The sequence below is a fragment of the Salvelinus fontinalis genome, chromosome 18, assembly GCF_029448725.1.
Source record: "Salvelinus fontinalis isolate EN_2023a chromosome 18, ASM2944872v1, whole genome shotgun sequence".
Classification (NCBI taxonomy): Eukaryota; Metazoa; Chordata; class Actinopteri; order Salmoniformes; family Salmonidae; genus Salvelinus; species Salvelinus fontinalis.
In genome coordinates this window covers 8,271,820-8,334,480 of record NC_074682.1, presented here as the reverse complement: position 1 = coordinate 8,334,480, position 62,661 = coordinate 8,271,820, and the positions used below count along the sequence as shown (strand labels likewise).

General features: G+C 42.2%; 2 protein-coding genes and 1 pseudogene across 2 annotated transcripts; all 3 read left to right on the top strand.

Moving 5' to 3' along the window:
• Positions 1-20,724: 20,724 nt before the first annotated feature.
• Positions 20,725-23,927, top strand: LOC129814896 (adenosine receptor A1-like). The gene is made up of 2 exons (XM_055868043.1): positions 20,725-21,086; positions 21,260-23,927. The coding sequence occupies exons 1-2, from the start codon at positions 20,755-20,757 to the stop codon at positions 21,906-21,908; spliced, it is 981 nt and encodes a 326-aa protein (XP_055724018.1). The 5' UTR covers positions 20,725-20,754; the 3' UTR covers positions 21,909-23,927.
• A 3,898-nt stretch (positions 23,928-27,825) lies between these two features.
• On the top strand, positions 27,826-31,260 carry LOC129815856 (uncharacterized; annotated as a pseudogene).
• Positions 31,261-49,306: 18,046 nt separating this feature from the next.
• On the top strand, positions 49,307-61,800 carry LOC129814897 (tubby-related protein 1-like). The gene is made up of 14 exons (XM_055868044.1): positions 49,307-49,789; positions 51,227-51,260; positions 54,143-54,260; positions 54,485-54,604; positions 54,710-54,826; positions 55,110-55,223; positions 55,438-55,599; positions 55,682-55,764; positions 56,210-56,377; positions 56,616-56,728; positions 56,853-56,961; positions 57,232-57,330; positions 57,550-57,721; positions 57,969-61,800. Exons 1-14 carry the CDS (start codon positions 49,713-49,715, stop codon positions 58,100-58,102), a joined length of 1,620 nt encoding a protein of 539 aa, XP_055724019.1. The 5' UTR covers positions 49,307-49,712; the 3' UTR covers positions 58,103-61,800.
• The last annotated feature ends 861 nt before the right edge of the window (positions 61,801-62,661 follow it).

The following is a 62,661-nucleotide window of genomic DNA, read 5'->3' as shown; positions in this document are numbered from 1 at the left end:
ATGCACCTGTGGAACGGTCATTAAGACACTAACAGCTTACAGACGGTAGGCAATTAACGTCACAGTTATGAAAATTTAGGACACTGAACAGGCCTTTCTACTGACTGAAAAACACCAAAAGAAAGATGCCCAGGGTCCCTGCTCATCTGAGTGAACGTGCCTTAGGCATGCTGCAAGGAGGCAGATGTGGCCAGGGCAATAAATTGCAATGTTCGTACTGTGAGACGCCTAAGACAACGCTACAGGGAGACAGGAAGGACAGCTGATCGTCCTCACAGTGGCAGACCACGTGTAACAACACCTGCACAGGATCTGTATCTCCGAACATCACATCTGCGGGACAAGTACAGGATGGCAACAACAACTGCCGAGTTACAGCAGGAACGAACAATCCCTCCATCAGTGCTCAGACTGTCCGCACTAGGCTGAGAGAGGCTGGACTGAGGGCTTGTAGGGCTGTTGTAAGGCAGGTCCTCACCAGAGATTACTGGCAACAACGTCGCCTATGGGCACAAACCCACCGTCACTGGACCAGACAGGACTGGCAAAAAGTGCTCCCCTCTGACGAGTCGCGGTTTTGTCTCACCAGGGGTGATGGTCGGATTCGTGTTTATCGTCAAAGGAATGAGCGATGCACCAAGGCCTGTACTCTGGAGCAGGATCGATTTGGAGGTGGAGGGTCCGTCATCGTCTGGGGCGGTGTGTCACAGCATCATCGGACTGAGCTTGTTGTCATTGCAGGCAATCTCAACACTGTGCGTTACAGGGAAGACATCCTCCTCCCTCATGTGGTACCCTTCCTGCAGGCTCATCCTAACATGACCCTCCAGCATGACAATGCCACCAGCCATACTGCTCGTTCTGTGCGTGATTTCCTGCGAGACAGGAATGTCAGTGTTCTGCCATGGCTAGCGAAGAGCCCGGATCACAATCCCATTGAGCACGTCTGGGACCTGTTGGATCGGAGGGTGAGGGCTAGGGCCATTCCCCCCAGAAATGTCCGGGAACTTGCAGGTGCCTTGGTGGAAGAGTGGGGTAACATCTCACAGCAAGAACTGACAAATCTGGTGCAGTCCATGAGGAGGAGATGCACTGCAGTACTTAATGCAGCTGGTGGCCACACCAGATACTGACTGTTACTTTTGATTTTGACCCCACCCCATTGTTCAGGGACACATTGTTCAATTTCTGTTAGTCACATGTCTGTGGAACTTGGTCAGTTTATGTTGCAGTTGTTGAATCTTGTTATGTTCATATTAAATATTTACACACGTTAAGTTTGCTGAAAATTAACGCAGTTGACGGTGAGAGGACGTTTCTTTTTCTGCTGAGTTGAGTACGTTTCGAATAGTACATTAGTGCTTAACAGTGCCTACTCCGTTGTTATTCTATATCGGGAGGCAGATGATCAGCAGGCAGATTTATGCTCATACAACACACATTTTCGTCCTTTTCATCATCTTAAAACATCATCTTATGTGATTTTTTAAAACTTGAACTTCACACAGGCTAACAGCCCGCCAGTTGTACTTCAAGCCTCCTTCTGTATTTTCGCTCCATCAACTTGTACATTCTGGACCAGCGCTTTGCTAGAATAGTCATGGAGCTAGAAAAGGGACACGCAATTAAAACATTCACACATTGAAATATCACATGCTTGGAAATGAATTGGAGTGGAATAGCAGAATGTTGATAATTCTGCAAGCCTTAGCCTCGTAGGAACCATTCTGATCTCTCAAGCTTAATGTAAGCTCGTGAGATCAGGATGGTTTGTTGGAGGTTAAGCAAGCCTATAGACAAAAACATTTAATTAACCTAAAACACAGTTCTCTCAGTAAGGCAATGTTCATCTCTGAATCAGAAAATCTTGGCAGTTGGCAGCCACTTCAGAGGATGCAGTAATGAAGCAATCTCTGTGATGGCCCCTCTCAATCCATTAAGGAGAGTAGAAGTTTCAACGTCTGCCTGTAAACACATTAATTTTATACTCTCTTTTTCTGGAGGAAACCGATGACTCAGGACTTTTTGGGGATCATTGCCTCTGACCTCAGACTGTGCTCTGTGCATTAGCGTATTGGTGACCTCAGACTGTGCTCTGTGCATTAGCGTGTTGGTGACCTCAGACTGCGCTCTGTGCGTTAGCGTGTTGGTGACCTCAGACTGTGCTTTGTGCGTTAGTGTGTTGGTGACCTCAGACTGTGCTCTGTGGGTTAGCGTGTTGGTGACCTCAGACTGTGCTCTGTGCGTTAGCGTGTTGGTGATCTCAGACTGTGCTCTGTGCGTTAGCATGTTGGTGACCTCAGACTGTGCTCTGTGCGTTAGCGTGTTGGTGACCTCAGACTGTGCTCTGTGCGTTAGTGTGTTCGTGACCTCAGACTGTGCTCTGTGCGTTTGTGTGTTCGTGACCTCAGACTGTGCTCTGTGCGTTACCATGTTGGTGACCTCAGACTGTGCTCTGTGCGTTAGCGTGTTGTTGACCTCAGACTGTGCTCTGTGCGTTAGCGTGTTGGTGACCTCAGACTGTGCTCTGTGCGTTAGCGTGTTGGTGACCTCAGACTGCGCTCTGTGCGTTAGCGTGTTGGTGATCTCAGACTGTGCTCTGTGCGTTAGCGTGTTGGTGACCTCAGACTGCGCTCTGTGCGTTAGCGTGTTGGTGACCTCAGACTGCGCTCTGTGCGTTAGCGTGTTGGTGACCTCAGACTGTGCTCTGTGCGTTAGCGTGTTGGTGACCTCAGACTGTGCTCTGTGCGTTAGCGTGTTGGTGACCTCAGACTGTGCTCTGTGCGTTAGCGTGTTGGTGACCTCAGACTGTGCTCTGTGCGTTAGCGTGTTGGTGACCTCAGACTGTGCTCTGTGCGTTAGCGTGTTGGTGACCTCAGACTGCGCTCTGTGCTCTGTGCGTTAGCGTGTTGGTGACCTCAGACTGTGCTCTGTGCGTTAGCGTGTTGGTGACCTCAGACTGTGCTCTGTGCGTTAGCGTGTTGGTGAGCAGACACAAAAGTAAATCACTTGTCTTGGAGATGGTATGTGGCCAAGGTGGCTTAGCAGTTCAGACGTATTTTTCCGTGTTGTCGTGTCGTGTCCTGTATATATATATATTTACACCTTTTCTTCACATATCTTTTATTTATTTTATTATCCAAGAACTCAACTACAAAAGCTTTCCTGCAAAAGCTTTCCTGCAACCCGCTTCACCAATTACAATAAGTACTATTTACCTCAATCTGAAATCCATCGTGGAAGATAGCCAGGGGCTAATTCAGAAGCTAGCCTGAAAGCTAATCCAGAAGCTACTCCGATAGCTAGCCAGAAGCTAATCTGTAGCTGCCCCGATATTAGCCGGTTTGCTGGCTAGCGTTGGTGTTTCAGCTGCCCACGTTTTGCGGTCATCAGCTATTCCTCTAGCTCGATAATCTACCGGCACTTTGTGCAACGCGACTCGGACCGGAGCATTCCGGGACTTTTTTTCTCTCAGTTTCCCCGGATTCCAACCGCAGCCTCTGGACACTTGCACCTTGATTTCGCAGCTAGCTAGCTGCATACCGTGTGACTATTGGCTTACGTCGACCCCGGAGCTAACTCAAATCATGCTGGAGCTAGCCAGCTGAGGAGTTCCATCACCATCCGGACCCGCTTCTTTGTTGCTGTTGCAGATACGGAACCCCACCGGGCCTTCACGACTGACTGCCGACGTTATCTGCCCGAGGGATTTATCCAACCGGCACCTCCGTCCCGGCGTTACCTGAACGCTCATCTGAGGCCCGCTAATCGTTAGCTGTCTTATCGGCTGCTATCTGAACAAAACCCCACTACACGGAACCTACCGACGGAAACGCACGAGGTATCTACAAACAGACCTCCATCCTATGCTGCTACCGATAGCCATATACCCGGCCAGCTGTCTGGATCGCCACGACCCCAACCAACCTCTACTCACTGGACCCTTAGTTATCACTCGATTAAGCTTGCCTCTCCTTAATGTAAATATGCCTTGTCCATTGCTGTTCTGGTTAGTGTTTATTGGCTTATTTCACTGTAGAGATTCTAGCCCTGCTCTCTATACCATATCCAACCCTGCAGTTCCACCACCCACATATGCGATGACATCACCTGGTTTCAATGATGTTTCTAGAGACAAGATCTCTCTCATCATCACTCAATACCTAGGTTTACCTCCACTGTATTCACATCCTACCATACCTTTGTCTGTACATTATTCCTTTAAACTATTTTATCGCCCCCAGAAACTTCCTTTTACTCTCTGCTCTGGTAGCTCTAGGCGACCAATTCTCATAGCTTTTAGCCGTACCATTATCCTACTTCTCCTCTGTTCCTCTGGTGATGTAGAGGTGAATCCAGGCCCTGCAGTACCTGGCTCCACTCCTATTCCCCAGGCGCTCTCTTTTGATGACTTCTGTAACCGTAATAGCCTTGGCTTCATGCATGTTAACATTAGGAGCCTCCTCCCTAAGTTTGTTTTGTTCACTGCTTTAGCACACTCTACCAACCCGGATGTTTTAGTCGTGTCTGAATCCTGGCTTAGAAAGACCACCAAAAATTCAGACATTTTTATCCCCAATTACAATATTTTCAGACAAGATAGAACGGCCAAAGGGGGCGGTGTTGCAATCTACTGCAAAGACTGCCTGCAGAGTTCTGTTATACTATCCAGGTCTGTTCCCAAACAATTTGAACTTCTACTTTTAAAAATCCACCTCTCTAAAAACAAGTCTCTCTCCGTTGCCGCCTGCTATAGACCACCCTCTGCCCCCAGCTGTGCTCTGGACACTATATGTGAACTGATTGCCCCCCATCTATCTTCAGAGCTCGTGCTGCTAGGCGACCTAAATTTGAACATGCTCAACACCCCAGCCACCCTACAATCTAAGCTTGATGCCCTCAATCTCACACAAATTATTAATGAACCTACCAGGTACCACCCCAATTCCGTAAACACGGGTACCCTCATAGATATCATCCTAACAAACTTGCCCTCCAAATACACCTCTGCTGTTTTTAACCAAGATCTCAGCGATCACTGCCTCATTGCCTGCATCCGTAATGGGTCAGCGGTCAAACGACCTCCACTCATCACTGTCAAACGCTCCCTGAAACACTTCAGCGAGCAGGCCTTCCTAATTGACCTGGCCGGGGTATCCTGGAAGGATATTGATCTCATCCCGTCAGTAGAGGATGCCTGGTCATTTTTTTAAAATGCCTTCCTCACCATCTTGAATAAGCATGCCCCATTCAAGAAATTTAGAACCAGGAACAGATATAGCCCTTGGTTCTCTCCTGACCTGACTGCCCTTAACCAACAGAAAAACATCCTATGGCGTTCTGCATTAGCATCGAACAGCCCCCGTGATATGCAACTTTTCAGGGAAGCCAGAAACCAATATACACAGGCAGTTAGAACAGCCAAGGCTAGCTTTTTCAAGCAGAAATTTGCTTCCTGCAACACAAATTCAAAAAAGTTCTGGGACACCGTAAAGTCCATGGAGAATAAGAACACCTCCTCCCAGCTTCCAACCGCCCTGAAGATAGGAAACACTGTCACCACCGACAAATCCACTATAATTGAGAATTTCAATAAGCATTTTTCTACGGCTGGCCATGCTTTCCACCTGGCTACCCCTACCCGGGACAACAGCACTGCCCTCCCCTCTGCTACTCGCCCAAGCCTTCCCCATTTCTCTTTCTCCCAAATACAGTCAGCTGATGTTCTTAATGAGCTGCAAAATCTGGACCCTTACAAATCAGCCGGGCTAGATAATCTGGACCCTTTCTTTCTAAAACTATCTGCTGAAATTGTTGCCACCCCTATTACTAGCCTCTTCAACCTCTCTTTCGTGTCGTCTGAGATCCCCAAAGATTGGAAAGCAGCTGCGGTTATCCCCCTCTTCAAAGGGGGGGACACCCTTGACCCTAACTGCTACAGACCTATATCTATCCTACCCTGCCTTTCTAAGGTCTTCGAAAGCCAAGTCAACAAACAGATTACCGACCATTTCGAATCACACCACACCTTCTCCGCTATGCAATCTGGTTTCAGAGCTGGTCATGGGTGCACCTCAGCCACGCTCAAGGTCATAAACGATATCGTAACCGCCATCGATAGGAAACAATACTGTGCAGCCGTATTCATTGACCTGGCCAAGGCTTTTGACTCTGTCAATCACCACATCCTCATTGGCAGACTCGACAGCCTTGGTTTCTCTAATGATTGCCTCGCCTGGTTCACCAACTACTTCTCTGATAGAGTTCAGTGTGTCAAATCGGAGGGTCTGTTGTCCGGGCCTCTGGCAGTCTCTATGGGGGTGCCACAGGGTTCAATTCTTGGACCGACTCTCTTCTCTGTTTACATCAATGATGTCGCTCTTGCTGCTGGTGATTCTCTGATCCACCTCTACGCAGACGACACTATTCTGTATACTTCTGGCCCTTCTTTTGACACTGTGTTAACAACCCTCCAGGCGAGCTTCAATGCCATACAACTCTCCTTCCGTGGCCTCCAACTGCTCTTAAATACAAGTAAAACCAAATGCATGCTCTTCAACCGATCGCTGCCTGCTCCTGCCCGCCTGTCCAACATCACTACTTTGGACGGCTCTGACTTAGAATATGTGGACAACTACAAATACCTAGGTGTCTGGTTAGACTGTAAACTCTCCTTCCAGACCCACATCAAACATCTCCAATCCAAAGTCAAATCTAGAATTGGCTTCCTATTCCGCAACAAAGCATTCTTTACTCATGCTGCCAAACATACCCTTGTAAAACTGACCATCCTACCAATCCTCGACTTCGGTGATGTCATTTACAAAATAGCCTCCAAAACCCTACTCAATAAATTGGATGCAGTCTATCACAGTGCCATCCGTTTTGTCACCAAAGCCCCATATACTACCCACCACTGCGACCTGTACACTCTCGTTGGCTGGCCCTCGCTTCATACTCGTCGCCAAACCCATTGGTTCCAGGTCATCTACAAGACCCTGCTAGGTAAAGTCCCCCCTTATCTCAGCTTGCTGGTCACCATAGCAGCACCTACCCGTAGCACGCGCTCCAGCAGGTATATCTCTCTAGTCACCCCCAAAACCAATTCTTCCTTTGGACGCCTCTCCTTCCAGTTCTCTGCTGCCAATGACCGGAACGAACTACAAAAATCTCTGAAACTGGAAACACCTATCTCCCTCACTAGCTTTAAGCACCAGCTGTCAGAGCAGCTCGTAGATTACTGCACCTGTACATAACCCATCTACAATTTAGCCCAAACAACTACCTCTTTACCTACTGTATTTATTTATTAATTTATTTTGCTCCTTTGCACCCCATTATTTCTGTCTCTACTTTGCACTTTCTTCCAATGCAAACCAACCATTCCAGTGTTTTTTTTAGTTTTTATTTTACTTGCTGTGTTGTACTCACTTCGCCTCCATGGCCTTTTTATATTTTTATTTATTTATACATATATCTGTTTGCCTTCACCTCCCTTATCTCACCTCACTTGCTCACATTGTATATAGACTTATTTTTTTATTTTTTTCACTGTATTATTGACTATATGTTTGTTTTTACTCCATGTGTAACTATGTGTTGTTGTATGTGTCGAACTGCTTTGCTTTATCTTGGCCAGGTCGCAATTGTAAATGAGAACGTGTTCTCAATTTGCCTACCTGGTTAAATAAAGGTTAAATAAAAAAAAATAAAAAAATGGTATCACCTTTCCCATGTGCTGTGTGACATCTGCAGAGAGGGTCCCAGGCAGTGTTCCCTGGAATTTTCTGGGGCACTGACCAAATTTTTGATCATGTGAGCGGAAACTTGAAAGTTGTGAGAATTTTGCGCAACTTCCAGCGCACGTTTACAGTGAACAGTGAGGCTGTACCCTTACAGTTTTTGACAGTAAACAATAGGCTATTGTGGCTATTTGAGCATAATGTCGGCCTACCAACAAAACCAATGGAGCAAATCCCATAACATTTTCACGTGGAAATAGCTTTGATTTCTATGATATAGCCTACAGAATATGTGGTGTTCATTGCAGGCCTACATTGCATGTGACTTTTTTACATTATTAAGGGCTTGATATTATTTATTTGAACTTGGTCTGTAACACCATTGGCCAAATAGGTGACTGTAAATGGCATTGTATTGTGTTGTATGATGCAAGAAAACACTTTACAAAATCAAATGTATTATTATTACCACACAGAGAATTAGACAATGTAGGCTACCCCTCTGCCTATTGGCTTATTTGCATATTCAAGCGTGTCTCAAAATACAACACTGTCTAATTTACTTAAGACGTAAGCGTTTTACTTCACTAGCTTTTCAAAAGACAGCTTGAAATGTGGCCTACTCGCTTTGTGCTCTTGTAGGAAGCAGTAACTCCCCATTGCTGACCTATACTTATCTATAACTGGGCTAATAACTCGATAACTAGGAAAGAATATCAACAAATATGATCTGAAAAGCACATTCACTCGCGGGGGATTGTAAGACCGCTTGTGAGCTAATAGAATTCTACTCCGTTGTTTATAATCTATAATCTATGCATAGTCACTTTAACTCTACCTACATGTACATATTACCTCAATTACCTCGATTAACTGGTGCCCCCGCTCATTGACTCTGTACCGGTACCCCCCGTATATAGCCTCGATTGTTATTTTACTGCTGCCGTTTAATTATTTGTTACTTTTATTTTCTATTTTCTATTTTTTGTCATTTATTTTTTACTTAACACTTATTTTTATTTATTTTTTCTTAACTTCTTAAAGCATTGTTGGTTAAGGGCTTGTAAGTAAGCCTTTCACTATTCGGTGCATGTAACAAATAAAATGTGATTTGATTTGAGTAAAGGTGGTCTAGAGTTTTTTCCCTCTGGTTTCACATTTAACATGCTGGTAGAAATGAGGTAAAATGGATTTAAGTTTCCCTGCATTAAAGTCCCCGGCCACTAGGAGCGCTGCCTCCATAACAATGAGCAAATGATGCATGATTTCATCTGGCATAGAAATGTGCTCTCTCGTCAGGACACTGCTGTTTAGAGAAGCTAGACAACAACACAGGTAACACAATCACTTCAAACTGAAGCTTGAAAGACAAGCTGCAGTTCGTTTCATTTGACCTGTTTTCTATTGATATTTTTTACTATATATCCATAAAATGTTTCGACTGGCTGAGAAAAGCTGCATACCTGTCTGTCTCATCCTGACTCCCGACACGTTCTTTACTATGCGACAGCTTGAGATCTAATTTGAATATTGAAACAATGTTGCAAATGTCGGAGAGACAGACAGAAAGGTTTATACAAATCTCCACTGTTGAAAACTAAATGGTAGTCTAAAAGAAATGTGAGATAATGTCTATATGCTTTATATAGTGAAGATCAAGTTTATAAATTGCCTGGCTGGGCTGATGAGCCAGTGGATTGGGCAGTAAGATGGAACAGAGTAAATAGGCATTTTAACGTCATAGATTTAGCCGGTGGTAACTTGTGGAAAAGACACCGTCTGGAATGCACTTTTAACCCATCAGCATTCAGGATTAGACCCAGCCGTTGTATAATATGTAATACACCTATAGAAGAGTTGTTTCAGGCCAATGAGTACATTTTAGTCAAATGGACCACTGGTAAACCAACCTGTAAGCATACTGTAGTTCAGCAGTAGAGTGGCTCAGTTGGTAGAGCATGGCACCTTGCAACGTCAGGATTGTAAACCCAATTCCCGGTGGGACCACCCATACAAAAGACGTATGCATTTTGGAGTGGAGTTGCTTTAGAGAAAGTCTTGCTAAATGGTATATTATCTACAGTAGACCTCTAGTGAAAAGGCACCTGACTTCTGGGTACATTTTGCGACAGAAAACAACTGGCCAGCGATTACACCTCTGAGACTGTATCACTATGAATATCTGTCATGAATTAGATTAGTACCATGCAGATATCCGTCAGGTTCCTCTGGGATTATGTGACTGTGGTGAAGTGGTCCTATTACCGGTTTACCGAATGAGTGCAATGTTCTCCACATCCTCACCAAACGTCCCATTCTAGAGATGATGGATGCCTCGAATTACCCATTAGTGCTAATGCAGCTCTGAAGCTACAGTGCAGAGCACTTGCTATCTTATTATGACTGATGTAATGCACGTCCACACAGAGAAGATGGTCGTAGACTGGATGAATGTGTTTCAATGGTGAAACATGAAGCACAATGAGACACCAGATATTGTTGTTTTGTTCTGGGGGAACCAGCAATAAAACAATTGCATTAAAAGACAAAATACCAATAGCATCTCAGAAGGCTAGGAGGAGCACAAGCTGCTCCTGCATTATCGCCCACACAACAACTTCAGTTATGGGCTGGAGCTTATTTAACAGACTAGACTAGACAAAGGAAAATCACTTTGTCAGCGTTATATTTAATTTAAAAGTTTGTCTACAAGCTAGAAAGAAATCAATATTATACAAAGACAAATAACCGAGCCACTGGTAAGCATGGTATCTCATTTAATTTTCTGTTTGTATGAGTGTTTCATCTCTTATAGTGGTTATTGTGTTTGTAATAATCTGTTTGTTTGCTTCGGTTGCGTATCCATTTTTTGGATGTCATGCCTGCTTTCATAAATGAAGTATCATTTATGGATAACTCAGCAATGGTTCCTTCAGGAGAAGTGAAAGTGTTGATTCCCTTGTTACCCCCCAGGGTATACACTTTTGACATCTGTACTGGAACAGTGTGGAATATTATCCAACGACAGCCCACATCCTGTCACTCAACTGGATCAAACTGAATATAACCATTTACTGCCGAAGCAAACAAATCATGAAATGAGAATGCAATTTTTATTTCCTTGTTTCATCTGCCCCTCAAACATACACCTTTACCTTGGAGATTAAACATATTAATTGGATAACTGGCAAATACTGCATCATATTTCTATTTCTGAGCAACTTAATCATACAGATTTTTCTCTTCTTCCTTTAAACAGGAAATCTATAAGAACCCAGTGCCCCATCCACCTGACTTCCTCACCTGCCTCCATGGCCATTTTATCCTCACCTTTTTATTTATTTTTTTTAGACATTTTTTAGACAAAATGCAAATATATATATACCTTTGGCAATAGATTTCCCATATGAGAATTATACAGGTTCTAAAAAAAGGTATTGATACTCGTTGCTAAGGGACTATCGCCTCTAATGGCTGCCTACACTATTAACATGTCGTATCCTCAACTGGGTTGCTGCTCATATTGTTCTCAGTGGTCTGGTTGCTCTGAAAGCCCTGGTTTCATCCTCTACGGGATCGGTGTCCTTATACCGGGGCTGTTGAGCTAACATGCGCTAATGTGATTAGCGTGACGTTGTAAGTAACAGCCGACTTTCCAGGACATAGACATGTTTATGTGGGCAGAAAGCTAAAAATCTTGTTCATCTAACTGCACTGTCTAATTTACAGTTGCTATAACAGTAAACAAATAGCATGCTGTTGTTTAAGGAGAGTGCACAACAACAAAACAGTTTTATCATGGCAACTGGTTTAATACATTCACCTCTGAAGGTAAATATTGTACTAATCTTGCTCTGATTTGTCCTCCTGAGGGTTCCTGAGATGAAAATGTAGCTTAGTTTTGTTTGATAAAATCCATTTTTAAATTAAAATGTAGGAACTGGGTTCTACAGTTTGAACCCCTGCTGTTTCTGGCTCCACACACACCCTGCCCCGGACATCTATAGTAGAAGTCGTAAGTTTAAAAACACTTAAGTTGAAGTCATTAAAACTCGTTTTTCAACCACTCCAAAAATGTCTTGTTAACAAACTATAGTTTTTGCAAGTCGGTTAGGACATCTACTTTGTGCATGACACGGGTAATTTTTCCAACGATTGTAACTAAATAACATGCACTCAAAAATGTCTTTCCTCTGCTGGACATGTAAAACACAAAAGAGGATATATTTGCATGCAGTATGTGTAACGAACGTCGTCGGGAGAAGGAGAAGAGGACCAAGGTGCAGCGTGGTAAGTGTTCATATTACTTTTAATAAAATATGAAATACTTGACAAAACAACAAAAACGACAAACGAACAGTTCTGTAAGGTGACGACACACAAAACAGAAAACAACTACCCACAAACACAGGTGGGAACAGGATACCTAAGTATGGTTCTCAATCAGAGACAACGATAGACAGCTGCCTCTGATTGGGAACCATACCAGGCCAAACACATAGAAATACAAAACAAGGACAACATAGAACACCAGACATAGAATACCCACCCAAACTCACGCCCTGACCGTGACAGTATGCACATATCTTGTGAATTCTGTCAGAGTATGTCTTTTATCTCAGCATGTCTACAGATTCGCTCTTCTCTCTGTTTTTGTTTGCTTGTATATTTTGAAACTGGGGACTGTTATCCAATGAAACTGTAACCAAGCATCTAAGAAATGCATTGCCATTAATTGGAAGGTTGGTTATGCTCCCACAATGTCACAATGGATGGTGGAAATGTCAAGTTATGTATCACTGGATTTTATTCATTACAAGATTAAGGGTATACTGTGCAACTTTCATAAGGTACGCCTAAAGGAGTCTGGATTGAAAACATGCCCATGTCAGGGGAGATACCTATTTAGGCAATCCCTAGCTGCTGGGCTGCTCAGTCCTTGCCCTGGGGGTCTGCCGGTACTGTGGGTTGTCACTCTGACCTTGGCTTAACACACCCAAAACCAATAATGAATGTTTCACTAAGATCCTTCATCTGAGTGGGTGTGTTGGGTTGGGGTGCTGCAGGGTGGTGGACCCCTAGGTGCAGGACGGGGTAATAAGAGCTTTCCAATACTATTAGGCCTATGAGATTAATTATATGGAGGATATGCTGTTTCCGTGTGGTAATATATATGTGTAGTTGTATGTTGTTGTTTTAAAAGATATATACATTTAATAAAACAAAAAGTGTGAAAAATGTTTTGTGTTGAGAGTTGTGGTATTGACTAGACTGGTGGGGGTTGGGCATGCAGGTGGCTTGGGCTGACTGGTCGGTCTGGCTGAAATTTAATATAGAGGAAGACAATCAAAAGTATTTGTACTTTATTTATTTTTAAAAAGTTTGTCAGGCTATTGGTTAAAGGTGCAACACGATAATGATTATTGAATTACCTTTGATCAAGTCTTATCAATCACTTAAACATATTTAACAATGATCTCTTACCTGGCTTGATGACTGGGGGCATTTTTGCTTGCTTTTTGTTGTTCTAAATAGAGACGGCGATAAGGGCCATGGGTCAAATTGCATTGTGTAGAAATGCAGGAAATTAGCTTTAGATTGCCCCACAAATCTGGGGGAGGACCCCAGACCCCCGCCAGGTTATGTCCCTCTTCTAAAACCAAAGTTGCGCCCCCTTCTTTGCAGTGTAAGCAATGTCAAATGTTTGGACATGAAGAAAGTGTTTGCAGACGGTGAGGAGCCAAGATTGTACGACGTGTGGAGAAAATCACTTTGATGGAGACTGTATAGCAGAAGAGAATTGCAAAGAAATAAAGTGTTGTAACCATGGTGGAGAGCATGAGGCGACATCCTTGGAATTCCCAAATAGGGTGAAAGAGATGGAGGTGGCCAGAATCAGGGCATTTCAGTCAGTTTCCTATGTGGTGGCGGTAAAAAGGGTAGAAAGATTAAAAGGTCCAATGTTGTTGGGTAGACCTTCACTGCAGGCTAAAGAGTTGGCCTCCCACCGGCAGGATCCAGATATGCTGCATGTAAAGAAGTTGGATTTAGTGGGTTTTATGGCAATGGTGATCAATGGAACGGCTAATGTGGAGGGAAACCCCACTGTATGGAGTTGACTTTTTTACACCCGTACAGGGGTAATGCACCATAAATATTGGATACCAACCGCCGTTAAACCCCAACGAAGAAGAGAAAATCTAAAACTACATCAACAACGATGGCTGCTCTTGAGAGGCTTAGCGTTGATGCTGCAACCGTGCTATTTTCTTTATTTTTTTTACATTGTTTGTAACTTCTTTTATACATAATGTTGCTGCTACCATCTTTTATGATTGAGAAGAGCTTCTGGACATCAGAACAGCGATTACTCACCTCGAATTGGACAAATAATTTTTCTTTAACGAGTCAGACAGGAAGAATATACTCCAAACACCCGAACAGGCCCTTATCCCCGTCATTCGCGAGAGAAAGAAACTGAGATTTCGCAGAAAGAAATCGGGGTGCCTTGTGAAGATCAGGTGATGAGAGACTAATCTGCCTTTGCCATCCGTACTGTTAGCCAACGTTCAATCACTGGAAAATAAATGGGATGGACTGAAAGCATGTATATCCTACGGGACATTAAAAACTGTAATATCTTATGTTTCACCGAGTTGTGGCTGAACGACGACATTAATAACATACAGCTGGCAGGTTATACACCTCTATCGGCAGGATAGAACAGCAGCCTCTGGTAAGACACGGGGTGACGGCCTATGTATATTTGTAAACAACAGCTGTTGCACGATATCTAAGGAAGTCTCAAGGTTTTGCTCGCCTGAGGTAGAGTATCTCATGATAAGCTGTAGACCACACTATCTACCCAGAGAGTTTTCATCTGTATTTTTCGTAGCTGTCTACATACCACCACAGACCAATGCTGGCACTAAAACCGCACTCAATGAGATGTAGTCATGTATAGTTGAGGCTATTGTTCAACAGGTTGGCAGGGCAGGTAGAAATGGGTTGCAATCATATGCAAGAGAAATTTTGCACATAATCGGTTACGTGTTTTGGTGACGTTGAGAGCCCTACTTCCCATCATGATAGCTTCAGTGAGCTAGATTATGATTACATGGGTTACTTTGATGAGGAATATGAGGATTTTGAGATGGAAGCACACCACAGTAGCTCTGACAGATAAAAAAAAGGGACACTTACAAATGTGGCACCACAAATGTGGCAGTAAGCCACTAGAAGCTTCTGTAGAACAACAGTCTCTTTATGGGGGCTGTGACTAGTTAGTTAATTGGATGACTGCTCAGTAATGAGACTGTGTTACTATCTGTATGTTGTCACTTGTCCAAATGCAACTGTCACGTGTGCTCCCTCTCCGGCGTCTGGGTCACCAGGCTGCTCGTTATGGCGCACACCTGTCACCAGCGTTACGCGCATAATGACACTCACCTGGACTCCATCCCCTCCTTGATTACCTGCCCTTTATATGTCACTCCCTTTGGTTTCTTCCCCGGTCCTCATTGTTTCTGTTCCTGTTTCATGTCAGTGCGCTGCTCGTTTCTTGTTTTGTTCCTTGTTTTGTCCATGTATTTATTACATGTATTCACTCCCTGAACTTGCTGCCTGACTCTCAGCTTACATCGTTACAGAATGATGACTCAACAAAGGGAAGCATCAAGGAGTGTTTCTTTTGTTTTTGTGTTGGGGGTGATGTCGGTTCCGGGTGTTGGATTCGGAGCTACCTGGGAGGCCTCAGCCGGTTTGAAGGTTCCCATGCCTCAGTGGGTTCAATAGGCTCCCATGCCTAAGCTGGGTGAACAGATTCCCATGCCTCAACCGGGGAGGTCTCAGCCGGCTCATCAGGCTCTCACTCCTTAGCCGGTTCGTCAGGTTTCTGCGCCTCAGCGGAGGCAACCGGTCTGCTCCGGATCCCCGGGATCATCCCTGTGGTTGGCGTCCTGCGGCTAGAGCCGAACGCGCCGGGGACGGGGTACTGTCACGTATTCTCTCTTTCCAGGGCTCTAGGTCGTCATGCTCCCACGCCTCAGCCGGATCGACAGGTTCCCGCGCCTTCGCAGAGGTGACTGGTCCGCTCCTGATCCCCGGGATCATCATCTTGGTCGACATCCTGCGGCTGGAGCCGGGCGTTGGGTTAGGGGGTACTGTCACGTGTGCTCCCTCTCCGGCCTCTAGGTCACCAGGCTGCTCGTTAGGGCGCACACCTGTCACCAGCATTACGCACATAATGACGTTCACCTGGACTCCATCAGCCCCCATCAGCCCTAGTCGTCATTGTTTATGTTCTTGCTTTGTGTCGGTGCTCTGTTTGTTTCTTGTTTTGTTCATTTATTTATTAAATGTATTCACTCCCTGAACTTGCTTCCCAACTCTCTCAGCATACATTGTTACAGCAACTGATTAAAACTGTCATAACTGTTGCTCTAAGCTGTCAGCGGTGTTGTTTCATTTCAACTGTCAACATTATGGATTTCTTTAAAATAATGATGCATTAATCAAGAACCATAAAACAAAGTTAGATGTTTACTTTGTTACAGTAGACACAGCAATGATAAAGAGAAAGGTGTAGTGATAAATACAAAACATAAATAGTCTACAAATACAGATAAATAAAACATATTTACAGTGACAACTTAAAGGGAAACTTGGCCATGAGGCCATTTATCTACATCCCCAGAATCAGATGAACTCATGGATACCATTTTTATGTCTGTGTCTAGTATGAAGGATGTTGGAGGTAGTTTTGCAAGACAATGCTAACTAGCATTAGCACAATAGCTGGAAGTCAATGGGTATCTGTTAGCATGCTAGGACTAATAACTAACTACCGATCACCATCTACCCTGTTTTCCTCTTAGAGATAATTTGATGGTCAGACTAAGCTGCCCACAACCCCAGCTAGCCTGGCACCCAAGTTGTTTGAAGTCAAACAGGTACCTTGCTTTGCTCCTTCAATTTGGACCTTAACCTGTTTGGGGTGCAAGCCCGAAATCGGAACGAAAATGACAACAGCTGCAGGGCGCGAAATTCAAAATCTATTTTTTTTAAATATTTAACTTTCACACATTAACAAGTCCAATACATAATTTGAAAGATAAACATCTTGTCAATCCAGCCAACATGTCCGATTTTTTAAATGTTTTACAGAGAAAACACCACATATATTTATGTTAGCTCACCACCAAATACAAAAGTGGACAGACACGTATGAATATGATTATGATGTATGAATTATGATTCAAGTAGCATGCACAAGCCAACCGAAATAAACTAAAACCAACCTAAAGAACCCAGAAAAAACTACCTCAGATGACAGTCATATAACATGTTACACAATAAATCTATGTTTTGTTCATAAAAAGTGCATATTTTAGCTATAAATCAGTTTTACATTGATGCTACCATAAATGCTACCACATAGCTACAGCCTGAATCCAGACGGGAGTAGCCAGAGAAAATACATACACCAACGTCGACTACTAATTACACCTCATAAAACATTTCAGAAAAACATATGGTGGATAGCTAATGAAAGACAGATATCGTGTGAATAAAGCCAATATTTCCGATTTTTGAAGTGTTTTACAGCGAAAACACAATATATCGTTATATTAGCTAACAACATAAGCTAGCATAAGGCAGCACTAGCATAAGTCAAGCGCTAGCCTAGCACAGTTAGCAGAGTTAGCATAGCACAGTTCGACAGATATATGAAAAAGCATCCCAAATTGGGTCCTTATCTTTGTTGATATTCCATCAGAATGTTGTAACGGGGTCCAATGTCCAGTAGAGTCTTTAGTTGGGTTCCAGAACGAACTATTTCCCTCTTTGGTTAGCAAGCACAATAGCATTGCGGCGCTACTCTGTCTTTCTTCAAAAAATTCTTCCGTCGTATCACATCTAAAGTCCAGAATAAATTGCAATAATATAATTAAAGTATATTGAAAAAACATACTTTAGGATGATTTTGTGACATGTATCAAATAATATCGAAGTCAGAGATCATATTCACCGTTATCGACCTTCTTCCAGAAGCCGAGACCAAATTATGCTTCGCGCCCGGAATTTTTTTTTAACTTCGCAGGTCTTACAAGAAGGTGTGTTATTCAGTCCATGGACGAGATATTCGACTGCTTTCAATTCTCACTTCCGCATTACAGCCTGATGAAGGCGTGTGACGTGTTTCTACGGTCCTAAGTCTAATGACCTTTTATAGACAAGGTCTTAAAGAGACACATCGCATTTTGGAAATCTCAATTCGGCTGGGAAAATGGCTGTAAAAATATTTCTGTTCGACTTAGAGAAACAATTCAAACCTTTTTAGAAACTATAGACTGTTATCTATCCAACAGTAGTAAATATATGCATATTGTAAAATAAAAAGTTTCTTAGGAGGCCGTTTGAAAATGTGCACATATTTTCCAGTTTTTTCAATATTCAGCTTGCAGCCCAAACAGGTTTTAACCACCCACACAACTCACTGACTTCAGCTAGAATGTTTATGTTAAAACCAGGTAATGTCGTGAACTCTTTGCATGGTTTAACAGCTCTGCCTCCCTGACAACCTCCACAAGGGCTAGAATGTCCTTGGTCTGGCGAGCAGCATGATGGATGCCACTAGATTTTGACACCTCCAACTCAGCATCTACACCAGTAGACCTCCAAATCCTGTCTGCTCAGTAATGTTCGGACCCAGGCCCTGAAAGATAAAGCAAAGGGTTCGTCAGTAGTAGGCATAACTGACTCATAACATGTGTTAGGCCTAATGGTTAACATTGTGATTAACTACACATACTGATATGTATCTTGTATACTGTGACATACCGGGTTGGGACTTCCACAAGGTGTTGCTGCCCCTCTCTCACTATCTAACACCTCACACTACTGTCCATCCCACAACCCCATGTAGTAATCTAATCTGTCTACAAGGCCCCTGCTGCTTGTGCAGGTGTAGGGTAAAGTTGACTCTAGATGCTGACCTTGGGCAAATTTGGCTTTTCTCCCATTACTGGTTAAGGTTAGGTTTAGGGGAGGGGAAGCAGATTTTATAGCTGTACCTCGGGGAAACTTCAGCCTGGAGTGCCTGTGCAGTGCCTCCTTGGTTCTACTCCAAGTGGACATTTGTGATGAAAAACCACATCATTCACATATGTCCTCTGGCAATAAGGTTCCCTTTTATGAGAGCTGCTCTCCTCTACACTAATATCAAATGACAAAACCAACATAAATAATGAAATACACAACATTGGATTTGGACTGACAAGGTGTAATTCAGTTGTGTGCTACTTTAGTTGCATTGTTCTAGAATCATTGTGTAGATTCTAGCTGTAATATTTTACAATTACTGTTGAAAAGCAGGAATAGTCCTACATTGAGCAGATGCACTTTGCAGTGTCCTCTGTTCTGTTTCCGAACAGCATGTAACTTACGTCCTTCAGACTATGCTGTGTGGGCATCTCGGTAGACAACGTGTTCTGACCTGGGTTTTGGGGGATTGGGACACAACTTTTTTAGAGCCCTTGGGGTCTTTGAAGGTGTTGGCTCTCGGTCCCGTTTGTCAGCTGTTGAAGTTGTTGCTTCGACATTGGGACTTGTTTCTTTCTCTGCTTCTTTCCATCTTTTAATCTTTCCATCTTTCTCTTCTACTCCACCAGCCAAGCGAAGGCACTTCTAATCAATTGTAATCGATCGTCCTGGAACCGAGGTAATGTTAATCCTAATTACATCAGTCATTCGTTCAAAATCATCTAATTTGCTGCCTATGTTGGATCAAATATTTTCTTGGCGCTTGCTAAGGTGCCTTTTATGCACACATTTTCACGTCAAAGATGGCGAGAATCATATACAGACATGCTAAGTAGTTACACGGACCTACTTCCTTGACAATTGTTGCTAGTAGTAATGTTGTTTGCCTACATAGAACAGACGCCTGTATATTTGTTAATTTATTTGTTTGTTTGGATCCCCATTACCTTTTTCAGAGGCAACAGCTATTCTTCCTGGGATGCACAAAAAAACAATGACAAGTAAATAAACACTGATAGAGGACAGTCACACAAATGTAAACACAACGAGTAGAGGAGTTTAGCTTCCTCAACAGGCTCGATGGTCACACCCTTTAAACTCCATCTGAGGTTTAGGTCTTAGAGATTGTAGTGAAACGGCGCTCTGGTAGTACGTCATATGGTTCATTGGTCTGATTGGTTGAAGGTTGATCCAATTGCCCGCAAAATAATTTAGCGCAGCGGTCTAAGGCACTGTAGTGCTAGAGGTGTCACTACAGACCCGGGTTTGATCCCAGGCGTGTATCACAACCGGCCGTGATCGGGAGTCATATAGTGCGCCACACAATTCGACCAGCGATGTCCGGGATAGGGGAGGGTTTGGTCGGGGTAGGCTGTCATTGTATATAATAATTTGTTCTTAACTGACTTGTCTAGTTAAGGTAAGGGTTAAGGTTAGGTAAGGGTAAGGGTAAGGGTTAAGTTTAGGGTTGACAAGACTGCATTCGTGCAGCGAACCATATATGTTAGCTCGGGAGATCAGGCCGATTTGCGAGGCTATTAATATTTAGCTGTGGTCGCATTGTGGTTTTCACATTGCCTGTGACTCGTGCCATTTCGTGTAGGGTTAAATGTAAGAATGTTCAAAAATGCCCTTGCCTCTGAAACAATGATATCCTGTGTCATAATGTTTGTTGTATATCTAAAATGTTACTTTATTTTCTGCATAGTTGAAACAATTACCATGTATTGTCAATGGGCTATAATGTTTGCTCGGCAGGTGTATGAATGTTTGTGATATATTTGTTTTGATGTATTTGTGCTTTCAGATCCCTATATCAACAACGCCTAGCAATTGCAAAGGGGCGTAGCATTTTCATGAATTTTTTTCAGCGAGCAAGAAAACTTCCTCAAAAGCCTGCTGGTTATAGAGGAACAATTCACAATAAAGCATACTCAGTCATAGAGTAAACGTCCATTGGACAGCTGACATGATGTCTGGAGGAGAGGTGGTATACACAGTGCTGGAGGTGCTGATTGCCATTGCCTGCTGCCTGGGAAATGTGCTAGTTATCTGGGCAGTGTGGTCAAGCAGTGCTCTGCGGCAGCCCATCTTCTGCTTTATGGTTTCTCTGGCTGTGGCTGACTTCCTCGTAGGGTCTGTGGCCATGCCGCTGGCTGTACTGGTGGATGGACGGGTGCAGACCTCGTTCAATGTCTGTCTCTTCATTAGCTGCGTGGTCATCATGTTGACAGTGGCCTCAGTCTTGTCTCTGCTAGCCATTGCTGTGGACCGATACCTACGTGTCTTCATCCCTCTCAGGTGAGCTGTTAAGGTGACATTTCAGGATGTTTACAGTTGGAAATATTATTCTCCTAGCTGTGTCCCATGTTAACCACATTTTAAGAAAGAAAATAATGCTTGGATGGAATCAGATTCCTTGTTTTCTTTTGCAAAGCAATTCATTAAAACGTCATACATTTCTGCTTCAACAGGTACAAAAAGACGGTAACAGAGAGAAGATCTTGGGTGGTAGTAGCAACATGTTGGTTTGTTGCTTTTATATTGAGCTTCCCTCCCATGTTTGGATGGTACAATCGTGAAACGTTGTCTCACTCAGAGAACTCAACCACAATCACCTGCCATTTCCTGGCTGTGATCCCCATGTCATACATCGTTTACTTCAATTTCTTCCTCTGCATCCTCACCCCGTTAATTGTCATGGCTGTCCTGTACATGTACATCTTCTGTACCATCTGGAGGAACCTGAGGGAGAAAGCAGGGCACGGGGCCCAGTCCCACACCTACTTCAGGAAGGAGAGGAGCCTGGCCCAATCCCTGGCTCTGGTCCTAGTGCTGTTTGCCTTCTGCTGGCTCCCTCTACACATTATGAACTGTGCTGCCTACTTTGGCAGCCCGTCAGACATACCCCACACAGCCTTCTATGTGGGCATCCTCCTTTCCCACGCCAATTCAGCGGTCAACCCAGTCGTCTATGCCTTCAAGATCCGCAGGATCCAGGTAGCGTACCTGAGGATCTGGAGGAGGTTCTTTGTGTGTCGCGATGACAACCAGGGCTCTCAGAGCAATCGTTCCACTGAGCACAACCTCAGCAGCAACCCTAACAATGTGAGCAAAGGATAGTTAATGATGTGTTAAGTGCTGATCCCACAGAATTATTCTCTGAGACTTTGAAAAAGACAATCCCAGGGATGCAGATCAGATAAAGTGGTCGACATCATTAATATCATAATGAGCATTATCTTATCATCAAAACCATACTCACATTATATTTAGATTCTTTACTAAAACTTTAGCTGACAAAATTTGTTATTTTTATGTTTTTACTTCAGTTTTCATTGATTTTATCAAACCTAATACAGCTGACCACATGTTGGATTTGTCTTTTCTCCGTGCTTTGAATGTCACAAGCTGTCTGCGATGGATGGTAGAGTTACTACAATCAATCAATCAATCAATCAAGTTTATTTTATATAGCCCTTCGTACATCAACTAATATCTCGAAGTGCTGTACAGAAACCCAGCCTAAAACCCCAAACAGCTAGTAATGCAGGTGTAGAAGCACGGTGGCTAGGAAAAACTCCCTAGAAAGGCCAAGACCTAGGAAGAAACCTAGAGAGGAACCAGGCTATGAGGGGTGGCCAGTCCTCTTCTGGCTGTGCCGGGTGGAGATTATAACAGAACTATGCCAAGATGTTCAAAAATGTTGACAAGCATGGTCAAGTGACAAGCATGGTCAAATAATAATCATGAATAATTTTCAGTTGGCTTTTCATAGCCGATCATTAAGAGTTGAAAAACAACAGGTCTGGGACAGGTGGCGGTTCCATAACCGCAGGCAGAACAGTTGAAACTGGAATAGCAGCAAGGCCAGGCGGACTGGGGACAGCAAGGAGTCACCACGCCCGGTAGTCCCGACGTATGGTCCTAGGGCTCAGATCCTCCGAGAGAAAGAAAGAGAGAAGGAGAAAATTAGAGAGAGCCAAGATTTTCAAAATGTTCATAAATGACAAGCATGGTCAAATAATAATCAGGAACAAATCTCAGTTGGCTTTTCATAGCCGATCCAAATTGGCCACACAATCCATGCCTAATTTCCGTTGTTTTAAATCAGCCCTACAGACCTCCTGAAAGGTAGAAATACAAGATAGGGATCAATAAATAAATATGAGTTTGTCTGATTTGGGAACAGATAATACCAAACAAACGGGCTGCTCCATCTGTGCCGATAGGTAGCCTATATTCTTTGTCAGTGTGAGACAGAGGGAGGGGAGACGTCACTATAGTGAAATTTGTGTATGCAGTGCCACAGAAATTCAGAAATGTGTTGATTTGTTGATACATTTAAACAGTATGTGACAAGTACTCATGTACTATCATGCACCCTCTGTTTGTAACAGACCGGCAGAAAAGGAATGGCAGCAGACGGGGGTAAGCTAGCAATGTTAACTTTTATGCCTTCCCCTAACCCCTACCTTAACATCACAGAATTATCCTTAACCTTAATGGTGAAACTGCCATGTCCGTTTGCGATATTACTCTAATAAAAAATATGAGCTGGCGCACACCCAGAGAAAATGATTTTATGTAGAGGTGTTGAATAAACTATAAACTAATGGTGAATAAACTGCAAGCTATAAAAAAAACAAAGAGAGTCGCACACTCTATGTATAAACTCCCAGTCATTTATTGGGTAAATCACCAACGTTTCGGCATCACTACCCTGAACTACCCTGTTGGTGATTTACCCGAAAAATTACTGGGAGTTTATATATAGAGTGTGCGACTCTCTTTTTATAGCTTATCGTTTGCTATATTACAACAACAAAAAGGTTACTTTCTTTTTCTCCCTCTGACATCATTGCACGCGCGATAGAACATCAAAGTATGTACGGCATGTTTTACCACGACGCTGGATGCTCCTCTCTGTTTCACCAACAAAACACAAACAATAACACATTCGCTGTTCGCCCTCATGCAGATTTCAGCTTTAACCGAAACCCTTTCCTGCAGTCAAATGACCTAGTGGCCTCATGGGTGGAATGTTATTTCTATTTTTCATTAATAAACATGATTCTTTTTAATAATCTGATGTTTCTATGTCAAACCGTTTTGTTTTATTTCCGTCTTCTATTTATTTATTTCTTTATTTATTTTACCAGGTAAGTTCACTGAGAACACGTTCTCATTTGCAGCAACGACCTGGGGAACAGTTACAGGGGAGAGGAGGGGGATGAATGAGCCAATTGTAAACTGGGGATTATTAGGTGACCATGATGGTTTGAGGGCCAGATTGGGAATTTAGCCAGGACACCGGGGTTAACACCCCTACTCTTACGATAAGTGCCATGGGATCTTTAATGACCTCAGAGAGTCAGGACACCCGTTTAACGTCCCATCCGAAAGACGGCACCCTATACAGGACAGTGTCCCCAATCACTGCCCTGGGGCATTGGGATAATTTTTAGACCAGAGGAAAGAGTGCCTCCTACTGGCCCTCCAACACCACTTCCAGCAGCATCTGGTCTCCCATCCAGGGACTGACCAGAACCAACCCTGCTTAGCTTCAGAAGCAAACCAGCAGTGGTATGCAGGGTGGTATGCTGCTGGCATGTTTATAATGTTATAATGTTATAATGTTTATAAAGTGTAATATTGCGGTGCAAACTCCAAATGGAATACATTTCAACTCTATATCTGACATGGTACATGTGTTTGTTTGTTTTTTAAATCATGTGTGTGAGGTGTATAATATTGTTCCAAAATAGATTTGTTTAGGACTACCAAGAAACACTCTGTGTGAACCTGATTTAGCCCACGGCAGTAAAAAGTGAAAGGGATAGTTCACCCAAATGAAAAAAAATCATATATTGGTTTTCTTTAACCGGTAAACATTCTATGTACAAGAAATGACAGCAATCCGTTTTTGTGTTTGTTAGGTGTTAAGTCTGTGTCAAAATGTTTTCAAAACTGTAACGTTTACATTAATTCTGATTATTACATTGTGGAATATACAGTATATAGTCAGGGTCTGATCTCCAGAGAGTCCCCGTTGATTTTGTTAGTCATTCTCACTCAGATATCATATTCATATCATATAAGTCATTACAAAATAAAGAACATATGTAGAGTTGCATAAAATGTGTTTTAAAACTGCACAAATGTCTCTCCTCCCATGGCAAAATGGGTAGAATTGCAGAAAATTATAGGCATTTTAATGTCATAGATTTAGCCGGTGGTAACTTGTGGAATAGACACCGGCTGGAATGCGGTTTTAACCAATCACCATTCAGAATTAGACCCACCCGTTGTACAGTATAACTGTTATAGGTCAGTATTTAAATTTAGCATTGTTCAGCGACGTTGGCATTACACAGCAAATTGCATGTCATGTGAATGAAACTGAAGGAGAGGATGAAAAGCTTGTAAGTTTCATTTCAGTGTTGCATTTCCTGTGTCTAAATGCCAGTTCCTCAAAATGTATTGTATCAAATAGTTTGTCTATTTCTTATAATTGTTACCTTCTTTACTTACACAGGGTTTTCTCAAGATTGGAGATAAGATGTACTATCTTACAGTTATCCAATAAAGAAACCCTTCTCTAATGAACTTTTTTTTGATGATTATGCTTATTTTTAACGCACCCATTTACACTTCAACTTTTCACATAAGTTTGTGTTTAACGTTAAGAGCGTGTAGACCTACGGTATACATATCGCTCTGACACTCTTCGATATCATCATGTATTTTCAGAGATGAAGAAATCCAATCTAAAGTAACGTTTTTATTTTCAAAAGGGTTTGTCAAATACATACTATTACATTGTATGTATTATACAAATGTTGTAATGACAATATTGTGTCTTCATTAACGTCTATTGGCATGCAGCTCATCCCCCTCTCCGGCATTATTCCCCTGGTCTTGTGTAAGCACACTAGACGGCAGTGGGATATGTATTTCATTATTGCGATATGGCATATTGCAATAGATGAACGAACACATTGTGTTCCTGCCATAATGATAACATGGCCGGGTACTCTGTATCAGAACTTAACTGACCTTGCTGGCAGTTGTTTCTCTTTTCTTTAAAGAGACGTAGCTACATACTTTTAGTTTTGTTGACATTCAAACTAGGTCATACTGTGACTGTTCAAGTCATCGGTGGGGTAAATTTAGATGTAGTTGTCCCCCATGATGAAATCGGGCTTTATAACTAGGGCTTTCCAACGTATGTCTACAATGAGGTTGACATCTTGTGACACAAGTAACACAGGGCTGACAAAGGCCTTTATTCACGTAAAACTCTCCGTGTGGTCTATATTAAAAAGGGCACTTCATTTAGTTTTAACAGGCTTTTAAACTTCAATATTGGTGCACAATTTCTACTTAAAATATCAAAGAGATGCAAAAAGGCACAGGTATTACTTTTTGTGGAACGACCCTAATTCCCTCTCTGCAGCTTTTGAATTGACTGGCAGTAAATGTATAAACCTATATCATGTGTGGTTGCTGACCACAAAATAAAGCGTATAGCCCTATAGCATGTATAGTCACTGACAACAAAAAAACTATCTTCAGAATTGAAATTAGGAGTAATAAGATGTATTTAATGCCCTAAAAAGTCAGATTAAAAGACTAGATGCTGGTTTAATAGCTATATTTAACCTTTATTAATTAACAAAACCTTGAATAATGTTACCATAAAGCATATCACAAGCCTAAAAGCATTTATTTAGGGCTTGATTTGGTTCTGGAGAACCAACCCTTATTGGTAAGATTTTGCAACACTGATGCATTCTCTGTTGAGTGCATTTCATATCCTTTCATTCTGGAGGAGCTCTGAATCGTGAACCTACAAGAAGGTCTCTGGAGTCCTGCTGCTCATTGGCCACCAAGTGGCGCTGGCGAGGCTATAAACACATTTGTGCTCCAGCTGTTGCTTTATCATAGTGAGATTGCATCCAATGCATTGAGGAATTCAGAGAGCAGCTTTCTGTGGACTTCCTCGTTGCTGCAGACGGTCATTGTGCCTCTCAAGGAAGGCAATAGACTGTATAGTTATCACCTGAATAGGATTCGATCCCTCCCACAAACTATACAACCTACTACCTCACCTCGCCAGAACATATTCACCTGAAAGACTGACGGATGAAGGACGAATGTCATTCAAACACACTTAAAAGAGATACAGTGAGAGGCGACAACACAAACACACTCACCCTAAAGTACACTTTCACTCAAACACAGCAGGCCCCAACAACCCAAATAAAGCATTGGGTGGTCTAACAAAGGAAATGTTGCCCGTTCTCATTTTGTCCTGCAACAGTCTGTGAATTGGTGTAAATGGATGCTAATGGGGTAACTTCCCCACAGAGCAGAGACAGGCTGCAGGCAGGTATCCGGGCTAGGAAGATGGGTGAGACGGTCAGGGGAGAACGGTCAATCTTCAGGGTTAGTGACGATCAGTCTGTCTCCTTAGGAAAGACAGTAGATTGTATAGTTATCTCAGAGGGAGGACATATACCCCACAACTATTCAATCTACTACCTCAGCCTCAAGGACAGGTGCTTAGTCTGACCCAGAGTCTGACCCAGAGATGAGGTTTAGGAGTTCTACTGTGGGAACTGTGGGAGAGAGAGAAAGATAAAGAGAGAAAGAGAGCATTTGTATGGTTAGTGGTTGATCATTACTGTACATAAACACATAGACACACCCTTGCACATTAGCACTCGTACAAAAGCTCAAAACACATAGACACGCACACACACACACGCACACACACTCAAACACACTACAGGACAGTACATGAAGCCAACTTGAATGAAATCAGGCATTAACAGAAACCCTGCACATATCCAGTTTATTAAAATGACATCCCTCGCAATGGACTGAAGAGGAGGTCGTCTGGTAACAATTTTATAGGGAATTACCTCCAAGGAGCAATTTCCTCTCTGGTTCTGGCTCTGCTGTTTAATCCTGGGCCGGGTTCAAATTCGCCACTACAGAACGAAGCTGTGAAAGCTCAACTGCTTTGCTTCGTATGAACTGTGCTACTGAACTGCGTCAGTTCACAACACCCAGAGGAGTCACCAGCTCGTTTTATGGCATCGACAGGTGTGTCCGTGTCACTATAGCAGTTATACGGACAGAAGGCATGTCATGTGATCGCAACGGAATCGCATAAGGTAGCTTTTGCCAAAAGATTAACGAAATAAAGACGAAACGATGCAGGCGCTAAGGAAAGTGTGCTAATTTCTGCAAGCCTAAAGCGTAACTCACTGGCATCCACAGAGGCTGGCATGTAATAAAGGAGAGCCGCGCCAAGAATTAGTGCCCATTTTTTCTGGTAACTTGGCTCTTTCCAGCCCTACAACCCCACGGAAGCTTGCTGTTTAATTGGTAGCTTATTTAAACATGGCATCCCCCGGTTGCCTCCCCCTAGCCTGCACAGAGCTGTGTGGATAGCCTGCAAGAAATGCAAAGGAAGGAAGGAAGGGGAAAGGATGAAAACAAAATGGCAGCGATTCGGCCATTTTAGGGAGTTGCTTGGCACTCTTAAGTGACAACATCTGTGGGGCAGAAACCTGTGAAACTCTCTCACTGCTTCTTTTAATCCATCGTGTTGGATCTCAGATGGATTTTTCTGTTTGTTTTGTCCGGATAAAAGGTGGCACTGTTATGCCCATCTGAGTGGATGAGATAAATGACTTCTACTACTTTCCAGCTTCCATAATTTTAAAGAGATGAAGGTGAATGAAAACCAATAATATTACATCGATTTTATGCTGACATGGTATTTGGTAGTGAACTATTTTTGTACCTAGTCTGAGTCCCCCCTAATACAATGTTGTTTTTTTATCAGTGTGAAAGCCATTCAGTTCTTTGAAAAAGAGCTCAGTGTTAACTGTGCCAACTAGAGTTTGAAGTACCAGCTGGGCAGTGCAGCCCATGCCCCCCAGGGCAATGCTTTGGCTGGGTGGGTTGGGCCGGCTCAGGCAGTGTTATGGGAGACGATGGTCAAACCATGCAGAGGCCCCGCCGCTTTGCATAAATTAGCATGTAAACCATAGCCTCTGAAAGGCACCAGGGCAGTTCATTAACATTCTGAATTCCTCTTTGGCCTAATTAAGGCAGACAGTGATTGAAATGTTTTGGCAGGCCGCGAGGCTGTTTGTAGGAGTGTCAGGGCCTGCTCAGTGGGGCCGAATGAGAAGGTAGTGGGGCAGGGAGGGAGTGGAGGCCTTAATTGAGATGTTGAATTAATTAGACTCCGAATGGCATCAGCCTCCCTTGACTGGCCACTGTACACAGACGAGACAGACTGAGGGGGACACTGATTTCTATTGACAAAAAAATAAGTTCATGGCAACGGTTGAAGGCTTAGAGCTGAATCCTAACTTGATTTCTGAATGCGTTATAAAGTTTGTTAGTTTGAGTTACTTTGATCTTGAAGTTAAGATTCAGCTTTTTGAGAAGGAGAGATTCATTCAGGAACCCTTTCTATGAGGTCCATACACAGCATTCTACATGTACACATAATGCACTAGGACAGAGTAATAATGCAGCATAAGCATAGTTATAGACACACATAAGGACTCCTATAAACACATCATTCCTTATACCAATACTCCTAATGCATTATGAGTATAATCATTGCCAGTCACTTTTTCCTCAAGGACCACATAGCATTATAATGACCATCGGTGTGATGCATTTCAAACGTTTTTTGTCAATGAGCATATTACTGCATCATCATCTCTGTTATGGTGTGTTGTAGCATGCTTATAAGCCACTATAAAGTCATCTTTGATTGCTTTAGGTAAAGTGATGAAACGCCTAAGGCAGACAGATATAAAACACCATGAGTTGTTGCTATACAAATATAAAAGTGCACAGCAAATTGGCCAGGGTTGATTTTTCAGTTGAACATTTCTAGTGTTGATTCAGGACTTCAATTGACTCCGAAATTAACACCCAGTGGTGTAAACCCCAGTGTTGGTGTTAATAACCAGAGTTGCTGCACCGACTGCTGTTCACGAGGTGAAACAGCTAAAGCAGCTTCTGGACTGAGAGAGAGAAGAAGGTGCCATACGAGATGAGACGATAAAAATCCTGAAAGATTACAAAGTCTTACTCCAAGGGCAACTGTTCAAGAAGGAGTACTTCATCCGAGAGGTCACCAGTGTGAAAAAAGAAGAATCACTTGAAGCCACTTAGGTTAGGAAAATTGATGAGAAGTAGAAATGAAAATAAGACAAAGTACATACTTGAAAGCATATTTGAAAACATGCATCTTGGATATGTGTACAGGATATTGTGTCGTCCTATTTCTCTGGCTTGACCCCATTAAAGTATCCATTTTGAATCTGCAGATGTGAAGCAGTCCAAAGTGGATATTTCCGATCACTCAGCTGATGATTCAGATGTTCACGACACCTCTGCCCTTTCTGACTCTTCGATGGATTCAACTCCCAAGAGAGGCCCAGTGAAACAGAAGAGACCTGCTCCGAAACACTCACACACAGTACACAAACAGAATGGAAGGAAGTCACACTCAAAGACGCCCAATTAGATTCAAGTGACAAATAAGTGAGATTTGAATGAATAGCACAACATCATTGATAACAAATACACATTCATTAAAACTTGTGTCAGTGGATTGTCTGTTATTCCTGAATGTTTATTTAACCACATTTAATGTGCCTCTTTCTCTCAGTGAAAAACACAAGAAGCATCATTGCCAGGTACAAGTTGGCTCTTCAAGGCTTCAAAAATGGAAACTCTATGAGGCCCGCCTTTGAGTCTGTTGGACCGGACCGGACCGGGATTGCCCTTATAGCTTCAGTTGCCGAGCTCCATCTGGCAGCGCCAGACATTCGTAGCCCTTTCCTGCAGTCAAGTGACCTCATGGGTGGAATGTTATTCATATTTTTCATAATTTCATATTTAATTACCTTTTTTTTTTTTTAAACAGCCAAAAATCCGGTGTTTCTATGTCAAACAGTTTTGCTTCAGTCTTCTGGGATATATATAAAGTGTAATATTGGGATGCAAACTCCAAAATGTAATACATTTTAGCTCTAGATCTGAAATGGTACAGGTGTCTTCTTTTTTTAAGCCCATAACCATGTGCGTGAGGTGTATACTTTCATTTCAAAGTAGATTTGTTTGAGACTACCAAGAAACACTGTTTGACCAATATTTAGCCCACTGCAGTAAAAGCTTTTAACGATTTAGGCCCCTAGAAGTTGCAGAGAGGGTGGAGAAGCTGTCCTCTTTTGTGGAGAGATTTCCGCTCTGTCATGACCACGGATGAGGAAAATAAGATCTCACAAATGAAAATGGACAGAGAGCTGTTGCCCATTGCTGGTCCTAAGTAAGAAGTTACTCCGCGAGATATTGCTGCTCTTCTTTGTTATTAAATCGTGGTCCTCTGTTACTCAGCTGGTAGAGCATGGCGCTAGCAACACTAAGGTTGTGGGTTCGACTCCCGCTGGGACCAGCAATTCGGAAGCACTACATTGCTGTGCATTATAATTGATTAAGATTACACCTATAATGCATTAGGAGTATTGGTATATGGAATTGTGAGTGTATATGAGTCTTTATCTGTGTCTACAGCTATGCTTATAATGCATTATTACTCTATCATAGTGCATTAGGAGTACATATCATGCTGTATAATGCATTACGCAAATGAAGCGTCCTAGAAAGTGTTACCATTTAGGTCATATCCAGACTGTGTACACTTATTTAGTAAGAATGCATTTTGATATGCATTTGCATACAGCACGCTAACCTAAAATAAGATGGTTGCCAATTGCCAATTTCAAAACATTTCATGGTAAAATAGCTGAACACATTAGTAACGCTTGATCCGAAATAATGTTGCAATAATCGCTTGTATCGTTTTAGTACCAGGTTAAGTACCAAGAAGCTATAGAACCTTTCGCACACCATTTTTTCCTACATGAAACCCATCATCCTGCTTGAAATGCTTGTAGGCAGTGACTAGCCACTCGACAGTGCTTCATGATAATGATGGGCCTCATAGGTCTGTGAGAGATTTGTTGTCATGCCGGAAGATTCGATGCATGACAACAGGGGATGGGGAGGTGACTGAGAATCCAGATTATGTTCAAGGATTGAGTGTATTAACGGTATCCCGGTATGAGTCCTAATTATATAAACACAGATCTGCAGGATTGGTAGATATATAGTAAAATACATATTTGTACACATAATATATAGCCTACCAAAACAAGCACATTAAAAAAAAAAGACAGACAATACTCACAAAAACTCAATGTTCAAGTCAGCTAAAACCTGTATTCTTATTATCAAGTGTTCAAATCCCAGACTGCTCACTCACTGACTATATTGCACAAAAGAAAATGGCTGCCGTGGTAAGCGAGAGGAGCCGTGTTCCTGTCACACCTGCTGCACACTTTCCCTGAGAAAGACGTTATCAGAATGCTCTGTCTATGTGTCGCCTTCTAGAAAGTCGCTCTTCTCATCTTTGTGAGACGAGTAAAACAGACGTCACGAAAAACAAACTTGGTTAGCACGTTCCATACTGTGTAATAGTTGGATAACGAATTGCTCGGGATTAATATTTTGCCACGAGCACAATACGAAAAATATCTATCATGAGTGGCGGTCCATGGCGAAACACTGGGCACGACCGAGAGGGTAGAGACTGGTGAAGAATCTTGTATGCTCCTCTCTTCAATATCCGGTGCCATGAAATGGGCATTGTCTGTGTGCCAAGCTGAATCTCAATGAACCAAAAAGCGGGTGATGTAGTGGAGGGAGCATGGCAATGCTCGCCACTGAGGGGGGAGGGGAATATTGGCACCGGAGCAATGGGAGTCTGCCATGGGAGTTTGTGGGAGTCGGTATGTGACAATACATTAGCTACTATGGCATTGTATACAATTGGACCAGACTTACACCATCGCAACAACAGCTAGATACAGTATTCAAGTTTTCAATTCTGAGAAATGTCCAGAGAGAGGTCGAATGCTAATGCAGTAAAATACTTAGAGTGTTTGTGTGCTACTCCATCTAATGAAGATGATCATCTCACTAGATGTGACATGTCCTGTATATTTCTCCTCTCTCTGCGTTTGCGAGGAATTTACGATGATCTTCAGATCTTTTTTTTCCCGTTCACAATTAGAAACGTTTTGATCGCCTGCCACTTCAGTATGGTAATTATTGAAAAGGAAGTGGCTATTATCAGGTTGAGCTCGCCAATTTGCAAGCAACTGACAATTTTAATATTTAATATTATTTAGAACAGTACGCTATTTAGTATCTGTGTCAATACATATCCAATCAATTATGAACAATGCTTTCAAGCCAGAAATCACTGGTGATAAAACATTTGCTTTTCACATATATTCAAAATAGATTTAGCAGAGATCAGTCGATCAAATCCCCGGTAGACAAATAGTTTATCCTAGAGTTGATCTGACAAACCCGCTTTCATAGAAATCAGTCCGCATTGTTAAGTTAATGTACTGTCGGGAGTCAATCAGCATTCGCTTCCAATCTTAACTATAATATCTAAACAATATAATATGACATATATGCCATTAACTATGTATGTACAATGAAAAAAGATTACCATAGTGTTCTGTACTATACGCTGGACCAGGTGTGCTCCTTCTTCACCTAGCCAAGTAGTCCAAGTTCACCGTCTTCCTCGTGTTCATGTTCCAACACTCCAGACTGCCTTTTCTGCTAATACCAGACTCAGGCTCCACATATTCTTTTTCTCAAAGTTCAACTTCCTATTGAGCCTACTGTAGGAGAGTTGTAAAGTCCTCCACTATAGATATAAACATACTATATGTTTAACATATGGGCTAAAGCAAGTGAACTTCTCTGTAATACAGTAGCCTACTTCTGTTCCCTATATTGACTGAGAGAGAAACGATTCATAATGTCAATCGGCTCGACCGGAGGAGAACGCCCTGGTTGCAAAAATAGCGGGCCCCAAACAGGAAGTATGTCTGGCGTTGACCTTGTTTGACTCCATCATGTGGTCTCTGGAGGCCTCAGCGTAGCATAGCCATCCCTCTGTTTGTGATAACATGCAGCACCTAACTGCACTCAACCACGAGACAGGCCTAGACGACTGTTTAATATTTAATAGCGGCATGTTTCACTTTGTTCAATATTCATCCCCATAGTTACAAAGAAAACAAATAATTGTATTTTATACAGGCCCGTATCACTTATGCATATTGATACCAAATTTGACAATTATGGTCTTTTTCTGAATTCAAGTTAAACAAGCTGTTAGTACAACACCCATTATTTCTTTTTTCAGAATCATGTTACATTGTCCATTATTTCAAAAGAACAATAAAATATGTTCGCCGAAATCTTAAACTTTTCCCTCTATTTTGTAGAAGTTGCACACGTCAAAGAGTTAAAACGAAACATTCAATATTGTTACTTTTTTCCTTCTCAGTGGCCTTCAAGTGTTATCAAATTGGATTGTTTGAGTATGCTTATAGTTCCTGATAAAGGCAAACAGACTTTGTTCCTGGTAACCAGCACGTCCGTGTAACCGGGGGGGGAGACACACAAATAGCAGGGGATATGAATGGCCTGGCTTCCAAAAAAACATATCATCAAGTAACATGACAAGTTCATCTGAGGAAAACAGAACGAACGGGGGAGGAGGAAATCAGCTCATTTTCTGTCTCTTCCGCGCCTTCCCTGACCCCACCCCCACCCATTTTATATTTTTCTCTATTACTGTAGCTTTGACTTTCTGTATGCCATGCTCTCATTCACACGCACACATACACAAATGCACTCGCAGACTAAGCAGGTAATAGACTGTAGGTAATACACAAAAACTAGAGACACATTTTGTATTTACAGTAGGCCTTGGCTATTTGAGCAATTGAATGCTGTGCATTGTAGTAGGCCTACATGTACTGATAAAATGTCAAGATTTTTGAGGCTCCTTTACTGAAAGTAGATCTACTGTAAATAAATACGAGCCACTTCAACATAAATCCATACTTGGTTTTTATTTTAAGTCGTACCCATTAATGTGATAATTCTGCAAGATCTAAAAAAAGACATGCCAACAATAACAACTTAAACCTAAATTGTTGGTGGAGAAATGCTGAAAAAGCATTCAAACGTGCTCCATCTGAAATTGAGACCCTACAATACAAGCTCCTTCATGTATAGAACAATGCTTGCATCAGAATGATCTGGTTCATACTGGTTTCTGCACAGGTCTAGAGGAAACAGCAGTAACTTGACTGTTAGTTACCAAATCAGTAGATAGCAATTGTTCCAGCAGTTCTTTTCAGCTCAATTAACGTTGTCATTTAGTTTGACATCTCTGTTTCACCTTTTAACACATTCGTAGTGAGAGCCATTGTGAAACGAAGCCTCCGGGGGCTTTCTAACTGGTTACCTTTTTAGATTATGTGACTGTATTATGACTTGAACTGTCATAATAATTCACGCAAAAACCTCTGAGGCGAGATCAGGGTCTCCAAGTTGAAAAGAAATCAAATGACCCAAAACATCAGCATATGAGTGTTTTGATACGGTAAATATGTTACGGACACATGGTAAGAGACTTTGGATGCTGGTATCTAAACAAAAGAACAGCATTTTATATATTCATATTGTGGCTGTTAATACTAGAGTCAGAGGATTTTAAAAGTGGGAAAACTTCTTGAGTTCATTATGTTCACTGGAGCTGCTCTTTTTTTCTGGGAGTCCTCATCTTTTGGTCATACCTATTGTACGTGCCAGTGTTTCCTCCACTACGGACAATGTAGGAGATGGGTTGCTGATTGCTCACTATGTTTCAAACCTTATGGATTTGAATCCTGCGGCGAAAGATAAAACGTGGTGTAAATATGCAGAAGTCATTTTGTCTCAAAATATTTCCCTTTGAAACCTTCGAGAGGTAGCACTGGTGGCGTTTTGTTTCTTTTTAGGGCTTTGGGGATAGGATTGATGGCATAGTAGTGTGATTAAGCTCTCTTTGCCTTATAACGATGCATTAAATGTTATTGTTCACACACACAAAAAAAGAAAATAAGCAAAAAGCTACTTCAAAGGCCAGACACAACCATGAGACCACTAAGAGAACAATTCATTTTTCTTTGGTGTCTGTTGTATTTAAAACTTTCTACACAAACAACGCTGTCCCAAATAATGCATCTTGTCCTGGGCGCTGTCTTCTGCTCTATTGTACCCTGAAGTGAATAGCTATCACTATATCGACCTTCAATGGGTTTACAAAATGTACAATATGCTCATGGTCGAACTAATTCTCTCTACTTCTTCATACGAAAATCAGCATCATTTCTACCAAACAGTAATGGCGAAGATTTCGACATTGCGGCGGGGGCGAGGCAGACACGTGTACAGGAGGAAGATGATGGTGGAAAATAGGAAAAGTGCAAAGGATAAAATATAAAAGATACGAGTAAAGGAGAGGTAGATCAAAAACAAAAAGTCACAGGGCCCTGGCATAGAAGCAGTATCAAAAATGGAAATACCTGGAAGTAGATTTTGTAAAGGACAGAGCAGGGATCTCCGCAGAGAGGACCCGAAGTGAACAGGCCATGGTGGTGGTGAAAAAAGGGCGGGGAAGAAAGGAGAGGAGAGCGCGTTTCCACGTCCCTCTCTTTCGTCTGCAAGATGAGGGAAAGGCTGAGCAGCGTGCTGGCGAGCAACCCCACTCGAACAAGGGCTGGGGCTTGAGAGCAGTCTCGGCCGTGCCCTCCTCTCTCCCTGCCCACTTTGGCCCAGCTGCCAAGAGGCAGAAACAGGGAGAGGAAGAGAGGAAGAAAGAAGGAGAGCGAGAGAGAGAGAGAGAGAGAAAAAGCATGAGGTCACAACAGCCTGCTCGAACAGATGACTTTCGAAAAAGAAAAATCTTATTTTGGGTTCGAACCGCAAGTAGTTTCATAGCGGAAATTGAGATCTTAAACTTTGAAATCCTCTCGAAAAGAATGGCTGTAAGAAACAACAAAACAAAGACACCCCACATGGCCCTTAAACCCAGAGACTGACAGTCTATCATCAAAAATTAATCTCACAGTAACACACTGAAGCAGAGAGAGCAGGGAAAAACACACACGAGCGCAGAGAGAGGTACCAGAATGAAATACTTACATCGGTTCTTGTACCTATGGCAAAAAGTGTTGCCAGACTTATGACATCAAAACAACTCAATCCCTTAGATTCCTGATGCATTTGGGGGGGTGAAGAAAGAACGAGTTAAAGACTTCTCTCAGAGCGTGCAGTGAAGCCTTTTGTCAGCAGTTGGCATCAGTCCCAGGTAGTACATGCCTCACGGTTCCCATTTTCAGTAGTCATTACAGACGTCTTTAGCTGTTCTGCACCTGCCTGTGTTTTTGTTTTGATTTGAACCGTTTTCACGCTTTCAGATGAGATGGTAAAATTGCCTGGTCGCAATGAGTTGAAAGAAAAGAAAAGAAAGAAAAGAACCTGTGAGTAAAAAAGTGTCCTTTTTTGTCAACGTTACAGATGAGCGTTTCTGTATGTGTACATTAAATGTGGTTTGCAGGAATGATACCCCAGCAACAAGCTGTGCTGTGGAAAAGCTAAACAGAGGGTGAGGAAAGGGTCAACTTCTGGGAACAGACGGCAGTAGTAAGATAAACCGAATGACAGAGTTCCGCAGGACTCTGTGCCAAAATAAGTTAAAGTCACCAAAGTAATCCAGTGTCACTGTGCCAAAAAGTGTATTTCACCCCCTGTCCACCAGAGAGAGAGAGAAAGCGAGACATAGACACGTATGTCACATAGACAAGTGCTGCAGTCAAAAACTGTCATCATCATCTTCTTTTCTCAGGCATAATCCCGGGCAGCTCTCTCTGTGACGTCATCTACTCTTTTGTTATTTTCTCATTTATTTCTGTCCTTCAATGTACCTTGCATTTCAACCTTCATGCACACTCCTCCCCAAAAATATTTCTGTTTCCTTATATAAATTCCCCTTTTAACAAACACTAACAATTATCAACAAAGAAATCAGGTTGCCAATATTTCAGGAACGAGCGCAGACAGGAACTGGAGAATAGAGGAGCTGCGCATGCAAATTCCCTTTACAAATATTTCTCTGTGTCTCTCTCTTCCTGCTCGCGAGCAGTGAGCTTGTAAAAGTTTCAGCTGCAACAGCTTGGGCCAGCCTCTATTGGCAGCGGTTCAAAAGAGCGCTGCTTGTTTCTAAAGCACAGCGCTGGGGACGCACGTCTCTGTAAGGCAGCTCGAGCTGGCTCTCTGCTCTCTCTCTCACACTCCTCCCTCATGTGGGAAAGCTTCGAGGGTAGTGCCCACTCCCAGTCACCCCTCTCATGGCAGTGCCAGCTTAGGCAGTACACAGTAACCAGGTACCTTTTTCTGGTTTTGAGGATCAAAATCTTTCTAAGACTGAACCACACGATCACATGCTGTACAGTAACAGTTGCTGTACAGTAGGATTGTGTGTTGTGCTGTGCTCTCTCATTTGGGTATGTACGCCCAGGAGAGAGTGAGAACGAGGAAATTCTGTCTGTTCTCTAATGCAGCGCTACTTCCTGGATCCCTTGTCCTCCATTTCAGATGGGTGTCAGACAGACAGGCAAGCAAGGCAGGCAGGCAGGCAGGCAGGCATGGAAGGCAGACAGGGCAGGCAGACAGGGCAGGATCTCACAAGGTTCATGACTGTTTGCTCTAGAGGTCATAGCAGGTTCTGAACGCATTGCCCTAATTACTGCACAGTACTGATAGCACTAACTCTGGACTGGGCTAGGCCTAGGATCCTCTGCCAAATAGTTTCTTCCTTTCATGTGAAGGTTTTGAGTTATCAAATTTCTGCTGATTTTAATATAATAATAAAAAAATATGATGACATTTCTCAATCCAATCTTTTTAGAAATGCATTACAACTATTTTAAATGTGATTGATCTTAAAAGGTGGAACAAAAATATCCACTTGATATAGAGTCTTTCATTGTTGTAAAATGGGTTATATAGCTTGATGGTTAACTTGAGAAAAGAGTAAACCGACCACCCAAACCTACGCCACCGACTGCACACATTGCTTCTGTTACACCGAGGCCTTCAGGTGCTGTGGCACCCCTATCATTACAGTCTGTTTGCACAACTGCTCCTCTCCCACAGTCAGTGTCAGACCAGGACACTGTTTTCCAGGCGAGATGTCACCCCGCTGCAGGGAAAGGCCACGTTCGAGAGCGTCAAAACCGTGATGCATCATGGGTAAATTGTGACCGACCAATCGATCTACAAATAATATGAGTTAATAGTAGTAGTAGTTACAGTGGGTATCGAAAGTATTTATCCCTATTGGATTTTTTTCATATTTTGTTGAGTTACAAAGTGGGATTGAAATAGATTTAACAGTGATTCTTTTTGTAATTGATCTGCACAAAATACTCTATAATGTCAGTGAAAAGAAAATGTTACTTATTAATACAAATTAAATAACTAAAATATAGTTGTTGCACAAGTATTCACTCCCTTCGTTTAGGCAAGCCTAAATTAGGCTTAATAACAAATCACATATGGTACATGGTAATGGGGATGACAAAGATTTTTGAATGCCTACCCCTTCTTCTGTCCGCTATACATACAACATATTTAAGGTCCCTCAGTCAAGTATTGAATTTCAAGCACAGATTCAACTACAAAGAGCAGGGAGATTTTCGAAAGCCTCATAAAGAAGGGCAGTGATTGGTAGATGGGTAACAATAACAAATCAGACATTGAGTATCTCTTTAAGCATGGTCAAGTTAATAATTATGCTGTGGATGATGTATTAAACCACCCAGACACATCAAAGATAGTCATGCTTCTGAACTGAGCTGCAGGAGAGGAAGGAAACTGCTCAGGGAAGTCACCATGAGTTCAATGGCTGCGATGAGAGAAAACTGGGGACAGATCAACAACATTGTAGTGACTCCACAATAATGACCCACATAACAGAGTGAAAAGAAGAATAAAATATACAGAATAAAAATATTCCAAAACATGCAACAAGGCACTAAAGTAATACGGCAAAGCAACACACTTTTTGTCCTAAATGCAAAGCCTTGTGTTTGGGGCAAATCCAACACAACACATGACTGAGTAACTGCCTCCTTATTTTCAAGCATTGTGGTGGCTGCATCATGGTATGGGTATGCTTGACATCGGCAAAGACGGGAGTTTTTCAGGATAAAAAGAAACGGGATGGAGCTAAGCACAGGTAAAATACTAAAGAAAAACCTGTTTCAGTCTGCTTTACACCAGACACTGTGAGAGGAATTCCCCTTTCAGCAGAACAATAACATACAACACAAGGCCAAATCCACACAGGAGTTGCTCACCAAGAAGACAGTGAATGTTCCTGAGTGGCCAAGTTACAGTTTGGACTTAAATCTGCTTGAAAATATATGGCAAGACTTGCTGATCATGATCACCAGCACCTTGACAGAGCTTGAAGAATGTTTGAAAGAATAACAGGCAAATATTGAACAATCAAGGTGTGCAGAGCTCTTAGAGAACTACCCAAGAAGACTCATAGCTGTAATCACTGCCAAAGGTCTTACTAACATGTATTGACTCAGGGGGGTGAATACATATCTGATGAAGGTAAATAATTTTAATTTTTTATTTAAATCTTTAAATACAGAGCATTTTTCTTCCACTTTGCCATTACAGATTAATATGTATACATCGTTGACAAAAATTACAATTAAATCCATTTTAATCCCACTTTGTAACACAATAATATGTAAAGAAATCCAAAGGGGTTACTTATACTTATGAGGAACTGTATGTATGATGCAATATGATTTGTAGATCAGTCAGCCTCGACTCGCCTTTAAAGTTGGCTGCAATGTGGAAGGCGCCCGTTGTTTTGTCTTTGCCTGGCTCGCTCCGGGCTACTCTTCATTCCAGGAAGGTGTTTCCTCCACTCTACCCTTATTCACTACCCTTAAAATATCTGATCAGACTGGATATCTTAAAGCAACATGGCGGAAACTAGGTGGGTGGAGCTATTTCTTACACCTACCCAGTTGTCTCAGATTCATGAAAGGGAGTGAAGGAGGACACGGGGTAGGGAACGTCTTGGAACGAAACACAGCCTGGCGGTTCTGCAAACAGCCTCAACCCTCGCCCAGTTATCAGGAAACACGTTGACCCTTCACACAGCTAGTGATCTGGCCAATGGAAAGTCAGATGCGTTTCAAATCTGTATGTAGTCGAGTGTTGTTGCAAGAGGAAGGAATGGACAGCAATAACATACTGTAAGCTGTTTGTGTACAGTTTGTAAGAGTGTGCTGTATACGTATATTCAATAAATAGAAACACAATCTATTCACCTCTATTCATGTGTCACGTAACAAACCTTTGTAAGTCTGAGACAATTACTAATTGCAACTTTTAAAATGTATTGTGATGTTATTTGAAAACAAAAAGTGTAGACTTTCCCGTGAAATATTACCTTACGAGCCCTTTCCCAGTTAAAAATTAAGAAACATAGCAAAAAAATTATTAAAGAATAAAAAAGTAACGCACTGAAATAACAATAACGAGGCTATATAGAAGGAGTACCGGTACTGAGACAATGTGCTAGAGGTATGAGGTAGGTCACGGGATTGAGGTAATATGTACAAGTAGGTAGGGTAAAAGTCACAAGACAATCATGACAGATAATAAACAGAGTAGCAGCGGCGTGTGTGAAAGAGTGTTAAAGTGTGTCTATGTGTGAGTGTGTGTGTGTGTGTGTGTCGTCAATATGCATGTGTGCGTTTTGTGTGTCTGAGCGTATGTGTGTGTTGGAGTGTCAGTGATTTTGTGGGTGGAGTCCAGTGAGTGTGCATAGAGCCTGTGCAAGAGAATCAGTGCAACACAAAAAAGTGGGTCAATGCAAACAGCCATTTGATTTACAGTCTTATGGTTTTGGGGTAGAAGCTGTTCAGGAGCCTTTTGGTCCCAGACTTGGCGCTCTGGTATCGCTTGCTGTTCGGTAGCAGTGAGAATAGTCTAGTCTATGACTTGGGAGGATGGAGTCTTTGAAATGTTTTAGGGCCTTCCTCTGACACCACCTGGTATAGAGATCCTGGATGGCAGGAAGCTTGGCTCCAGTGATGTACTAGGCCATACGCACTACCCTCTGTAGCACCAAGCAGTTGCCATACCAAGCGGTGATGCAGCCAGTTAAGATGCCCACGATTGTGCAGCTGTAGAACTTTTTGAGGAACTGAGGGCCCATGACAAATCTTTTTGGTCTCTTTACGCTAGTGTTGGTGTGTTTGGACCATTATAGGTCCTTCGTGATGTGGACACTGAGGAACTTAAAGCTCTCGACACGCTCCACTACAGCCCTGTTGATGTGAAGGGAGTCGTGCTCCTTGTAGTCTCATTGTCGTCGGTAAACAGGCCTACCACTGTCGTGTCGTTGGCAAACTTAATGACAGTGTTGGAGTTGTTTATTTTATTTTTATTTAACCTTTATATAGAAGGAGTACCGGTACTGAGACAATGTGCTAGAGGTATGAGGTAGGTCACGGGATTGAGGTAATATGTACAAGTAGGTAGGGTATTAGTCACAAGACAATCATGACAGATAAAACAAGTTCTCATTTACAATTGCGACCTGGCCAAGATAAAGCAAAGCAGTTCGACACATACAACAACGCAGAGTTACACATGGAGTAAAACAAACATACAGTCAATAATACAGTAGAAAAATAAGTCTATATACAATGTGAGCAAATGAGGTGAGATAAGGGAGGTAAAGGCAAAAAAAGGCCATGGTGGCGAAGTAAATACAATATAGCAAGTAAAACACTGGAATGGTAGATTTGCAGTGGAAGAATGTGCGAAGTAGAAATATAAATAATGGGGTGTGCATTAACACAGTCGTGGGTGAACAGCGAGTACAGGAGGGGATTAAGCACGCACCCATGAAGCGCCCCCGTGTTGAGGGTCAGTGTGGCGGATGTGTTGTTACCTACTGTCACCACCTGGGTGCAGCCTGTCAGGAAGTCCAGGATCCAGTTGCAGAGGGAGGTGTTTAATCCCAGGGTCCTTATCTTAATGATGAGCTTGTAGGGCACTATGGTGTTGAACGCTGCGCTGTAGTCAATGAACAGCATTTTCACGTAGGTGTTCCTTTTGTACAGATGGGAAAGGACAATGTGGAGTGCAATAGAGATTGCGTCATCTGTGGATCTGTTGGGGCGGTATGCAAATTGGAGTGGGTCCAGAGTGTCTGGGATGATGGTGTTGATGTGAGCCATGACCAGCCTTTCAAAGAATTTATTGGCTACAGATGTGAGTGCTACGGGGCGATAATAATTTAGATAGCTTACCTTGGCGTTCTTCGGCACAGGGACTATGGTGGTCTGCTTGAAACATGTAGGTATAACAGACTGGGTCACGGAGAGGTTGAAAATGTCAGTGAAGACACTTGCCAGGTAGTTAGGCCATGCTCTGAGTACATGTCTTGGTAATCTGTCTGTTAACCTGGTTAAAGGTCATACTCGCATCGGCTACGGAGAGCGTGATCACACAGTCGTCCAGACAAGCTATTGCTTGCCTTGAAGCGAGCATAAAATGCATTTAGCTCATCTGGCAGGCTCGCGTCACTGGGCAGCTCGCGGCAGGTTTACCTTTATAATCTGTGATAGATTGCAAACCCTGCCACTTCCGACAAGATTCAGAGCTGCTGTAGTAGGATTTGATATTAGTCCTGTATTGACCCTTTGCCTGTTTGATGGTTCGTTGAAGGGCATAGCGGGATTTCGTATAAGCGTCTGGATTCGTTTTCCACTCCCAGAAAAAGCGGCATCTCTAACCTTTAGCTCAGGGCGGATGTTGCTTGTAATCCATGGCTTCTGGTTGGTACATACAGTCACTGTGGGGACGATGTCGTCAATGCACTTATTAATGAAGTCGGTGACTGATGTGGTAAACTCCTCAATGCCATCGGATGAATCCCGGAACATATTCCATTCTGTGCTAGTGAAACAATCCTGTAGCTTAGCATCAGCTTCATCAGACCACTTCTTTATTGAGCGCCTCACTGGTACTTCCTATTTGAGTTTTTGCTTGTAAGCAAGAATCAGGAGGATAGAGTTCTGGTTAGATTTTCAGCATGGAGGGCTAGGGAGAGCTTTGTACACATCTCTGTGTGTGGAGTCCAATCAAAGCTCAAGTAATGTGACTTTACCTCAAACATATCTGACTGTCAAAAAAGTGTTTAAATTGCATACATTGTACATTGCAAATTAGTCCTGATTATCTGATAATCCCTTGAAAAGCACACTATTTCCAGGTAGCAGGTGATTGTACTGTATGTGAATATACAGTGCAGTGCTTTGCCTATGTGTGTGTGTGTGTGTGTGTGTGCGTATGCATGATTGCCTGTGTGTGTGTGTGTGTGTGTGTGTGTGTGTGTGTGTGTGTGTGTGTGTGTGTGTGTGTAGTTGATGTGGAATCTATGAACTTAATGGTCTCTGTGGCGCCAAGACTCACACTCTCCACTGGGACCCTCTATTAGCTGCAGGCTGCAGGGCGCACACACACACACACACACATACACACAACCCCTGGCCACTGGTGATGAAATCATCCTCTGGCTGAGCACATACTTAAGTGTGCCCTCCCTCTTCGAGGAATCCTGGCTTTCCTCTCAATTCTCTTTTTATTTTGACAAAGTATTTTTCAGGCAAGGTTTTAGCCGTTTAAGGCAATAGCTTGTTTTTCTTTTTTTGAAAGTTTTACTGTGTGCATTTGGAAACACTAGAGGCTGAAGAGAAGGCTCTTGATTAGTTCTTTATTAGATTTGACACAGCACTGGATCGGCCTGCTCTACTAACCTTTTCCTCATTTCCCCATTTGTCTGTTGTCTGTTTGCTGTGTGGAGTATCACATGGTAGCGCCTGAGGGAGTTCCAACAGAGAGGCGCGAGGCCGTTGTTACTGAGAACTATGGAAATGTGACTCGCAGGAAAATGTGACTTCCTGGAGTTGAGTTTAACCCTTTCTTATTGCGATTACTAGATGTCTCGACTGAAAAATACAAAAATATTCCGCTTATCCGAATGAACATCGAGAAAGTGGGGGGAGGAAACCTTGCACCCCAACCCGGATCTTTCACTCAACAATCAAGAATGTATACGTTTACTTCCCTCTCATTGGCTGTGCTTCGCGGCGCACTGTCTGTAAACAGAGTGCAGAGAGGAGAAGGGCATCTCAGGTCATAACGACCACACCTCTCCTCATGAACAGACTCATGTTGGCATGGATCTCTCTTCCTCTAATGGACTCACACAGCCATGACCCCAACTGGCTAAGTACATACTATGTTTTATGCTAGTAAATATACTAGATGTACCGCCAACCATGGCTGGCATATATTCTCCACGGGTGTGGCAGCTTGCTCCGAAATTATACACTACTGCTGATTTCCAAACAGCTTACACCCATCCAATCATTTCAGAGCTACAGGAGTGGCTATGGCGGGTAGGGAGGTCTCGTGGTTGATTTGGAATCTAGTGTATGAGAAACGCTCCAAGCACAACGATCATAGATCAGAGAGTCTTGTTGTGTATCATTATATTATAGTGCCCTGAGAGCCTGGTGCTTATGGTTGTAGAACGACATGTTGTTTACAGTGAACCCTAAAGAGACCTCCTGCCATTGTCCCCGTCTTTAACCCTTTTCGAAGCAGCAGCTCCCTCGGGGCCTGGTTAATTTAGCCCACATTTTCCTGTTTCGTCTTCATTGTTTGCCCTTCCTGAGCTACGGCATTTCTCTCTCTGTGTACCATTTAACAGGCTTTACAGTGCACCGGGTTCAGTGTCCTCAACTACGCTGCCTGCTGGGTCAGCGGTAAAGTGGCAAACTGAAATATTTTGACACTTCAGACCTGGAACTTGAGCTCGAGGTCACTGCCGCCACCTCTGGAGTGGGTGTACGACCACTAGCTGGCTTCAAACCAAATCAAATGTTATTTGTCAGATGCTTCGTAAACAACAGGTGTAGATTAACAGTGAAATGCTTACTCAACGGACATTCCCAACAATGCAGAGAAAGAAAATACAGAAATAATAGAAAAGTAAAACACGTAATAATAAAAGTAATAATAAATACACAATGAGTAACGATATCTTGGCTATATACACGGGGTACCAGTACCGAGCCAATGTGCAGGGGTATGAGGTAATGGAGGTAGACATGTACATCTAACTAGGAATAAAGTGATAGATAATAAACAGTAGCAGAAGTGTGTGTGATGAGTCAAAAACGTTTGTGCAAAAAGGGTAAATGAAGAATGTTCAGCAAATAGCTACCCAGACTATTTAACTAATTATTTAGCAGTCTTATGGCTTGGGGGTAGACACTGTTCATGGTCCTCTTGGTTCCAGACTTGGTGCATCGGCGCCCCTTGCCGTGCGGTAGCAGAGTCTATGAGATTCTATGACTTGGGTGGCTGGAGTCTTTGACAATTTTTAGGGCCTTAGTCTGACACCACAGTGGAACTTAACATAATCCCCCCCCCCCCCCCGGCTCAGTGTTTTCACAACCTTTAATAAGTGTCCCCTTTTCTGCCATTTTATTTTGTTTTATTTTGATGTTGTTCTGTTTTGTTGTTACAATTGTTAATCTATTAAGAATGTTGCTTTAACTAGCATTTATTGTTATGTCTTGGCTATTTTTCATTCTTGGATGCAACATTTACCCCCATCCTGTCACCAAATGCATAACTACCACATTCAGCATGTTGTAGTCATGCATTTGATAACAACAGTAGGTCTATGTGTACAATCGTTGTGAAGACACACAGCACCACGTCCCTCAGTTACAGTCAGCTCGGTGTACTGTCTCTTTAATATCTTGACACCCTCTCCCCAGCCCTGAGGTCATTGGCCTTAGGCAGTCTGCCAAGTGCTGTGTTACTGTCAAGGGTTTACAGAAATGCCAGCAAAGCTATTAGTCTATACTTCTTTCAACAGGCAACGGGCTGGCCAGTGTGATGGGCATACGGAGAGGAGAGGCGAGGGAGGAGGCGTCTTTCATTCAATAGCTTGAATACTGATTTACTGTTGAGACACAGACAGGTGCAGTCTGCAGATGTATACTGCATGTGACCTACCGCACTGTATACCGTAAGGGCTGAATCACAGGAGGTTGGTGGCACTTTAATTGGGGAGGACAGGCTAATAGTGATGGCTTGAACTGAATCAATGGAATAGTATCAAACTCATCAAACACATGGTTTCCATGTGTTGGATACCATTCCATTCGCATATGAGCCATCCTCCCCTCAGCAGCCTCCTGTGGGCTGTATACTGTACAAGTGATTCTATCACAACTACAGTACAACTGATTATGCTACGAATACTGCTAAAACTACTAAGAATAATATTACCACGAGCAACACATTATTACAACTACTTCATCATCAGTATTATGTTGTCTTACAGTCACCTCCGAAAGTATTGGCATCCTTGATTAAGATGAGCAAAAAAGACTGTATAAAATAAATTAGACAAATACTGAGCTACATCCTCATTATCCTAGCAAGGGGAGAGGGTGCCAGAGTATTGAAAAGTGGGGTGCCAATCATTTTTACCTCAATCTTTTTGAGAGAACAAAAGTATTACTTCACAAAATCTCTCTCTGAGCAATTGTTATTGTATAAAAACCTTTTGGAGCATACAATCGTTATTATTTGTATTATTTATTTATACAGTCATATTTGCTCATCTTCATCAAAGATGCCAATCATTTCGCAGTTGACTGTATAAATAGTACAACGAATGAAAATCGTGAAAATAGAACCTGTGTAGTTACACGGTAGTCAACAGTGAGTGTAGCCTAAATGCAATGTAAGTACACATTGTTACAATGAATAACACATTATCATCAAGCAATATGCTTACCAAAACATATAGATGCAACGTAAAATTTGATTAAAATGGCTGTATACACAAATGATTGTATAGAATCTCTCATAAGTCTGATGTGCGCCCCCATGTGGTATCACTGGCTCCTGCAACACGTGTGGTCTACTGATATTCAGCGGCATCTGGTGGTAGAAAGTAGGAACTACAACTATGCTTCATATGACTGTTGCACTATCCTGAAACATCACTTCTCCACCAATGGTAAACACACACTGGTTCTCGTTCATATACCAGAATGTATGTTGAATCGGTCTTTTCTTATCCTGGTCCGGTTAGGGCACTCTTATAATAGAGTTTGACAATCCAACCCTATCAGATCTCCCTCTTTCTTCTAAAAAAGGATTGAAAAGTCCCCAGATGGTATAGAGCTGATTATGGTAAACCGTAGTGTAGTGGGTGGGGTGGGGGGGTTGGGGGTCAGGATGTCTTGTCGTGTCCTGGTGGGGTGGGTGGTAGTGGAAGGGACAGGTTGCCCTGCTGGCAATCTGATTAACAAGTAGTGGTGGAGAGGACTATCCTTTGTGGGTAATCCTATTAAGAGGTAGTAGTAGTAGTGTGCAGTGGAATAGAGTGGAGTGGATTAGTGGAGTTGAGAGGACCTGTTGCTCTGTAGACAATCATCTTAGTGAAGTGGTCATATGACCAGCCAGGATCAGTAGGACACATAGCCGGGATCAGTAGGAACCCCTGTGGGCAGTCACACAGTGGTGGGCTAAGGGGTGACCACACTGACCACAGCACAGAGCACATCCATTGATCAGCACCTACTTGGAGCCAGTCAAAGGTACATACGTGTGTGTGCATGCATGTGTGAGTCTGAGCTTGTGTTTATGCCTGTGTTCAGGGCTCTAAAGTGCGACCAATTTGGTCGCATATGTGAAGAAATATTTTTCTGTGTGACCAGGAGTTGTATTTTGGGAGCACCGTGCGACTAAGAAAACAATATTACATATAATAATTGTTGTAATGATAAGGCATCGCTGTACCGTTGTTTCTGGGTGCCCTAGAGAAAAATATTTGATAGCGTCATGGTTGCACTATTACTACAGGGGAAAACGGGTTGCTTCTAGCACAACCAGGTCAAAAGATCTGACCCACAATTGCCGGCGCAACATTTTTATCTTCCTATAGCGGATCCCGAGACCGCATTTTACATTCATAAACCATGTCGTGGGCAGTTCTAAACTTACTAGCGCATCGCTAACCATTTGTTTACACTTTGTTCAGTCATGTTACCTCATTGGCTAGCTAACTTTACCAGTATATCCAAACATTTGGGCCCACAGAAAGAAAGGAAACTGGATTTAGAAATATATATATATTTTCTGCCACTAAATTTCATGTGGTGCTCCTAATTTATTTTTTATTTAAAAAAATATATATATATTGGGAGCACCAGTGTTATCAATGAAACATTTGAATTTAGATCCCTGCCTATGTTTGTCTGCCTACATGTGTGTGTGTGTACATGCATGTGACTTTATTTACATATAAAGTAAGATTTTTTAAAATTTAACTAGGCAAGTCAGTTAAGAACAAATTCTTATTTACAGTGACGGCCTACCCCGGCCAAACCCTAACCCGGACGAAGTTGGGCCAATTGTGCGCTGCCCTATGGGGCTCCCAATCACGGCCGGTTGTGATACAGCCTGGAATCGAACCAGGGTCTGTAGTGACGCCTCAGGCACTGAGATGCAGTGCCTTAGACTGCTGTGCCACTCGGGAGCCCACTAAGATTAAGCATCACCATTTCAATTTAAAAACATTTATTGTAAATCAATGTATTACATTGATGAAGGGATCATATTTTTAAATCGTAGGCTTACAAACGAAAATTACGTGATTTTCTTCTTAATTTGTTCTTTAGTAGGGTTCTTCCCTCCTTTTTGACATATGTCCAGAACAACCATCCACTCCTCGAACACAACCACTTTCCTTCTATGATTCCTACCCCTCTCCTCAGAACACTCATGCCTCTCCAGAAGGAAACCCTCAGAGACGTCTGGACAGACGACAGGTAAGAGCATGTCTTAATATGCAGTCCCTTCAGAAAGTATTCATACCCCCTTGACTTACTCCAAATGTTGTTGTGTTACAAACTGAATTCAAAATGGATTAAATATATTCTTTTTTTCTCTCCCCCATCTACCAACAATACCCCACAATGACAAAGTGAAAATATGTTTTTCAAATGTTGCAGCCACCACTGTGCTTGAAAATATGGAGAGTGGTACTCAGTAATGTGTTGTATTGGATTTGCCCCAAACATAACACTTTGTATTCAGGACAAAAATGTAATTGTTTTGCCACATTTTTTCAGTATTACTTCAGTGCTTTTGCTTTGTCGCAAACAGGATGCATGTTTTGGAATAGTTTTATTCTGCACAGGCTTCCTTCTTTTCATACTGTCAATTAGGTTAGTATTGTGGAGTAACTACAATGTTGTTGATCCATCTTCAGTTTTATCCTATCACAGCCATTCAACTCTGTAACTGTTTAAAAAAAGTCACCATTGGCCTCATGGTGAAATCCCTGAGTGGTTTTCCTTCCTTAGGAAGGATGCCTGTATCTTTGTAGTGACTGGGTGTATTGATACACCATCCAAAATGTAATTAATAACGTCACTATGCTCAAAGGGATTTTCAATGTATGCTTTTTTATTTTTACCCATCTACCAATAGATGCCCTTCTTTGTAAGGCATTGGAAAACCTCCCTGGTCTTTGTGGTTGAATCTGTGTTTGAAATGCACTGCTCGACTGAGGGACCTTATAGATAATTCTATGTGTGGGGTACAGAGGTGAGGTCGTGATTCAAAAATCATGATAAACACTTTTATTGCACACAGAGTGAGTCCATGCAACTTATTATATGACTTGTTAAACACATTTTTACTCCTGAACTTATTTAGGCTTGCCATAGCAAAGGGGTTGCATACTTATTGACTCAAGACATTTCTTCTTTTCATTTTGAATGAATTAGTAAAAAATTCAAAAAACATAATTCCACTTTGACATTATGGAATATTATGTGTAGGCCAGTGACAAAACATCTCAATGGAATCTATTTTAAATTCAGGCTGTAACACAACACAATGTGGAAAAAGACAAGGGGTGTGAATACTTTCTGAAGGCACTGTATTTTGGAGCATCTGAGTGTGTAGACCCTACTAGAATAAAAAGTTATCCTGTTAACAGGCACGATGATTACTATATGCCCAGTTCCCACACACTGTTACCAGATATTGGCACCAACCATCCTCTGCTGGGGTGTGTTCAGGAGGGTGCAATGCTACAGATATACATAGTGTAGAACAGACATTACACTATTTCGCGAATAATAATAAATAATGTCAGCTCAATTGCATCATATATGTCATATATGTCTTGCCAAAACATATGTCTGAAAAAATGAATTATTAAAAAGTGTCATGCTATTTTAAAATTGATTCCACAGGTCTCAAAGTCAAGATGTGTCCACTCCACATACGGTAAAAGTCAATCATACCAAGTTTAAAATACAAAAAGATACCTACAGTAGGTAGCTGGGTGTGCCTTTGCATACATTTTTAAGACACTTGTTGTCCATTTACATGTCTATTTGTGTGTGTGTGTGTGTGTGTGCATCGTTTAGTTCCTGTGTTGTGTCTGAGTCAAAGTTGGTTAGTAATGATTCACATCGACCATTACATTCACAAGGGGAAGGGGGGGTGTCACCACATGTGCATAACGGACCTGTGTTTGTCCTCTGTGTACACGTAACACACCTCCTCCCCCTTCTCCCACGCCATGTTGGTTCGTCCTGTTGACATGTCTCTGTCTTTGAAGAGCAGATGGCTTTACACATAAATCCTATTAGCAACTTTCTGCTGATTGCGAGCCATTGAGTCCAAGGCTACCCACTCTCTTTATTATCTCCATTGTGTTGAATTGCCTCTTTTTTTCATCCTTTAAACTAAGAACTTTTAGCGAAAAGAGGAGTTTGTTGTTTGTTAGAGCTGAAGTCACTGGCCACACAATGTCTGCAGAGAAGGTAACGTTATCGAAACTGTTTTGAGGGGCTTTACCTTGTCGAAAGGATGCTAGAGAGATGGAATACCCGCGATGGGTCCTATAAAGTTATAACATTTCTCATATAGCATTTTGATTCATTCAGATATACTGTAATGGTGTTTACGATGACTACAGACTAAATTACTTGCCCTCTTGATTGCTAGACAATTCAGTGGATAGAAAACCGGTTTACCAGTAATCAGATTATTTAAACAGAATACTCAAGTGATTGAGCATGCTGCTGTGGTGTTGTTACAGTTCTAAAGTGGCTGATTTACCCCAGCCTGTTGTGTAAGTAGCCCTTGCTCGCAGGACAGGAGCCTAACTCCCAATCTATCATCTTAACGCTGAGCGCCAAGCAGAGGTGCATCAGGTCCCATTTTTACAGTCTTTGGTATCACCTGGCCAGCGATCGAACTATTACACCTCCAATCGCACTTTAACCGCAAGGCCACTGAGTTGGTGTCTGTTGCGTATTGATGGTTATGTAGAATTGGCCACTGGGCTGTGATGAGGCTCTGGTACATTTGTGAGGTAACATTTTTGCTGTGATGTGGGAAATAGGGGGGGGGGGGGGGGGTCAATGTTGACTGTCATTCATGAAACAACCAACAATCTATTTGATGGACATATTCAGATTTCCCTTGAAAAAAATCCATGATGACCGCTTTGTCTGCAGGCCGCTAATGGCAGCTTGTCTGAGGTGAGGACAGAAATAGCGCCACATCTTAATCGGATTACTGTGGCCATCCATCGCTGCACTCCGTCGTCAGTCAGTGTTTAAATGAACAGAATCACAGTGGCTGACCTTATTCTAGTTTTTTGAGGATGCTGTGGTGTGGAGTGCTGATAGTTGGTTTCCGGTCAGTTGTCCCATGAAAGGGATTGCTGGGAGTAGTGGGAGGCTGACTGACATAATACCAGAGCAAGTGAATAAGACTCATTCGGAAAAAAGCTGAATGTGCTTTGTGTTGAATAGAGTTGGTGTGATGTTCGGTGCACTTCCAACTGCACAATGTGGAAGTGCACACGAGTGTTTTTAAGAACGAGAAGAAAATATCTGCCAATTGTAATTATATGTGCATTGATTCTAAGGTACAGAAGCATTCCTCTCAATACCCCCCCCCCCCCCCCCCCCCCCCCCCCCAGCAGCCTTGTGTAGTTGATATGACTTTGTTTATTATTCTAAAGCCCTACTACTACATTATAATAATGTAACTTCATTTCTTTAACAGTGGATGTGACACGACATATTTGTGATTGAGGCAGGTGACTAATGCCTGATTGTTAGGTCACTGTCAGAAGGGCGGGTTACATAATATAGAACGTATTACCTAGAATATTAGAATGATTGTCATCTGTTCCAAATGTAGACATTCATGAATTGGCTACTATTTCCTTTTTGAAAACGAATCGGTTTTAAGGGAATGTCTTGACGGTAGTAAAAATATATAATATTGGATAATCAAGTATACTGTATTTATAGAAGTGTGATTTGAAATGTACAGTGCTTTACTTGTTTCTGTCTCCATACATTTCTGCTTGCACCATACTGTCTTTTGGATGGTAAGTCACTAAAATCTTCATGCTCCTGCGCACACATTTACTATTGGCATACACTGAGTGTACAAAACATTAAGAACACTTTCCTAATATTGAGTTGCACCCCCTTTTTGTCCTCAGAACAGCCTCAATTCATTGAGGCATGGACTCTACAAGGTGTCAAGTGTTCCACAGGGATGCTGGCCCATGTTGACTCCAATGCTTCCCACAGTTGTGTCAAGTTGTCTGGATGTCCTTTGGTAGTGGACCATTCTTGATACACACTGTAGAGTGTGAAAAACCCATCAGCGCTGCAGTTCTTGACACACTTAAACCGGTGCACCTGGCACCTACTATCATATCCTATTCAATGGCACTTAAATATTTGTCTTGCCCATTCAGCCTTTGAATAGCACACATGCACAATCCATGTCTCAATTGTCTCAAGGCTTAAAAAGTCCTTCTTTAACCGGTTTCCCCCCCCTTCATCTACACTGATTGAAGCGGATTTAACAAGTGACATCAATAAGGGATCATAGCTTTCAACTGGATTCACCTGGTCAGTCTGTCATGGAAAGAGCAGGTGCTCTTAATGTTTTGTGCACTCAGTGTAAATGCATGGTTCATGCAAAAGGCTGTTACGCACATACAGTAGATCTTAAACCGTAGGATTTTGACCTTACCGCACAGCTGTGTCATCTCTCTCCGGTGTCTGCCCCACTCTCCTCTCCTTGTCTCCTCTCGGACTCTTCTTCCCGCAGATAATGCTTTCTATAAGCCAAAGAAGAAGGCAGAGTCAGCCAACCCAACGACCAATGGTGCCGATGCCAAGCCCAAGAAGAGCAAGAACAAGAAGAGCGAAGAGCTGTCTGGAGAAGAGAGTCCTGCTGTTCAAAGTACGGACTGCTCTGCACAGTTTAAAGGACATATCTTCAAATGAGACATACGCAAATGATTGTTTAAAAATTTGGCAAAATGCTGGTGATCCACAAATAAATCATTTCTATCTGAGATAGTGTGCAGTATCCAAATGTGATGAATAAATATGGCTATCGCTCAAAAATATATTAATTTCTTTGGAGGTCATCTCTTTAATTCTGTTTTTTTTTGGGTCAAATAGGTGGAAAAAAGGTCAAGAAAAAGAAACCAGACGAAGAAAAAACAGAAAAGGAAAAAGTGAAAGGGAAAGAGAAAGACGAGCCAAAGAAGAAAACAAAAAGTGTGCCAAAGAAAAAGAAAGGTAAGCAGTCAGCAATATAACTGAGATGATGCTCTGCGTGAACTGCATGTTGAAGCATCAACATTTATTTCAAACCCAATAAAAAAGTCCCCTCTTCTGCTCAAGGTTCAGATACAGAAGAAGATGATGACGAGGAAGAGACTCCACAAAAGAAGACAAAGAGAAAGACCACAAAAGAAGGTTCTGACAAAGATGGCAAGGAGAAGAAATCCAAAGCTAAAGGTGGGCAGATGTATAGGAGTTACTAAAACAACAAAAATACGACCTGGTTTAAGAGGATTAGGTAGGAGATTTCTTTGCGAAATGTTGAGTGAAAGGAAACACTAGTCCTGCATAGCCTTACGTTGTCAGCACCAAACAAGCTGTTGCACATTACACACCAGACAGAATGCAAAGCGTATACAAAAATACAAACACGTTTCAGATGTAACAATTTTTTTGTATAGCACTGGTAAGAAAATGGCATCGCTGAGAGATGTAATTTTGTCTCACGCCTTTTTTTCAGATGACAAAGAGTATGACAAAAAATCGATGAAAGACACCAAGAAAAAGGAACCGGCTTCTCTGTTCTGTGTAAATGGAGATAAGGATAAGTCAGACTCCAAGAGCAAGAAGAAAGGTAAGTGTTAACACTAGCTTTACATATTGATTTTAAACTGCTGCAATTTTAGGGATAAATAATGATCGATTTGATGGTAGAAAATCTCTAACCCATCGTCATGTATTATTTGTGTCCCACACCCATTTTGGAAGAGAACACATTGCAATAATGTTACAGCACTGTAGGCACACTGAGATATGATCATAACCTGGAGCGCATTCTCTAAAACCAGCAGCCAAATCTGATAGTGATGACAGTGAACCAGAAACCAAGTCCAGCAAGTCAAAATCAAAAAAGAAGGAGAACGCCAACCCGGCATCCATGTTCGCAGCAGGGGGAGACAAGGACAAGGATAAGGGTAAAGACAAGGACAAAGACAAGAAGAAGAAGAAAGGCAAGTGTTTTCTGTTTTAATTAAATACACAGTGTTTGGGTGTCTTCCTGCCAGTTTTCCTAATGTTTTATTTTTCTATCAGCCAAAGCATCAGAGAGTGACGATTCTGACTCTGAGGCAGAAAAAGGGACAAAAAAGAAAAAGGGTAAAGGGAAGAAGAAGAAGGTAGGTTTGTGTCTGCCGATCCCCGTTTAGTGACTAGGGTCTCGATTCAATCCGTATCGCATAAGTTCAGCACTATAGCACAATATAAATTTGACTGTAAATGCTGCCTATGTCGGTTCAATCAGAAATGACCTTTTACATTTTAAACGCACTATAGTGCTGAACTTCTGCGATATGGATTGAATCGTGACCTAGGTCACAATGTTGCTACTGCACAGTGATGGTTTGTGAAGTGGAGTATACAATGCTGCATTCTTCTGATCAGGGCTCCAAAAAAATTACTCCTTGCCTCATCACCATGCTGGATAAGAAAGTCTAAGCTCTCTCCCCTCTGACCTTCTCCAATGCATTTAAGAAAAAGGCAGAGAGAGTGGATGAAAATGTAGATAGAGCCATGTATAAATGAACCTACTGATAATCCTGTTTTTTTCTTTCCCACATCCAGGAGGAGAGGCCTCCATCCCCGGACATTGAGTTTGACAGCCTGGAGGAGTTTGTCCTGCAGCCAGCCCAGCAGGGGGTGACGGTCAAATGCAAGATGACCCGGGACAAGAGGGGCATGGACAAAGGCTTGTATCCCACATATTATCTCCACCTCGACAATGAAAAGAAGGTGAGGCACTCCTGGAGGTCCAATTTAGGGGTTTGTGGATCTCTATTCTGTCTGTCAATGTATTATAACCCACAAATGTGGCTTCAGATGAGTCACACACAGCTATTGAGGTTTTGGTTTCAAAATGAATCTCAATCTGAGATGGAGCCAACGTGAGCTTAAAACCAAGTTGTGGATTTACGTTATGATATGCATTTGAGGAATCATTGTCCAGGAGATTTATTCTGTGTTTTTACAGGTCTTTCTACTGTCTGGGAGAAAACGAAAGAAAAGCACAACCTCCAATTACCTTATCTCCATTGACCCCACAGACTTGTCTCGGGGTGGAGAAAATTTCATTGGAAAGTTGAGGTATCCGTAACCTGTAGTCATAGATCAAAACTGTAACTTGTCTATAAAATAAATAGTATTACACCTGGAATCAGGCATTTCATAAGCTCGTTGCATTCATGGATTGATTATTTACCCTCCATAGGTCCAATATGATGGGCACTAAGTTCACAGTGTTTGACAATGCTCTGCATCCAGACAGAGCTCTACCAGACATGTCCAATGCTCGCCAAGAACTAGCAGCCATCATTTATGTAAGGCTTTGACATCTACATTGAAGTACCTTTTAATGAAGGTTTATAAGTAGTTTACAAACTGCTAATTATTTCTGTATAGTTGAGCCATTCAATGACTCTTTAATGGGTTACAAAGGGTTAGTAAATGGGCTATAGGTACTTCAAAGAATGTTCATATAAGGTTGTTATGATTGAAAATGTTATGTTAAATTGATAAATGGTGGACTCCCAACTTCCATAACAATGTAATTCCTATTTCCGCCTATCGCTCTGACCTTTTGCCGACAGGAAACGAATGTCTTGGGAATAAAGGGCCCCAGAAGGTTGACCGTCATCATCCCAGGGATGGGCAAGGACAGTGAACGGGTGCCCATCCGACCTCGCAGAGTAAGCAAACCGTTGTTGTACAGATGTCATTCTGCCTGAGTTATGGATGAGGATGAACAACACCATTGTCATTATTTAAAGGTCTTGAATGAACGATCTTTGCAGGAGGCCACGTAGTAGATCGGATGACTTCCTTTTACCGCAACATTTTCCTCGTTGTCCATGTTGTTCTTGTGACCAGCCACGCTGCTGCGTTTCTCCCACATCCCTCTCCTTCAGGACAACAGCGGTTTGCTGATGAAGTTCCAGAACAGAAAGATGGACAATCTGATCGAACTCCACAACAAGACCCCCACGTGGAACGACGACACGGCGTCACATGTGCTGAACTTCAACGGCAGGGTCACACAGGCCTCCATCAAGAACTTTCAGATCATCCACAGCAAAGATGGTGAGAAGAGCCTCAAACCAAAAAATCATTATCCACAATCATAACGTTGTTTACATATTGCTTATTTCTAGTAACTATCCTATACAATACCGGTGGATGAAATTCCAAGAACAAAATAAGGTGAATAAGGTTGAATAAAGTCCCAAAGTCCCAAATACAGTATATTTTCTGGGAGTTTTTGTTTGCAAAAGTGTAAATGTAAAAACTTTTGTGTGTGCATTGTTTTTATTTCTTTTCTTTTTTGTAGAGGCCTATATTGTGATGCAGTTTGGACGAGTAGCAGATGATGCCTTCACTCTGGACTATAGCTACCCCATGTGTGCGGTGCAGGCCTTTGCCATCGCTCTATCCAGCTTTGATGGCAAAATAACCTGCGAATAACTGGAAACCATGGGCCCTGGTGCCTCCTCAAGCTGCTGCAACTCGATATACTACAGATGCACACTACCAGAAAGAACCATTTCCTTCACCACTTTAACACTCAACATCAGTGCAAAGGTACACAGAAGGATGGATGAGACGAGATGGGAATCCAAGTGCATTTGATAACACATGGACTGTCTTCTGGGATTGTTTTGTTTGTTTGCGTCTCATATGCACAGGAGGCTGTTGAGGGGAGGGCGGCTTATAATAATGGCCCGGAACGGAGCTGGCGGAATGGCATCAAACACCTGGAAACCGTGTGTTTGATGTATCGGATACCATTCCACTAATTCCACTCCAGCCATTACCACGAGCCCGTCCTCCCAAATGAAGGCGCCACCAACCTCCTGTGGTCTCATGATAATGATAATCATAAACATTTCTGGGAACAAGATTACTTTTTCCACAGGAGATCTTTGCTGATGCTGCATGCAAGGCTGAGCACTTGAGATTTGGTGTGCTTTGGCATTACACCATTTCAGTGTCGGGGGATGCAGACCAATTGGGGGATGAAAGTAACATCTGAAGACTGAAAGCCTATCTCCCTCCCACCTACATCAAGGATTTTATAGTATAGTACATGTCCAATATTCATTCATTCTGTTGTATTTCGTTTGGAAGGCAAATCCAATCATGTGTAATCTCAAGTCCATTGGTAGAAAAACTAGGTCTACGTGGACTTATTTAGGTATACTTATTCTTTTTATCAGTAGGGTTACATTTGTTTCCATGCATTGTGGTATGTCAACATTATGAAATTGACCTTATCTTAGCTCAATGTGTGCTTATCAGATGTCTACTGTATGTTCATATTAGGGATTTTTATCACCAATATTATGGCCTCAAACAAATTAGAGGTTTCATTGTGAACACTTAAGAGGCAGTGGCATAAGGCAATATGCTTGTACCAATTGTGGGCAGGCACAAGTATTTTCCTAATCTCATTTGCTGTTCTCATTCCACTCAAGCATCAATTTTGTTGTTCTGTTACCTGCCTTTTTATGTTCTCTCTATGTACAGTTGAAGTCGGAAGTTTACATACACCTTAGCCAAATACATTTAAACTCAGTTTTTCATATTCCTGATATTTAATCCTAGTAAAAATTCCCTGTCTTAGGTCAGTTAGGATCTCCACTTTATTTTAAGAACGTGAAATGTCAGAATAACAATAGAGAGAATTTTTTATTTAAGCTTTTATTTATTTCATCGCATTCCCAGTGGGTCAGAAGTTTACGTACACTCAATTAGTATTTGGTAGCATTGCCTTTAAATTGTTTAACTTGGGTCAAATGTTTCGGGTAACCTTCCACAAGCTTCCCACAATAGTTGGGTGAATTTTGGCCCATTCCTCCTGACAGAGCTGGTGTAACTGAGTCAGGTTTGTCGGCCTCCTTGCTCGCACACACTTTTTCAGTTCTGCCCACAAATTTTCTATAGGATTGAGATCAGGGCTTTGTGATGGCCACTCCAATACCTTGACTTTGTTGTCCTTAAGCCATTTTGCGACAACTTTGGAAGTATGCTTGGGGTCATTGTCCATTTGGAAGACCCATTTGCGACCAAGCTTTAACTTCCTGACTGATGTCTTGAGATGTTGCTTTAATATATCCACATAATTTTCCTCCTCATGATGCCATCTATTTTGTGAAGTGCAACAGTCCCTCCTGCAGCAAAGCACCCCCACAACATGATGCTACTACCCCCGTGCTTCACGGTTGGGATGGTGTTCTTCAGCTTGCAAGCATCCCCCTTTTTTCTCCAAACATAATGATGATCATTATGGCCAAACAGTTCTATATTTGTTTCATCAGACCAGAGGACATTTCTCCAAAAAGTATGATCTTTGTCCCCATGTGCAGTTGCGACCCATAGTCTGGCTTTTTTTATGGCGGTTTTGGAGCAGTGGCTTCTTCCTTGCTGAGCGGCCTTTCAGGTTATGTCGATATAGGACTCGTTTTACTGTGGTTATAGATACTTTTGTACTGGTTTCCTCCAGCATCTTCACAAGGTCTTTTGCTGCTGTTCTGGGATTGATTTGCACTTTTCGCACCAAAGTGCGTTCATCTCTAGTAGACAGAACGCGTCTCCTTCCTGAGCGGTATGACGGCTGCGTGGTCCCATGGTGTTTATACTTGCGTACTATTGTTTGTACAGGTGAACGTGGTACCTTCAGGCGTTTGGAAAGTTCTCCCAAGGTTGAACCAGACTTGTGGAGGTCTACAAATTTTTTTCGGGGGTCTTGGCTGATTTCTTTTGATTTTACCATGATGTCAAGCAAAGAGGCACTGAGTTTGAAGGTAGGCCTTGAAATACATCCACAGGTACACCAGCAAATTGACTCAAATAATGCCTATCAGAAGCTTTTAAAGCCATGACATAATTTTCTGGAATTTTCCAAGCTGTTTAAAGGCACAGTCAACTTAGTGTATGTGAACGTCTGACCCACTAGAATTGTAATACAGTGAATTATAAGTGAAATTATCTGTCTGTAAACAATTGTTGAAAAAATTACCCGTGTCATGCACAAAGTAGATGTCCTAACCAACTTGCCAAAACTATAGTTTGTTAACAAGAAATTTGTGGAGTGGTTGAAAAACGAGTTTTAATGACTCCAACCTAAGTATGTAAACTTCCGACTTAAACTGTATGTTCTCTCTTAGACTAGACTCTGACTTTGTATGAATCATGTGGACAAGAGACTTATATTGACAGCTATTGACAAACATAAGGCTCCATTATTGTTGTTTTGATAACGATTCTTAATGTATGATCAGAAGGTTGACAATGCATTTCAGTGTCTTGCGAACCAAAGTGCAGGCTTGGAGATAACATGCTCAAATAATAATGAATTTATCTGCAAATAAAGTATGACATGTTTAAAACAAATTCTTACAGGATAAGCATATTGTTGCACAAACTATTTTATTTTACACCTGCTACTTTAGGTTACACAAATCCAAAAGATGACGCTGTAGTTTACTGTGCATTTGACAGCACTATAAGTGTTTACATTATAACTAATTGGAAACTCAATGCTAACTGTGGCCTGCATTGATTCGACTCTTGCTTTTGACTGACATCAAAATATTTGTAACTGGAAAATGTTTTTTTATGACAAAATGTATCAGCCATTGGTTTTCTAGTTGTGGACTATGGAGTGAGATTTGTTTCTTTATTGTGTAATATGTCTACCGCGATCTGTGCATATTCAGCATAACTCACAAATAAAACTGATTATGAATTTCTAAAAATATCTTGTGAAAAAAACTATCCATAAATATGTAAAAACATGTCACAATAAACCATCATCTGTGAATATGTCAAACATATTAAGGAAATTAAACCATAATCCGTAAATTGGAAAAAGTCATGAATAGTCATGAAGTCATGAATAAATCGATCTGTAAATATATTCAACATAGCTCACAAATAAAACTACAATTTGTTCAGAAATCCCTAACATTTACAACTGTGGAATTTGCACATTCAAAAAGTGCTTGTGGATCGGTATTCCGCCTGTCAATGTATTGCAATCCACAAATGAGTCGGCTGTGACGCGCAGAGTGAAGCAAAGTGTCTCATTTATCCATAATAAAGAACAACCATGAAATGTGCGTATAATGTATATTTACCAACAAATTAAACTCAGCAAAAAAAGAAACGTCCTCTCACCGTCAACTGCGTTTATCTTCAGCAAACTTAACGTGTGTAAATATTTGTATGAACATAACAAGATTCAACAACTGCAACATAAACTGAACAAGTTCCAAAGACATGTGCCTAACATAAATGGAATAATGTGTCCCTGAACAAAGGGGGGTCAAAATCAAAAGTAACAGTCAGTATCTGGTGTGGCCACCAGCTGCATTAAGTACTGCAGTGCATCTCCTCATGGACTGCACAGATTTTCCAGTTCTTGCTGCGAGATGTTACCCCACTCTTCCACCAAGGCACCTGCAAGTTCCCGGACATTTCTGGAGGGAATGGCACTAGCCCTCACCCTCCGATCCAACAGGTCCCAGACGTGCTCAATGGGATTAAGATCCGGGCTCTTCGCTGGCCATGGCCATGTCTTGCAGGAAATCACGCACAGAACGAGCAGTATGGCTGGTGGCATTGTCATGCTGGAGGGTCATGTCAGGATGAGCCTGCAGGAAGGGTGCCACATGAGGGAGGAGGATGTCTTCCCTGTAACGCACAGCGTTGAGATTGCCTGTAATGACAACAAGCTCAGTCCGATGATGTTGTGACACACCGCCCCAGACCATGATGAACCCTCCACCTCCAAATCGATCCCGCTCCAGAGTACAGGCCTCGGTGTAACGCTCATTCCTTCGACGACAAAAGTGAATCCGACCATCACCCCTGGTGAGACAAAACCGCAACTCATCAGTGAAGAGCACTTTTTGCCAGTCCTGTCTGGTCCAGCGACGGTGGGTTTGTGCCCATAGGCGACGTTGTTGCCGGTGATGTCTGCCTTACACCAGGCCTACAAGCCCTCAGTCCAGCCTCTCTCA

Coding starts and splice junctions, on each gene's coding strand:
- LOC129814896 (XM_055868043.1), top strand. CDS start 20,755: ATGATGTCTGGAGGAGAGGTGGTATACACAGTGCTGGAGGTGCTGATT. Junction 21,087..21,259: donor CGTGTCTTCATCCCTCTCAG/GTGAGCTGTTAA, acceptor CTGCTTCAACAG/GTACAAAAAGACGGTAACAG.
- LOC129814897 (XM_055868044.1), top strand. CDS start 49,713: ATGATTCCTACCCCTCTCCTCAGAACACTCATGCCTCTCCAGAAGGAA. Junction 55,224..55,437: donor CTCCAAGAGCAAGAAGAAAG/GTAAGTGTTAAC, acceptor CTCTAAAACCAG/CAGCCAAATCTGATAGTGAT. Junction 55,765..56,209: donor GTAAAGGGAAGAAGAAGAAG/GTAGGTTTGTGT, acceptor TCCCACATCCAG/GAGGAGAGGCCTCCATCCCC.